Raw genomic sequence first — 72,089 nt, 5'->3', positions numbered from 1 at the left:
TGATAGAACGGCGGGGATTTTTCCTAAAAAAGCACGACTCCAGTTTTCTTCTCATTTACGGTTAATCTCCTTTTCTCACGCCGCTCTTTTGCAAGAGAAAGCAGTTTTTGCTGCATCTTCTGTGAAGTGATGTCGGCGTAACCCTTTCCTCTCCGCACCTCACTCCACGTTCTGAGGGTTTAATTGCAGCAGCAGAACATTAATAGAAACTGCGTGATGGAGCGACTCGCCGCTTAACACCAGAAGGGGCCGGAAGCCAGTTGGTCAGAAACTCATTAACTAATGCCTGCTGATGTTTGTAATTGCTTTTTTATAATCTATGTGGCTGATTTGTGCCATGTATTCCCTTTTCCTGGCTGTTTTTGTTCTCGGCTGTCTCTTGAAAGACGGAGCAGGATCTCGGTGATTAAATAAAGGCTCAAATCAAGAACAACAATCGCCGGCTCGGATATCTGCGTGTGCGGCCGTTTCTGCGGCACAACAATCCGACACAATATTATCTCACATCCCAGCATTTGAATTCCGCTTGTTCACTTCTAGACACAGCAGCGACTCCAGAGACTTAATCTGCAATGCAAACCAGCCGTAAAAAAAAAAATCAAAGCGAGCTGAATAATGTTGAAAATAAGCAGAATACATTTACATTCTTTTATTCAAGCCCTTTTTTTTTCTTTATTTGAGGAGGTGAAGGCCTGACTCCGCTCGGCAGAACCGGCCACATACTGGGCAGCTCAAGGATTTGATAACAATCACTCCGCTACCTGTTACTGCAAAGTGCTGTACCGCCCAAGTTAAAAGAAATGTTATCTTAAAGTTCTCCTCCCCTTACAAATGCATCAGCTGCAACTTCAGGGTTCTGAAATGACTTCTTAGGAAAACATTATTTTAATATTGAACCTGCAGCGTTCTGCAAAAACGTGTCTACAGTGTGTCTCCCTCTTAACCAGAGAAATGTACGAGGATGTGGAGAACAGAGAGAGTTCAGCAAGAGTTTATTTGAGGTTTAGAAGTAAAAGCACAACTGTCATCGAGATTGACAGCTTGAGATCGCCTAATGAGAGAGAGAGAGAGAGAGAGGATAGAGAGAGGAGAGAGAGAGAGGAGAGAGACAGGGAGAGAGAGATAGAGAGGAGAGAGACAGGTAGAGAGAGAGAGAGAGAGAGACAAGTAGAGAGAGGAGAGAGAGAGGATAGAGAGAGCGGAGAGAGAGAGGAGAGCGAGAGAGAGACAGGAGAGAGGATAGAGAGAGGAGAAAGATAGAGGAGAGAGACAGATAGAGAGAGAGAGAGGAGGGGGAGACAGAGAGAGGAGAGATAGAGAGACAGAGAGAGAGGAGAGAGAGACAGAGAGAGGAGACAGAGAGAGAGAGACAGAGAGAGGAGAAATAGAGAGAGAGAGACAGAGAGGAGAGAGAGAGACAGAGAGAGGATAGAGAGAGAGGATAGAGAGGAGAGAGACAGAGAGAGAGAGGAGAGACACAGATAGAGAGGAGAGAGGAGAGAGAGAGACAGTGGCGAGAGAGAGAGAGACAGAGAGAGGATAGAGAGAGAGAAAGAGAGGATAGAGAGGAGAGAGAGAGAGAGGAGAGACACAGATAGAGGAGAGAGAGAGAAGAGACACAGATAGAGGAGAGAGGAGAGAGAGAGACAGAGGAGAGAGAGAGATAGACAGAGAGAGGATAGAGAGAGAGAAAGAGAGGAGAGAGAGAGAGAGGAGAGACACAGATAGAGAGGAGAGAGAGAGGAGAGAGAGTGAGACAGAGAGAGAGAGAGAGACGTATACACATACACACACACACAAAATTGTTATTACAAGGTGTGACCGACTGCTTCACATTATGATAGATATCGGTGATTATGATCATCCCTATATGGTTTGAGTGTTTTAAATGCACAGTTTGTATTTAGTTTAAAAAGACCTGAGAGGGGAACAGCAGCTCTCTGTATGCCAGGCGCTCCACAGCTGCCATCCTCCTGTGTGCGTCAGCAAACCCAGCTTCCCCCCTTCAGCATCCCCCCCTCCTCCTCCTGTGTTCCCCTCAACTCCCAGCATGACAGTGACCCCCCCCCCCCCCCCCCCCGTACGAAACTTTGACGTCGATTCCCCCCCCCCCCCCCCCCCATCACTCAGCGTACAGCATTGTAAGAGTAAATCTGCTGTTATTGCCACAGCACCAGCCTCTTGTATTAGCATAATAAGATAAAAGCCGAGTTGGCCAGACGGCGCAATAAAAGCTGCTTCAGGTAAACGGCAGCGGGGCACTCAGCGGCTTACGGTCACAACAGAGGGGGGGGGGGCTCACCGGGGGGGGGGGGGTTTGTTCACAAGCGTCACAGAAACCAGTAACAACGTCTCTTCATCGTCAGAGTGGGTTAGATCAACAGCCGGGGAGAAGAAAAGGGCAGAAGTCAAAAGAGTAAAATGAGTCACTGTTCCTGGGAAGAGAAGCCCCTCCATCTCTACCCGGCATCACACACTAACACAACAATCAGCTGTTCTGGAGAAAAGGATTTACACTGCTGCCAGGGAGTCACAAATGTGTGTGTGTGTGTGTGTGTGTGTGTGGTTGCTGTGTATGCCGTTCACGTGCTTCATCCTGCCTCTCCCTTCTCTCCATCCCATCCCATCCCATCTCTCTCTCTCTCAGCTTCAGTTCAGTAACTTCACTGGCATCGGAGTGTTTATCGGAGACATTGCTGCCAAAGCGGGATACAAAATGTCAGCTGTGGAAATGCATCAAGCGGCGGTTTATACATTCAAAACCACACCGAGATGATGAACTGTTTGGTTTGAAAATGTCAACTACACAATGACACGCCGTTATTACCGTACAGAACAGAACATGCAGAACACGCCGTTATACGAATCAGTCAAAAGCCGGTAAGAGCACATCACACATGGGAGGAAACATTGTGTGTGTGTGTGTGTGTGCATCTCTCTCTCTCTCTCTCTCTCTCTCTAACACCCACCATCTATTTTTCAGTTGAGGAGGTTTTATTGGGTGCTGAGCGTGATGACAGTAATGCTTTTACTTGTAAGCCTCAAATAAACTCTTGCTGAACTCTTGAGAGAGTCACTGTTCTCCTCAGCCTCCTATACTTTTCTGGTTAAATGGACACATTGTAGAAATTTTTGTGGCGATCGCTGCGGCTTCGACGTCAAATTGAAATGTAGATAAGAGTCATTTAAAGACCCTAAAATTGTACATGATTTATTTGTAAGGGGAGCACATAATAGTATATGGTTATCAATATCTATAATGAGGTAAACATCTCCAAATGTGCGGAGATGTGGTTATGCAGATGGGTCAGGTTTGGACAGATTGCCTCCCAGCCTCCGCTCCACAACATCCTGTCTTTTCCCATGATGCTCGTTGTCATCCGAGACCCTCCATCCCTCCCCTCCATCGTGCTTGGTGTTATTACAACGCACAGTTTCATTCACACATGCCAGATTAATGTAGGATTGATGGAGCATGCATGGACTCGTTTTATTATGGCCGTCGTCCTGGGTTTCAATGGAGAGTTTTAGTGTCCCATGATGGTCTAAATGCTGTTTCAGAGGCTTGGAAACTGAATACTTGTTCGTTTTTGTAATGTTTCAAAATTACACACAGAAAATATCAGCTATCAGCAGCTGTAATCTAAAAACATCAATATAGGCATTCAAAACCCTTCTCAATACAGCCCTAAACACACACACACAAACACACACAAGAGCATGCACACACATACACACACACACACATCAAGGACCAAGGGCATGTGGAGATGTCTTTTGCGGCTAATAATTCTGTTTGTAAGTTCAGGCTGTACACACGCTACCTAAAGCACAGCCGCAGCAAAACAACACAAGTACTCTAAGACCCTTCTAAACAGCAAGGTGACGTTACATCAGCCAGTGAGAAATAAACATGGTGAGAAAATATAGTGGGGAGAAAGTGGCCTTTTCATTTCCTCATAAAGGCCATTACTGAAGCCCCACTCAGCCTGCTGGCAGAAAATGCCTCAAGGTCCTTTTCCAAATGAGGACAAAATGCAACGGGAAAACAGCCACTTTCTAAGGAAAATGTGTGGGCTGACTAAAAGTAGCCATTAAGTGCCATTAACAGTGGTGTCTGAAGTAAGGACGGAATATAAGAACTGCATTCAGATCCAGAAATCCCCAGTGTTAGCATGCAAGGGATATATTGACACACAGGTGTAACAACAAGCAATAGCTTATAGCTCCGAGAGTAAATATGACAAGATGAGCATCGTTACTACTAGAACAACTGATTGAGTTATAAATACAGTGGAAGCCTGTTACCTCCATTAGCCACCATGTATTTGACACTTGTGGACTGTGAGTGGCATGTTGATGATGCCTGAAAGCTTCAAGAGGCTTTTCATATTAAGTAGTTGGCAGTGTGAATGGAGGTTCTAGCCTAACTAGACTGAGTGACTAAACACAGGATCGTATGTAAATATTCACTGTGCCATCTCACTAAGGTGTGTGTAAAACTGGACTTGGATATTTGAAAGGCGTACAGGTGAGAGCAGGTGTGTCATTGGGTTCTTCCCATCATAGATGTTTGGCTGAATTAGACCCATGACACCTTAGGGCTGGGCAATAATTCAATATTATTGTTTATCGTCTTTCAGTGGAATCATATCGTGATGATATGAAGACTTTTTGATACCGTGACACACATTTCTGCTGTCTAAATTGATGATGACAAGCAAACTTTACTTAAAAACTCTCATAAAATGAGGTATGGTAGGAATATTATTTGAATATTTCTGTTTTGTTTGACATCACACCTAACATTACCATTCGGTTCAATGAGATGAACATTCATTTGATTATTCAATGTGATTTTGCATACATGAACCATATTGTGATATATATTGATATCGAGAAAAATCCTTGATTATCATGATATTGATTTCAACCATATCGCCCAGCCCTATGACACCTCCAGAAGGATCAGCAAGTTCAAACCACAATATGTGTCAATGTGAACAGCAGTGGGCTAAAGGGATGGCTGACCCTCAGTTCAGAAACAAAGTTGTACCAAAACTCATGGGGTAAAAGGACGGCTGACCCTTCTGGTTTGAAACAGACAGCTTATCAGTTTAGAAACCACCAACAGTTAGAGACCGATGGGACAACTAACTGCTGACATGTACCGGCCTGTATCAGCGATAGATTTAAAAGATACACTATGTTCATAAACGTTAATTTTCAATTTTGGGCTGAACAAGAGAAAAAACACCCATAGGCGAAGCAAGAGGCCCCTGGTTTGAGGGAAAATGGAAACACCTCAAAGAGCAGCAAGGCATCAAAACCGAACGGGCAGGTAAAAAAAAAAACTAGCCACTACTACCAGAGCTACGCCATTATATAATCATTTCTTCGCTTTGTCCTAAGAGAGATTTCTATATTTTGGACTCCAACTGGGTGTCTTTTACTTTCAACTGCTGCCTCCGTGGCCTTCTGTAATCCCTGACCATGGATCCCTAACTCCCACAGTAAACTGCTGCTGGATGTAGCTCCAAATCCACATCGGCGACTTCCACCGGGCGCAGCCTGGCTCTCCGGTCTCAGCTGCTTACTCGCTTTATCTAAGCTTCTCTCTTTCATACAGGCACAGCGAGCTCTGCAGAGTAAACACACCGCTGAGTTTTGGTCTACAATAACATAACTCTGATGACTACATATTGTTATCCTATCATGCCTGTCTTGTTGGAACAGCATTTCTAGTACAAATCCAAAAAGACTGCCTCGCATTTTTTTTGTTTTTTTTTTCAAAATTAAAAACAAGCCCATAACTAATAGCTTAATAAAGTTCAGAGCCAATTAGTGTAAATTTCTAGATGCCAGTACACAGTGGTTTCGTCAAACTCCTATCTGTGTCACCTGAGATCACCGCGGGGGTCACAAACTATAGAAAGAAACACAGAGTTAACATAAATCCGGAGTAGGCGCCGAGTGCTCTCCGCTGACAGCCTCACAGTTATTGGTTCAGAAACCCATTATCAGAAAGCCACAGCAGAGTAAACCTGATGACGGGGGTCGCTAACACCGGGTATAATTGGAGGCCCGAGGAGCCGTCAATTGAACAAGGGAGTCCCAGAGCTCTAAACCAGGCATCAGAACACAGTCACAGTGAGAGAACAGTGAGGCCAATTTTATGGCTTTTTTTTTTTTTTTCTTTGTCTCAGAAACCATTAGTCCTCTGACAGGAGGCCCGTTAATCATAGCCAATTAGCTCTTAAGGCTCTGGGGATGGAGAGCGAAACAAGCGGCTGCTACCGTTTTTATGACAGCCTCGCGGTCCACAGGCCGGCAGCACATTACCTTCCCTTTGTAATATTATAATTGCTATCAGTTAGATGCCTCTCTCCAACTCTTACCGTCGCCGAGATCAAACTTCAGGGTCAGCGAGCTTTCTGTGACAGAGCTGTGAAAAAAGAAATGGGTATGAGAGCAATAATAGCAGCGGGATTATCTGACTGAGCTGGACTCAAATAACACAACAGCAGCTCGTCAATAACAAAAGTTATAGTGCTTGCTTCTCTTTCTTTGAAAGAAAGAGAGAATGTGTGTGTTAGGGTTAGACAGATCGATCGGTTTGTTGATGTATATGATGAGGTTTTTCTTCATTCCACTCACTAAAACCAGCTTCACCCGGCCTTGAGGAGCCTGGGTTTCAATGGAGAGTTTTAGTGTCCCATGATGGTCTACATGCTGTTTCAGAGGCTTTTCCACCCGATTTTTTTGGGCATGAAAATGGTCAAACTTTAAAATACTGAATATTGACACAAGTTCAATCCAAAATTGTCTGTATCTGCCTTGAATAAAGCCTCCAGTGTGTCTATGTGTGTAAACCCAGTGTTCACCAAGAAACAAAGCCCAAAGCTGAACCACTGTCTCCTCTATAAAGGAGACAGTGAGAGGAGCGGGACAATATGACGTGGTTCTGGATGAAGAGACAGGGTCTATTTGTTCAGGGAGACCTGAAGTCTCACCTGAGCGAATTCACGGTCCTGCCTCCGCTTCATTCCCCCACCTGATCCACGCGAGGCCCCGCGGTCAGAGAGCTCCCACATCCCAGCCCCCATATCAAGGCTGTAAACAAGCAGCGCTGCCTGAACATGACGGGAATATGAAGGGAGGAAAGGACCCAGGTGGAAAATAATAAAGTCGTGTCGAGCTTGTGTGTCTAACTCCAGGTAAACAGGCAGCGGTGTTGATGGGCTCAGCGGGTTGTTTTTTGTTTTTTTTCTCCTTTCTGTGGTTTGAATGCTGTTGTCAGTGTGTTTTGAGGAGATTCACGGCAGCATGATTTAAGATAGACCTGTCAGCATGGAGACACACACAGACCGCAGACAACCATGCAGCCATGCTCTGGCAACCACACTGCACAATGCACACACACACACACACACACACACACACACACACAGCATGGCAGAACATCTCAGTGGCTTATGCAAATTTGACTCTCTATCTCACACACACACACACACACACACACACACACACACACACAGCGTGGTGGAACGTCTCGCTGATGGTTTGAGGGCCCGAGGCGAGGCGCTGTTAAAGACCAGATGCCATTTTAAAACGCCATTTACGACACTCGAGTTGGGACTCTTTCAAATAAACACCATCTTCGGCGTTATCAGCTAATGACAATCAGGCAGGATAGGTCAAGTGGAGCCAGACAACGGCAGCATGTAGATGCGGCACGAAGACGCCCTGAGAATGAAGCGCTCCTCTTATTCCTCTCCATCCCCACCTATCTCGCCTCCCTGCCAGTCCGTCACAGACGCTTCAGAGCTTAGCAAATGTCAGAGGGGAATTTAAGAGGCTAATCAGAGTGCATGTTGTGTCAGGCAGGAATGCAGGAAACTATTTCATTTCAAATTGCCTACCCGTTTATTCAAGACCCGGTGTTAAAAAACAAGGTGTTGAACTGCCAAGCAGGAGTGATGCCAAGGAGCTGCCAGTTGCCAGTTTTATGTTTATGAGAAAAAATACATCTAGGCTTTGGCATTCTGCAGATATTAAGACACGTTTCACGAATGTTTTTCTAACTTGTATGTAGTCAGACTATAGGACTAAGTGGGACAACTGCAGGTACTGGACATTCTTATTAACTGTGTTTTAAAGAACATCTCTGATGCCATTTAGGTGCTGAAAAACCCCTAAACACCAAGTAACAGGTGAGAAATAAGATAATCGGTCAGGTTCTTTTTGTTTGTTTCTTTGTTTTTGTCATTTCAACTGTACTTCACACCAGTGGACCCCAAGCCCAAGACTTATCTTTTTTATAGTACAATGATGTTATTCCTCATTTGACATAGTAAAATCCCTCTTAGATAAATATACAATATTTCTATGTATTTTGCTTATATATGAGTGTATATGACTAGGTACCTAAAATAGTTTGTCCTACTGAGTTTATAGGATTGCCTGACCAACATAAGTTCGATCTATAATGTTTTCTGAGTGCTGATATAATGCATCATTATGTCTTCCTACATTGTCATAAGGCATTAAGGAGTGCTTTGTAATTCCTTGAGTGCTCTTATAATGCTCGATCCATATGGTAGTCTGTAAATATTGCATGCTTCTTTAAACTTCTTTTTACTTGTGTACATTTTACATGAATTCTTATAACGATCCACGGGTGTATTGGCAACACAAACTTGATTCTGGCTCTATTTGACAGGATGCCGTTACATGGATGTTGGTTAAGTACTGTACTCGTCTCTATCTGGGGAATCCCCCCAAAGAAAACATGAGCTTGTCTGTGTGGTGTAGAGCTGTATTGTCACTCCTTATAAATCAGAGCTTTCATTTCGGATGGACAAACCCTTGGACATTTCACCCTGGGAGCTCTGGTTCAGAGCCCAGCCCAGCGCCTCCCTCACGTCCACCCAGCTTCCTACCGGAAAGGAAGGACATGATGATGTTACATTTGGCACTGCAACTGGGTCTGTAGGTCCTAGTCTCTCTCTCTCTCTCTCTCTCTCTCTCTCTCTCACACACACACACACACACACACACAGGATATGGAGTCACCAACAGACAAATCATCCTCTTATCCAGCATCTCCATCTGGGCTGTGAACCAGAATTAGACCGATATATGGGACTGATATTGGCCTTTCATTAAAGCCAGTGTCGTCCACCTCTGGTATGATGCAGTTTGTTTGAATATGTATTTATTGCACTGGTTGTCTATGGAGAGCCCTTAACCTGAAATGATTTCAATGCAGCATTTTAATCAGACACCATGTAAGTATGGATGAATATGTTAAAGCATTATTGTGATTACCGTGTGTTCACACTGCGCCCAACACGATCAACCACGCACCAAGTCCATTCATTTCCTACACAGCTGAGCGACCAGGGAAACTCGGCCGATGTGTGAAGAGTCAACAAGCTTGTCGGCCAAGAACAGTTGGCCACGGCTGAACTTTTCATGGTCGTCAGCCATCAAAAGCAAATCGGATAGCCCGCTTCCTTGTCTCCCTGCTGATGTGTTTCATGAACAATAGATCCACCTGACAAGTGCAAAATGGACAAGAAGCTCATGAACTTTTATTTGAAAGACTACAGAAATAAACATCTCAAAAACAATGCGAGAACGGAGAACGGTTGCATCCATCGTTGGGGTTGATGGTAAACTCTAAAGGTAATTTGACTGAAGTTTTTCTGTTCATATTCAATTAATGCTAGCTATGTTAGCTCATCAAAAAAATGTAACGTTATACCAAACCAGTGAAAAAGTGAGTTTTAGTGTCCCGTGTTCTAAATCGTATTTCAGAGGGTTTTCCACACTGCTAAAAATAAAAAAAAACTAAATATAAATTCTGAGGGAAACACTGGATACTGAATTTTTGAAAAATGAAAATTGTCATATTTAAAGATATTGGCCTTCAAAAACCCATATCAATCGAACCCTACTATGAGCAGCTCTAAATCTCACCGTCAGGCCAATATTTGTGAAAACTGAAGACTAAAACAACTTTTTGAACAGAAGCCACGTAACCAATAAGAATTTATTGTCACAAGCACAATTTGTTACACAAAAATAATGGGTCACATTTACACAATTTATACAGGTCTAGAACTCAATGTACAATTAACAGACTAACTAAATACGATAGTTAAATATGTACTCACATTGCACACAATATCATTAAAACCTACACAAAAAACATGTACTGTGTGAAAGTAACACGAGTCGACATAAAAATCACATTATTTACAAAAAAACATCAACTTGAGATTTTTAGCAAAAGGACTCCAATGTCGGTTCAAGATTCTCCCATCGGTCTTGCCAGAGACATTATACAATCTATCATGTAAAAGCTCCCCCGCTATAAAGTATTATTCAGTCTCTTAATAGTCGAAAAGATTATAAAGTAATAAAGTCAAGTAGCGAGAGCTGAAGAACACCGAATACACTAGTAAATACTGCGCATTGCTTGGACGGTATGGCGGTTTTTCCCTTTTTAAGCAGGCTGGTGAGTTAGCGATTAGCTTTTATGAAGTGCACTTTAAGCCTTAGCTTAGCGACTCGGTCTGCAATGACTTTTTTTTTTTTGTTCGTTTTGTTTCATTTATACATAGAATCCTTTTATACTCGTGTCAGGATTTTCTCTAGGGTTATGGACATCACTACATATAGTTAGAATTTACACAACAAGCTTCATGAAGTGACTGAGGAGAGCAGCAGGTATTGATCAGCATGTACAGCATCTCTTTTCCCTGGTACCGTTTGGCAGAGTAAAGACTTGGTCATGGTGTGCAAGTAGATCCACAAGGCAGGGCGGAGGTGCACATCTTCAACGCTCATATCCCACTCCCTATGCGCGTCTATGTAAACAGATAGTGTTGCATTTTCTTGGCAGACAGATCGATAGTTTTGTCGTTTTAAGCCCTCTCCGGACAGCATTAGTATCACCAGAGGAGGCCTGGTGATTGGTTATTATTACCAATCATTATCTCAGGACTCTAGGAATGTTATCCTGTCCAGAACAAACATGCGCACCTGGCATCTGGATTACAAGGGCCATATAACCCGGTGGTGGAGATTTATAAAGGTATGGAGCCATGTGAAGAGAGTTCTGCTGTGCTGTGAGTGACGCTGTGGGACCTGTCCCTCTATCACCTCAGTCCCACAGTAAATAAATTTACCAGATCACTGACTGAAATTTCCGATGTGCACGGACAAAAGCCCTTTTCGCACTGCACTAATATTACCTGGGGACGTCCAGTGATTTGTAATAACTGCAGAGATCGTTGGTGATTTTAATCCTGTGCGAATTTGCCATGACCTGTAATTTGGAGAGTAAAAATTCCATCGCAAATAATCAAACTCTCTGTAATTTCAGCTATAATCTGTTTTTGGCAAGCAATTTCTTTGTCTTCTTCTTCCTCTGATGCCCGATTTCTATCTTCCTGACATGAAAAATGGAGGCAGCAGTGGAATCTATAGAGGTTTTGAATGCATTTTCAGCTCAAGTTTTGCTTTGCTAAATCAATTCAATTCAGTTCAATTCCATAAACTATTCATCGCCGAGGGGCAGTTAGCTTCTGGGTACTCATCAGACAGACACAAAAATGACTAAGAACGACACACAATACTACCACAGAAAATGATGAACTGAAAAATCTTAAATAATAATACTAGTAATACGAGTCTAACACTAATACCTGCCTCTTACGAATAGGGCTAAATTCAAATGAGTGGCTTCCTCTGGTCATAGCTATGCTGTGCGGAGAGAGCTTAACTTGGGATTCTTCTCTTTAACGGGTGCAGTGACCCACTGAGGGATACGAAAGTCACGGACTGCACCTTTCACTTCACCTGCCGTTGTTTAAAGAGCGAGAGAAAGCGGCCATCACTGCGACGAATGACGGACAGAGATGAATAAGAAAAGGGCCGGTACACGTCGAATCATGTACCTTCCATCTGACAGCGACGAGGTATGTGTGTGTTAAAGATACATACTGCAGGCCTTGGCGCCCAAAGACAAGGTGATTGCGTGTGTGTGTGTGTGTGTGTGTGTGTGGGTGTGTGTGTGTATGTGCGCAAATGACGAGTGCACCCAGACATTCACCGTGCTGCGTTGCACGTGTGCATCAATACATTAACTCTGTGTGTGTTTGTGTTCTAGAGAGCAATACAGAAAGAAAAGAGAGGATGAGAGCCATGAAAGATGAATGCACAGATCTGTCCCTTTTTCTTCCACTGTCTGTGGCATTGGGGCCAAGTGAGAGAGACAGAGAGAGAGAGAGAGAATGAGAGAGAGAGAGAGAGAGGGAGAGGGGGAGGTTTTACTCGGAGAAGGGCGGGAACATGCCGAGGTCAGCGAAGTCCTCGATGTTGTAGTTGGCTGTTCCCTGGGTGGGATCTCCAGCCATGGGCAACATGTCCTGCAGAGAGAGAGGAGAGAGAGGCGGGGGGAGGTCAGAGGTCAGAGGCTGCCAAGGACACACAGTCTTTATCAGCCACATCGCCGTGTACACTGGTCACCAGCCAGGAACTGGACGAGGCTCCTAGACACTACGGCAGCACCTCTGCCTTCACTTTACTGCTGCTCAATCCAACTCACTTGCATTGATCTCACTCCAAAACCAGCACATTCTTTGTCTGAGAAGGTTGGTGTGTGTGTGTGTGTGTGTTACCTGGAAGACCTCTGTCTGGCTGGGGTTGGGATGTGTGTGCTGTTCCCCGGCCTGCTGGGAGTGATGCTGGTTTTGCCACTGGGACCAGACCTCGCTGGGACGGCCCTGGAACTGGGCTCCACTCTGGCTGCTCTCCCCCGACACATCTGAACACACACATTTCAAATAATCAGGCTTGTGACGTCAACGGAGAGTTTTAGTGTCCCGTGATGGTCTGAATGCTGCTCCAGAGCCTTCTCCACCCTGACAAGAAAAAACACAGTCTGGGGAAACAGCCTTTGTTGGATATTTTTGAAGTGAAAATGGTCAACTTTATCAAAAGATATTGAATATTGGCACAAAATTTCGGCTATTGGCGGTTTTAGTCCAAAAAATGTTATGAGCCTTCAAAAACTATCTATTGAACTGCAACTGGCAACATTCACATGGGAAAAACTAGTGAAAGAGCCATTTAGTCAGTTTGTACCAGTGTGCCAGTTTCTATACAATACCAGGAACGGCTTTAACCTTTAAATATTAGTTTGAAGTGTTTTTTTGTGGTACTGTAATACTATTTGGTGTTATACTGTGATACTTGGTTATATCCTTAGGTTCAACTGTGGTACTATGACAACCCTAGTGCAGGCGTGACTAAATGTTCAGAATGCAGATAAGCACATCAAAAGACGAGTGAACTGCACACCAACATACACACACAAACTGAGTAGTTGGCAGAGGCACAAATACTAATTCCCCAATATTCCCCAGAGGGCTATCTGGAGGCTCGAAATCGTGTTTGAGATGTTTATGGAGCTCTATTAAACTGTCACTACTTACATACCATCAAAACTACCAAAATACACGACTACATAAAACTCCTGCATACCACGGGCGGGGGAAAGAGTTAACTGTTAGGGAATGCAGAAGTTAAAGGAGTTGTTTTCCCATGCTGGCAGATGCATAAGCAGTTGTTAGAGGTGTGACACGACCAGTCGATAAATCCCTTTCTGTGGAAGGACGGGGTTTCTCTTTCATGCTCTGCCGGCCGTGGAGGGGCTCAGGGCTGCCCTCGCCGTTTATCAAATATTCATCACTGGTTGCTGCTGCTCTCGCCTGATTCACAATATCCCAGCTCATGAGCTGGATGGATTTGCTGAGTGTTGAAATTTTACACAAAGGCAGCACATAATGATGCTTCCGCGTTAGTGTTGCTGACAAACTTGGCTATACTAGTTTGCCAATATATCAGGCCGATATTAAAAACTCAGATATCCACCTGTCAGTGTCGTCCACCTCTGATATGATGGATATGATGCAGTTATTTGATTACATATTTATTATAGAATTGATCAATACTACATTGTCTATGGGAAGCCATTAACCTGAATTGATTCTAATATAACATTTTGGTCAGATTCCACACAAGTATCCCTAATATTTTATAACATTATTGTTATTAGTAGTAGTAGTATTAGTACTATTAGTAATAGTGCTATTATCCTGGGTTGCAATGGAAAGTTGTAGTATCCCGTGGTCTAAATGCTGTTTCAGAGACTTTTCCACCCTGAACAAGCCTTAAAAAGTCCATATTCTATAAGAAACACAATTTGGATAATTCAATAACAATTTTAAAACTTTATTCTTCCATCTCTCTCTCTCACTCTCTCTCTCTCTCTCATACACGCACACACACCTACCATCTTTCTCTCAAAAACACATGACTGACAATGCACAGCGGCAGCTATATGTAGTTTCCTGACCTCTGCACAAAATATGGACACACACACACACACACACACAGGCATACATGTAGGCACGCATACACAAACACACACTCTCCATGTCTCTCCCTGCAGCGCTGTTTTGAGAGTCTACTGAGTACATTAAACAGAGGCAGATTGATAAGCTGTCTGCCTCTCCCTGCAGAAGGAACATTCCTGCTGTTTCACAATAAACACTTATGCTTCATCTCCGCTCAACTCAGATATACAGGGAAGCGGCTGAACCACTGATGGATGGAGGAAAGGGTGCACATGTAAAAAAATATAGACGGAAAAGTAATTAGCCAAGCACATAGGAGGCTGATTGCGTGTACATGGAGTGGAAAGCAGGCCAGATAAAGAAAACAAGGGCATATCACAAATGAATATGGCAAAACACATGCAGCAACAGAGGAAATTAAGGGCATTGTCTGTAATTGACTTCCATCATTCAAATCAGAGAGAGAGAGCGAGAGAGAGAGAGAGAGAGAGAGGAGAGACAGAGAGAGGAGAGAGAGAGAGAGAGAGAGAGAGAGAGAGAGAGAGAGAGAAAGAGAGAAGCAAAACTGGTTAAAAAAAATGGATAAACTGCAAATGTTAAAAAGGGGCGAAAAGAGGGAGAAATGAGAATGAAAGGAAGAAGAACAAACAAAGAAACAACAAAGAAAGGAAAGAGAGAGCTGAGAAACGGGACAATAGAGAGAAAGAGATAATCCATTTGGCTAATATGTGTGTCCATTAAAAGGCCATCAGATGGCCATTGCATAGGCCAGGCTGCTTTCCTACAGCCAAGTGGACAACAAACAGTAGGAGTCCTGAGGGGGGGGACTCACTACAGCAGCTGGCTAATGTGCCATTGCTGACCATACAATAGAGGAATGCTAAACAGGCACACTGGGAAACACACACACACACACACACACACACACAGACACACACACACACACAACGACAAAAACATAGACATGAGCACACACTTACACACACAAATGATGTAGGACCCAAAAGTGAATATCAAAATTTACTTCAGAAGGTATTCAACCTAATTGACTTTTTCTGCATGTTGTGGTGTTGCAGACTGAATACAACATGGATTAAATAGGGACTGAGAAATACTGATCTAAGGATTATCTGATCAATCGGTACTGACTGATAAGCATTCAAAAGCGAGAACAGAATTTCCCTATGGGGATCAACAGAGTGTCAGAAACTCTATGAAGCAGAGGATGTGAGCCAACTGCATCCTGCCGCAAATACAGTGTGGTGCACTTCATTTAATCTTCCACTAGAGAGAAAAAAACACCAGGTGCTACTATCTATCACTGCAGGATCTTATTCATCCTCTCACATATTGATTCAAAGTAAGCATTTAGTCATTTAACTGTTTAAACTGCACTGCAAACTGCACAAATGTATCTACAAAGGGCAAACAAATGCATGAACTCAAATTCTGAAACAATTACTCTGAATCAAATTAGTATTGAACAGTTTAGATTTTTTTTTCAACAATACAAAAAGTCAGTGAGAAATGTCAAGCAGAGCAACCTGAAAATTATCACACAAATTAGCCAAAGTCATATCCAAAGTGTTATGCTACAAGATGTTTCCTATTTGCACCAATAGACCTCTTAACTATTTCAATTATTTACACTGGATCATCAGTTCCCTTCAGCTTCCTAATTAGGACAAACTAAAAAGTGTTACAAGGCTTCCCATCAGTGTGTGTGTGTGTGTGTGTGTGTTGCCAGGTTGTCACAGTAGTCTTGTCTTACTTAGCGTATTTGGGATCACCTCAGTCCTGTGTAATGCCTGAGGGATGGAAATACTCAGTTCAGTATGTTAAATGCATGGTTGCCCATGTCTGTATGTAATATATCCCTTCCATGTAAGGGAAAAGTTACCAAAAGGTTCTTTTTTTTTTTTTTTCCCTTCAGTCAGGCGTTGAGACAAACTGCATGGAAGATTAATTAAAAACTACTGCTGCCTGACGGAATGTGAAGTAACACACCGATGTGTGTAAGATTAGTGTTTGAGTGTGTGTGGGAGGTTGTGTATGTTTAGATTAATGTTTCCTCTGGGGCAAAAGCAGATTTTGAGCTTCCCAGGTGTCGACCCACGTCATCAAGCACTTCACACAACACTACGGTGTGATATATAACCATAACCATAAACACACACACGCATACACATAGTGGCATAGGTTAGTCCTGGACAAGAACACATCTGTATATAGTTGTGTAAAAAGTTTGAAGTAGATTAAGTGCACATGATTTATCTTAACGGACAAGATAAATTGTCAAAGTAAACAGTGAGAGGAACTAAATCAAGCACTCCTCGTGTTTTATCAAGTAGTGTTTATCAAGTATTATTAATATTATTATTATTTATTCGGATCTCCATTAGCTGATGCGTCAGTGACTGCTAGTCTTCCTGGGGTCCACAAAAAAGACTTTGCCACACAGCTGACATCACAAAATTCATAGTACAACACGACCAGCATTGTTAGACGTACTGTAGATATTACAATGTAAGAGTTTGAGTTTTCCTCCAAACATTATGTATGGAGGATGAAGGATAAGTTAAGAACAGGTTTTGGCCAAGATGTTAGGCATAAGAGGTTTGTTAAATGTTTTCTAGTTAAAATGTTAGACAAGTAAATGTAATTTCAGATGCTACACACGCTGTAAATAACGGTGTATCTAAGGAGACTTGCTCTTGATCTAGAACGAACCAATTGACCTGAGCAAGCTATCCAAGTCTGATAACGATGCATGTTGTTAGTGCAGACTATTTGGTCTAAGAAGCAGTCAGGTTTTCTGGATGTAATTATGCACTCAGCACGCAAACAAATCACTGCAGGCACTCTGACACAACCTCATTTCTGTCAGTCTGATGGTGTCAAATGGAAGAAAATACTTCTTTCTAAGAAGTGTTCAGAAACACTTGTCAGACACAAACTTGCTCTGCTATGCATTGTACTCATACAGCGGTTGTGTGAACGAGCTGTTAACTCTGCATGAGGTGAGAAATAAGCTTTCAAGGCCCTAGCAAATTATACATGTAAGTGGTGGAGGGGCCCCTTAATGGGCAACTTCAACACTGTCTGGTTTGGTTCCCCATCCATGTAATTACCACTGTACCAGTATAACAATAAGCCACTAGGCTTGGAGGTTTGGAAATGGGTATCTCAACCTTAAACTTAACATTAAACTTAAAAAAATAAATATGCCAAGATTTACTTGAAACATGAAAGTACATTAAACCTAGTCATTGAATTCGCTCCATTATATACACAAATGTGAAATTCTCAATTCAACCAAAAATAAATTGACTAAAATGACCTGAAATCGGTCTTGAAGTTGATTTTTCCCTTTTAATGTGCCTTCCCCTGAAGTTCCTTTGTGTATTTTTACAGTGCCAAGATGCACTTGAGCTGCCTAATTTCCCGACATTTTTCCCAATTAATATGCTAATTTAGCTTCTCCAAAATTTACTCTATAGGGGGAACCTGTGGAAGAATCGTGTTCACAAGAATATGCCTACTACAGACAGACAGACAGACAGACAGACAGACAGACAGATGGAGATAAAAGATAGGGAGATGGTCTTACCAAAAGCTGTGCTGCGGTTGGTCAGTCCTGAGTAGGCGTTGCCGCTGGGGGAGGAAGTGGCCGGGGACGACAGGGGGCTGTAGGAAGCCGGGTCGGCCTGATAACTGTGGCCAGAACCAATACCAAACGGACTGGACTGGGTCTTACTGGACTGAAGAGGAGAGATACACTGGTTAGATCTACAATATATGTGCATCTGTTCTGGTAACCCATTTTTGTGAGGGCCAAAATGTCCACATAAGTACACAAAAAATCTTGCCTAGTGCAGCTTTACAGGTTCTGGTTAAGGTAACAGATATGGTGATGCATTTGGTGGTTACAGGTCAAGGTTAGGGGAAGAATCATACTCACTGGAATGAGCTGACAAGTATAGTGACATAAGTGTGTGTGGGAGTGTGAGTGTGTGTGTGTTTATCTCTGTGCATGCTTTGCTGAACCAGGAAAAGGAAGACAGATGAGCTTGTTAAGAACCATATGCTCAACACAGTCCCCTTAGTACGATCACACACACACACACACACAGTCCACCCATTATAAGCCACCAGAGATGGGAGTCTTGGGCACAAGAGCTGGCAGAGAGGATATGTTTGGCAAACACGGCAACGAGGGAAATGGTCAAAGTTATTAGTGATGCAGAAGGCACTGCTTCCACTTCAGCACCAATCAACACTTATCCGTGTGTGTGTGTGTGTGTGTGTGTGTGTGTGTGTGTGTGTGTGTGTGTGTGTGTGTGTGTGTGTGTGTGTGTGTGTGTGTGTGTGTGTGTGTGTGTGTGTGTGTTACCTGTCCAGAGAAGGGGGGTCGGTTGCCTGACCAGGCCACCTGACCTGGGTTGAGCTGTCTGGAGATCTGAGCTAGATTCTGATTGGATGAGCCTGATGGCTGGATGTCATTCACACCTGGGACATGGATCACTGAGGAACTGCTCACACACACACACACACAAAAAAAAAGAAGTGAAATATGAAGCTTAGTCAGGTTTCACCTTTATCCATAGAGACATATTTATATCATATCAGGGGCCCAGCAAAGATAAACAACACGTTTAACTGCTCACATCTGTCAGCTACACACACACACACACACACACACACACACACACACACACGCACACACACACGCAGTGTACCACCTGCAGTGTAGTCATCCCCATAGCTTTACTGCTTAAGACATTTTCATTAACGCTCTGTTGCTTATCACACCCTCTAACTCTGAATGTGATAATGATATGTTGGGTTGCAGAGCCCACACTGGGATATAGCATGCACACGTTTATGCAAATGAATCGCATGCACACACACACATATATACTGTATATATACACACACACACACACACACACACGCACACACAGACATGTACCTGAAGCTTTTGCCAGAGTGTCCCTGCTGGAAGGGAGAGCTCTGGGAGTAGAGTTGCTGTCCTCCAGCTGTGGAGGAGGGAACCATCATCTTCTTATCCCCCGCTATACACACACACACACACGCACGCACACACGCACACACACACGCACACACACACACACACACCAAGGTCATCATCATGGAGGATAGAGAGGGGAGACAGCATGTGATAAACAACAAAGAGACCACCAAAGCAAAACAGCCACTACTTCACGACTGTCAGCACAAATGTTGCATTGGTTAGTGTTTGTGTGCGTGTATGTGAGTGTGTGTGTGAGAGTGTGTGTGTGGGTGTATGTGAGTGTGAGTGTATGTGAGTGTGTGTGAGTGTGTGTGTGTCGTACATCCAGAGATGCCGGTGTACATCTCGGCGAAGCGTGGGTCTCTCTCCTGGGAGAACAGGGCCTCTGTCTTGTCAATGTTCTTCCCCGCCTCGTGGACGCCACTGCCGACGCTGGCCACAGGCACCTAAGGGTGGGGGGGGGGGGTCAGAAGTGTGGGGGTGTTGGGAATGATTAGAGTCCGGTCATACAATAGTAAACACACACACACACACACACACACATATTGAATTCTGATAGAACTTCAACACTCACTTGAGATGGAAAAGTTTTTGGTCATGGAGAAATAATGTGAGAAACAGTAATGGAAACCCATTTGTTCCATTTTTCTCATTGTGTTTTCTGATGCAGCTCTATTCTTCACTCAGGAAGTCTGTTTATTCACTTCAATTCAGCTTACCGTTTGCAACATTTCAAAAGTGTGCTGAAAGACTCTTTCCATTTTGCTCATGAATATGGAGTTTGTTTGACATTCAGGGAGCCTTTGTATTCCCCTCAACTCAGCTGATGGAAACACATCTAATTCACATTTTATTTTTTGCAATGGTCTAAAGGTTTGCTTAAAATTAGCTTGACAAATGGATGGAAATATAGTTACTATAACTGCCTCAGATGAGAGCTATATCTTATGCAGGAACTGTGATAGTTTCCAAGATTTTAACTAATTGATGGGGACTTGATTTATCAGCCAGCTGTCAGCTTTGAACATGAAAGCAGCACTTGCAAGGTAAGTGGACATTTAATCATGTCTAGTCTTTATTGAGCCCTGTCTAATTAATAAAAGGAAGTAAAAGTTGCATTTTTGTGAAAATTTTACTCAATTTAACTATAAAATGTAACTATAAATCTTCACATCTTTGCTGCAATTATACCCATAATCCTCTAAATTTCACATGACTTCACACAATGGGAAAACAAACTTTATTCACCTATTAGTTTGCATGGACTGCTGCTGTATAGTATAGTACAGTTTGATGATGGTAAGATAACATGAACTCATTTCTTAATAAATTACTGTTTTATCAGCTGTGCTTTATGCATGTATGTAATATGCCATAAGATATTATTACTATTAGCTGTTTGCTAAAGTCACTGTATTCTCCATAGAAGAGATGATAGCAGCTGATCAACTAGAGAGTCACAGAACTAAGATCACATTCAAATACATTTCTAATTTAATAATTAGGTTTTTTGAAAATTGAATTCAAAATGTTTCCAACTAGAATTCAGCCCACGTCTGGAGGCAGCTTGGTGAGCAGCTAAGTGGAGTTGAAGCGGAGGGTTACCTGGGAGAGATCGTAGGCGGTCAGTCCATCTCTCTGGTGAACCTCCAGCTCTGCCTGCTGCTGCTGCTGGAGCTGCCTGCAAAATACAACACAACACAAACACCATCAGCACCTCGAACTACAGTTCAGCCAGAACAAGTTTTTGAAAGCTGATTCTGATAATTCTGGAATGAAGTTGCCCATAGATGATACTCAATAAGGGATGGGAATTGCGTTAAATGAAAGTTATATAACTGATTACCCAATTAGGCTAAAACTGATATAATTTGAGATCTGTGTCATTGTGTTAATTCACACACACAAACATCTATATACACTCAAATACTGCTAATCTAAATTTCAATTAAAACATGTTTCCCATTTAGAACACCGACGGGCGAATTCACAAAAGGATTGTGTGGCTTCTGCTGACGCTAAACCCCGTGCAAATAAGACAAAAAGAAACCGTGTGATTCACAAAGCACTCGCAAAGGGTGAAATGCACCGCTAACTGTGCTGCCACGCAAGTAGCGTCTCGGTGCTCTGTGCTATTTGCACGTATTTAAATTGGGTAATGTGCATACATTTGGTGCAAAATTGGCCCCTTTCTATGCAGTCCAATTCACAAAGATCGGCGCTAATTGCCACACGCAGTTACAGTGAAATTATTAGCGTCTTCAGAGAGTTGGTGGTAATTGAGGCGCATTTATAAGGGGTGTCACGCCCAGACTTTCCAGTGATCATGGCAGCAGTGATTGTAAGGAGAATATCACTTGTTGAGAATTGAATTGAACTGACTCTGTAACAATTCCACCTTTGTATGACCTAAAAAATAAAATTGTCTGTAAATACAGTTTGTAAATAATATTTTGACATTATTATTATTATTACTATAGAACTTTAACACAGATTGCTTCACAAACAAAAGCAAATAAACCAGTACAACCAATCAATACAACTCAATTTCTCACTCTGAAAATATTTTTACCTATCTCACTAGTCAGCACAGTGGGCCTTATTTTGGCCTAAAGAATCAACACCATGGACAGCTCCGCTCAAACTCATGTATTTTGGGATGCAGTGAGATGCAATGACAAACTCGCCTGTGTCAATTCCCTCCTCCAGGCCAAGAACTTGTTAGTTCTGGAGAGTTTGTTGCACAATTTCTTCAATGCTGTTTAAAGGCTGTTCTTGAGGTGGACCTCCACCTGTTTGTGAAGCTTGTGAGGCATTGCATGATATTTTCTCCTTTGTTCTCCGCTTCAAATCATGCCATCTTCTTTTGCAGTCTGAAGGTGTGCGTTTGGAAACACCAACAGCACTGACAGACTGGGATATTAAATCCCAAATATGGTTTCTCGCTGTCCCGGTTAAATTTCTTGCTTGAAGTTTTGAGGAATGCCTCTGCACCTCGTCCGTCATGAAGCTCGCGGTCTAAAAATTTCATTTTTCTCTTTCTCTCTGCCATTGTCCTGCCTACTGTGTTCTTAGCGCAAAGGCAACATTTATACTTTGCCACAATGATAATTGCAATCAGACGCAAAACAGGGGCAAATTGCACTTAGTTGCAACACGTTATGGGCGTGTCTGCGCTGGCATCATTAGCGCAATACCTTTTGTGAATCGGTCCTTGAGACGGAGCAAATAGCGGTTGCAAATGATACGCAATTCATGGTGCTATTAGCGGCCGCAATCCATTCTTTGTGAATTCGCCCCTGAATGTACTGTAGGCCTATACGCTCAATTCGCAAAAACACATGGAAACTAACCCGGGACATAGTAATGCTAAAGGCTTATCATTAATACTTTCAATTTACATTTTACCATCTTATGTCGCCTTCACACAGCTGACCCAGCTAAAAACAGCATAGCAGAACCAGGATAGAATTAAGCATGAGCTCAAGGACACTTCAACAGGCTGTTGCTGGAATCAAACCTGCTGCTGCTTTGCCACTCAGTTCTAAACCTGAAGGGGTAAATCTGGACAACATACTTATGAAAGAAAGCAAGAGTAAATTAATGTGAGCAAAGGCAGCGACCAAATTCCTCGAAATGTCTTCACAGCGAATGTGGTGGCAATTAATTTGTTTGTTATCCAAGAGCAGTTGTTATTGACTCAAAATTTCTTCCATTTCGCTCGCTCAGGTTATGGACCATTAGTAGCTTGGCAACAAAATATGCTCCAGAATTGCATCAAATCCATTTGTTACTGGTACATAGAATGGCTGCACAAATTAAGTTAATTCAGCCACTTATTTTCAAAAGCCTTGCAGTGATTGCCTTTTCTGAACAGTCCAGACTGAAATTTCCTATATAAGTTTTATCCTATTCACAAATGAGATACTCTGCTGTGTAGTGTTGTAGTAGACCTTTGGTCTACTACAACACTACAAGAGGAAAATAGTCGAAGTGAGGGCTTGAAGTACTCCTTCCATGGACTTGACATAGATCTCAAAGCACCCTCTTCATTCATGCATTCATCAAAAAGTGGAGGCTAAAGGTGGTCATTTGCTTTCCAGTCTCTTAACCACTTGCCTCCAAAGAGCACTTCATTCTTTTTGCCTGACATATTCTTTTGCTCTCACTGCCTTTGCCCATTAGATACCAGAAACTCATAATTCTCATCGCAAGAAAGAAAAGAGACAGAGGAGGAAGGATGGGGAGGGTGTGTTCGAAAAGAAACAGACAGAAACAGGGATAGAAAGAGACAGAGGAAGCAAGACAGACAGATAGAAGGACTTGGAAGGAAAGTACTTGTTCGCTCATTTCAACAACTTGCAGGGGTGTCCTGCATGAGTGGGTGTGTGCTGTGTAAACCTGTGTGGGTCTTAACTTGGTTTCCCTGCTGCCAGAGTGGATTAGAAGTCAGGCTCTGCTGGCGGCCCTAATGCCTGCAACGCAAGTCTTGTACAGTGCTGTTGTACAGGGGCTGATCCAACAGGACGGTCAGTGGGAATCAAACAGGCCAGTAGAAGGAAACCACTCCAAAACCACCACTATGTCAGCAACACATAGACCACTCCCTTTGTTTTCTCTCTCTCTCCTTACAATGAGAGGTGACTGACAAAGGACTAAAAGCAGAAATAAAGGAATGAGTAGACATGAGGGTCTTTTGTTTAAAATCTGATATCAGCCAGTCAGTATCTTCCACGTCTGATATGATGGATATGATCAGTTTGACTGATTAATATTTATTGTATAACTGATAGGCTAAATACTACACTTGTTGTCTATTATTACCTTGATGAAGAGTTTAATGTTGAAACCCTGGATTAAATAAATTATTGATGTATCAAGGCTATGAGTGTGCAGCAACTTTTTTTCAACGTAGTTTTTTACCCACCGTGATCCGCACCTCCGCAATGCCAGTGTGCATTGTTATGGAAAGACGATTCCACACAAGTATGCATAAATGTATGTATCATCATCATCATCATCATACTGGGTTTCAATGAGGAGTTTTAGTGTCCCAGGGTCTAGATGTTGTTTCTGAGGCATTTCTACCCTGCCAAGAATAAAATATAAAATTCTGGAGGAAACACTGAATATTTTAAGTTTGTGGCATGAAAACTATTAGCAGTTTCAATCCAAAAATATCAGACGCATATTTGTCAAACCCTAGCACTCATACACAAAACACACAGGCTACACCTGGAGCGCTGGTGGAGTGTTGAGCCCCAACCACACAGCCATGCCAGAGGATGTTAATGTGAATTCTGTGGGAATCTGGGTCCACAGCCAGCTCCAAGTTTTCCAAAACAACACAACTTTCCAGCGCAGTGTTCTCATGCACTCAGTATCACATGACCATGAGGAAAAATTATTCTGAAAATGAAACCCCTTTACTTTTTTTATTTCTTCCTCTCCGCCTCTGCTGTGATGGGGCTCAGGCCGATGCAAATGCAATGTTGTATTTGGTAATTTGTTATTTCTGCTCCAGCACCCTCGGCTAAGCGCTATCTGCATTCTACGAGCCATGGAGATGAAGAATGGTTTCATCAGGGCCTCCACAGCCCATATGATGTGCCACTGCTGGAATGGCAATGGTGCTTGTGTGTGTGCATTAATGCCCAGTGTGTCCTCACTTTGCTCCCAACACACACACACAGATGTGATTTGACAGAAAGTAGTGAGTGCAGCGGGGCATGTAGCCACAACAGTGATTTACAGCATGTTTGGCTCCACGGCATCATCTTCTACTCATCCTCCACAGCCTCTTCCTCAACACAGCAGAGCAAAATGGCCTAGAGCTTTGCTTTTGGAAAGGCTTGTTTCATGGTCAGAGATGGCAGAACCAGTTTGCCAGTCGCTGCTGCAGATGGCGGTTTGGCCTGTGGTCAGGCGCCACACAGAGAGATATGGAAACAGCACCGGACAACAGACACACACACACCATGATTCCAACTTATCAAATCAACAGCTAGCCACTTGCTGTTGAACTGATAAGATTGGCTTGGTGTATTCGGGGGGAAATTGTCCCATTTGGCTACCAGCACCAGTTTTACTGACTAAGAGGTAGAACAGAGAAGCACAAATGTGCCTTATTAGAAATTCCCACTGACAATAAATACTTTCATAGGTAGTCACAGTAACAATTGTACCAGCAACAGGGATTAAATCCAAATCAAGACTTGTTGTCACGGCACCAGGGGGAAGAAAACAAGCCTACCTGCAGGTAACCAGGAGACTCTGGACTCTAAGCACACAACCATGCCTCTGCCAGCATCCACCAAAGTAAATAGAATCAGATCTATGTGGAGGGAGCCAATGGAAAAACTGCTGCTATTTCAGGGCAGTCGGGAAGCGCAGGAAGCGATCCGTGGCTCTGCACAGAGCAAACACACTTCTACCACTAAGGAGAACTGCAGAAGAAATGAAATCAGCGTCTCCCATTCTAATAATGTCAGTCTTCTATGATGACAACTCATAGGAGCTACCGTTGACAGGCTGTTGGAATGACATCCACCATAATTGCTGTTTCTCAAACTCTGTTTCTCTGTGCATGTCTTGACTGTGAGAGCCTCATGACAATATGGTAAGTATCAATCAGGCCAATAATTCAAAAGAATCACAAATCCATCTGGCCAATAACCTGTTAATAAGGCTCTGGTGTACCAGCAAACAGTAAACAGTCTACATCCAAAGCTGATTTAATTATTGATCAAAAGAGCAGAAGGACTAAAGCACTGCGGAGGGTGCACATGATAAGCAATCACTGCCTTTGTTTCCATCCAACTGTCAAGCAAATTTTACACAAACTTTTGAAATGTTGCAAAAGATAAAATCCAAATTAAGTGTGTGAAATAAATTGCCTTCCTGAATGTCATAAAACACATCCATGAGAAAAATGTAAAGTCTTTCAAGAACTGATTAGTATTACGCAAGTTATTTTTTATTTTGTTTGGCATTTTTCATGCTTTATTCTGAAGATAAACAAAGAAATATACTTGGTGATATTCTAATGTACCAACTAATGGTCATACAACCACAATGGAGATTTATACATGTTAAAAACAACATGCATAATATTTCTGGAGGTTGTGGTTGACATAGTTTAGTTATTTCAGTTATTTCAGAAAGTCCAAAGCCCTTTTGAACTGTTGAGATTGAACTCAATCACTATTTACTGCAGAATTTCCTTATTGATGTGATAAAGATAGTGATATTGAGGAAATTTAATCAAATTTTGCCATTTCCATTCAGTCTGTCTAATTCAATACATCATAATTCACAAAAAACACTTGGATGGAAACCAAGCTACTGTCCCATAGGTGAACAGGTTGCATGGAGCCTCACGCCACTGACATTAGCATTTCCACATGAACCAATTAACGCACACATTCGCCACACAGTTGGTCAATGTACACACTGACTGGCTCTTGTACACATTCATCATGCAGTTGGTCAATGTACACATTGAACAGCTAATGTATGTGTTCACCGTGTTCCTACTTTGAGCATAACATATACATATTCATTTGCGCACATGAATATGCACACAAACATATACACATGCAATATGCAGGTATTCTGAACTGAACAAAGTCATAAGCTTCATAACTCTGTATTGCTCTGATAAATGGGTTTCCATTTTTTTACTGCGACCTCATAAATCTAACACATATTCTGCTAATACTGCGGCCTCTGGCTCTCACCTCAGCCGGAGAGAACTCTGGCAGTGATTCATGCACGCAAACACACACACACACACACAAACACACACACAAACATCCGCTATAAGCAGGGAACCCCAGGCCTAGGAGTGTTTACATTGCTAATCTGTTCTGCTCGCGGCAACGGTATGCTAGAGTCTCCTTAACTCATGATGATGGCTGGGAGGAAATGGAGGAAAAAAGACATCTGAACGCTGCTTTCCACTCATACAAAAACACACATGGGTGGAGAGAGAGGAACCCTGACAAGAACAATCTGCCCATGTATACCTAATGGAAAACAGTGAGTCAGCAAGCCTCTGAATTGATCAGTGCCGAGATAAGGGGTAGTGCCCATTCACTGACTGTACGCCCAATTCCTTCCCTTAGCTTGGGCACAGTGTCAAAATCAACAGTGACACCACTGCCCCCTACTGCCAAACACCTTTCCCTGCCACTGGGCATGTGGGAATAATGTATTGCCACGTCGTCCGAGCTAAAATTCAATTCAAAGTTGACATCTTCAAGATAAGGACCAACATACAGACACACAAAAACATATTTGGGTTTAAAAGCCCTGACAAGTTAAACAAGATTATTTGACTATGCTCTTCCATTAGTGGGCTGGAGTTCAGGCAGACAGGGCTGAGTTCCTTTTTTCTCAGTGAAGCAGTAGGAGATAAAGCTGCATGTGGAGGATGAGGCACATTATGAATATAAGCTGTAAATTCACATATTTGATTTATTCATATTCTCTCTCATTTGTGTCTCATTTTGATCATTTCTCTCTTATTTCATAGTTTCGTTTTTACTGTATATTTGCCATACATATTCTCATTCATTCAAGTATGTATATTCAACTGCTGTTATTTTATACACCCACATAATGCAGCAACTCACTCTTCTCATTCATACATTTATATTCTGTTCCTGATTGTCTGTTGCGTTAGGTTTAATATCCCTCATTTGCTATATTCATATTTATTTTAATATGCTGCAGCAAACCAATTTACATTTTTAACTTGATCATTAAAGTTTCATTTTATCTTAATCAAGCTGGTTCAGCAGTCTCACAGCAGGGAGATCTAATGCTATACTGTAAACTGTGGCTGAGGTCCCACATCCAACAGGTATGAGGTGCTACAGGGACCAAGAACAAACAAGAAGCAGCTCAGCAGAGCAGAGCAGCTACGTATACCGGGACTAAGACTCCACACCTTTCACTTAACACCTTGTTAACAACACGCAAATCAATAAAAGTAGGTAAATATTATCCCACGTAGACAGATCTCAGACACTGCTCCCATTAAAAGGTTTGGATAGTGTAAATATTATTCCTTGCTAGGTAAGGCAGCAGTGTGCTGATATTCAGAGCACAGCAAGGTGGGGAATGTGTGTCGTTGGCATTTGGGGGTCGAATCAGAGCAGGGGTGAGTCTAATGTGCCACCTAAGGATATGGCTGAATTAGGGTTAGACTAATATATTGGTTTGCTGATATTGGCTTTTTATTAAAAGGTGCTATGTGTAGCATTTTAGACATCAATATCTCATCTAATTGTGATACTTTGGTATAATTACCATAAATAAATGAGACAGGTAGCCTCTGTCTCACACTGTTAGTATCGTTAGCACAGGTAACGATACCGTAATGGGCAAAAGCTCACTTTTTAACAAAAACAAAGCATGTGATCAAGCTTTACATCTAGAGGAAATACTAACTGGGTTGTATTATACATCAGTAAATTCAATTCGCAATTAGAGCTTTCAATCATTCACTAGACACTTCTCCATAGGGCCCCATTCTATCTGAGAACACTACCATAATTGACCACTCGGGGGCAAAGGTGCATTTATCGAGTTGGATGTCTGCGTAACCCATATAAAGTCTGTGTTGTTAGTGCTTTCTCAAAATTGGGAGCACATTTCCCGTAAATCCCATTGCCTCCTGTCCACCCTCCCCGGCACTGTTGACTTTACTGAAGAGGATAAACATGGAAGTGATTTTTCCATCGGCCTTTCACGCTGCCATTGCCAGCATAATCTGCCATTGCCAGAAACACATAAAGTTTTAGCTCAATTTGTGGTGGAAGAACCATGGATGTATTACTGGAGAAGAACAGCACCCTCTTCCTGTTTTGTGTCGTAAAGCAATATCCCTTTGTGCCATAAAGCAACCTGGCGGAGTTTGAATCAATGAATACTTCATATTTTTGGGGAAATGTTGGGGGCATGAAAAATGGTCAAATTTAAAGATACTGAATATTTACAATCGCAGCTTCAATCCAAAAATATTGTTTGGTGTTTAAAATTCTGTGTCGGTCAAACTCTAGATTGAATATTAAGGTGTAGAACCTACTTGACGTTGGTATTGGTGCAGATGATGTACTCGATCTCATCAGAGTAGGGGTTCTGGAAGGTGAAGCTGCTGGTTCGGATCAACATCCACTCCCTGTTCTTCATACGGAAACGATACATCACCGACAAAACCTGGCCCTTCAACTTCACCACCTGCACGGGAGGGAGAGAGGAAAACCAGAGAACGACAGTGGTGGTCAGAGAAAGAGAGATGGGACAGGGAGGCTAAAAGTGATATTTCACCTCAGTAGAACAATTTAGCAGCAGTAAATCTCATTAATGCCAGGTACCTGGAAATCTGCTGCTGCAACCTGCTACAGATTTTGGCCAGAAGCCTTTTCCTTATCATTCGATATTAGTAATTAGGCTACACACAGACATCATGGTTCCTTGAAGTGTAATCCGGAATACAGAACAAAATTATATTAACTAGATTTTACTTTTCTTTATTTGTAAATGTATTGAAAGTACAATTTTTAGTCCAGGTTTTTAAAAAGAATATTTGAAACTGCCGTGGCTGTTGACCAGTCACAAACTCCTATAGAGTATGTGCACTAAAACAAGGGAAATGTTACTTTAAGACTTCTGACAAACAACAAATGAAAAACACAGAGTTTCTATTTATGCAAACAATGTGTATGGCCTCTGCACAGGATCTTATATATTTTTTTAATTTCAGTGGAAATGGTACAGAAACTGAGCTCATGCATAACAAAAGTAATTAAAATAGCTTTCGGAAGACAATAAGTCCTAATTATCCGCCTGTCTCTAGAGATGAAAAGAGTGGCAGGGAATTCAACTACAAAGACAATAGCCTTATAATGCTTACATTCAATTAGCCGTATTATCACATTTACAGTAAAACATTTTGGCAGACCAGTCCTCCCAGCGTCGAGAACAGGGTGATAACTAAACAAACAAAGCTGTTTATTCCAACTCGTCGACAAAACCAGTTGGATTTGGGTAGAGCAATTGTCTTTACAGAGAGATTAGCAGCCGTTTGAAGTGCTGTGTGTGTATATAGTGCTGGAGTTGAACTGTCAGGTACATTGTGCATTCTGGTGTATTAAGTATTCTGTGGCTGCTGCTGGTACCAAACCTGGGCTCCGGATATTCCTGCTCCGAGCCTATCGCTCAGTCGACTGTCAGTCTGAGTAATGAAAGCACCACTTTCCATCCCAATATGAAATGGATCTGAAATGAGTTTGAAATAAGCTGCTGAGGGAAGCCTGGGCAGCCGATCGCACAGATATGGAGAAGCACTTTTCTGTTCACGCAGAGGGCAGAGAACAGAGAGGGAGAGTGAAGAGAGAGAGAAAAATAATAGGCTCCTCCAGTGAAGGAAGCAGAGGAGTGAACAGTAGAGTTGACCGATATATTGTTTTGCGGATATATATTGGGCCGATATTAGACTTTTATTAAAAGTCAGATATCAGCCAGTGAGTGTCGTCTAACTCTGATATTATGCAGTTTGTTTGAATATGCATTTATTGTATAATTGATCAATGCAACACTGGTTTTTGATGGGACGCCATTGATTTGATTCTAATGTGACATTTTGATTAGATTATTATTTATAGTAATAACCCTAACCCTAGTGGTATCCTAGGTTTTGTGCTCCATGATCTAAATGTTGTTTCAGAGGCTTTTCCACCCTGAGAAGAATACAATTCTGGGGAGTTTTTTTTTTACATTTTTTAGCATGAAAATCAAGTTTAAAGATATTGAATACTGGCAGAAAATATTTGCTATTAGCTGCTTCAATCCAAAAATATTGGTATCAGCCTTGAAAATCCAGTAATTGTCATATTCTAATGTAAAGTGGTGGAGAAAAATAAGTCTTCTGATGCAACACGGCCCAGGGAGGAGCAAGAGCTTCCTATTGGGCAGGGCAGCTGTGACCTATAACCAGAGGAACAGGAGGAGATAGGGAGGCAGGTTGTTATTGCTCCCAGCATCCCCCTCAGGCACAGGAGCCAGGGCCGGGATGCTGCAGCCAGACACTATTACTCTCAGATAGACCAACCAATTACTCCAATATTACTACTCCGGCAAAAATGACAGCCTCCAGTCTCAACGCAAGTACTGGAAGAGAGAAAGGGCCAGTGTGAGAGAGGGAAATGAAGACGCAAGAGAGGGAGAGAGAAAGGAGATAGAGGGCTCATTTGTTTATGGGCATCCGGTATCCTCCCAGTGACGCGCTGGCAAGGGTGTGTACTGCCGTAATCGACGGCACCAAGAACAACAAACCCGCCCATAAACATGACGGAGTGAGAAGAGGAGCAGCCGTGTCTTCACTCACTGACAGCGAGTTGTGGCTGAATGTGTACGAAAACATAACTTAAAGATGAACTGAGTAAGGTTTTTCACTGCCCCATAGCACAATATGACCATAATATATCTGTGGGGTTTGACAGGGTAGTTGATCAATAACAACAACTCAACCATTACTTGGCCAGGTGGTGAGATTTCTGCCTTTCAAAACTCCCGTACTCTGTTTTGGAACAAAAACTCCCTGCTCATTAGCATTTCAAAACACTTTCACACTGCTCTTCAGAAGATGTTTTTCTGCTCTAATTAGGTAGCTTGCTCTAGTGTGAAAATGTCACACTATTGTTTGTGTCAATTACACCATAGCTCAAGGGTATGGGAGGGGTGTGTGCATGCGGGTTTAGATGAGACAAGATCTATCAATGTTGTTGCAATTGCTACTGGTCACCGATAGAGGTTCATAAAGGTCAAAGATTACTTAATGCGCCATTATGAGGAAATGTTCTTGGACTGAGTGTTTCTTTCATACATTTGACCAATGAATTGCAGAGTGCTTAGTGCTCAGATTGTGGGTTTCTGTTTTGGTTGTTGGGCGGATTTGGGTGCTAATTTAGAGTGCCCAGCTGCCACCAGGAGGACAAACTCCATCCAGCTGGTACGTCAGTGTCCGACCTTCAACAAACCCCCACCCCCCCCCCCGCTCCCTGAGACATGAAAACAGAGAAACAAAGCAGCGGGAGCAATGTCTTTAAAGGTCTATCTTTCATAACTTGCTGTGGAGGGGGTTTGTGCAAGCTATACGAGTGCTGCTGTGTATTATTAAACGCCTGTGAACATGTTAAATGGATTAGCCATGGAGGACTGGGAGAGACAAAAGGGTTTTTTTTTAATCACTCAATCAAGCTGTGAGTGTTGCACAATGCTATGCAACATTTAAGAGAATTGAAGATGACACACTTGTCAGCAGCCAAATCCACGCCATGTGTCTGCGTGTAGCATACTGGACTCTAGTGTTGACTGAGGAGGCTAGATGTCTGTGCACATCTACAGACAGCCGAATCAGTGAACCCAGTCGGTAAATCAGCCAGTCAGCCAATCAGCCAGACAGTTAGTCAAGACAAATGGGTGTACGTGCTTGACAGAGGGTAGTATGTTTGCTAAAATACAAGCCCCTTGTGGAATATGCTTGAATAAAACAGGCGTTGATGGATTGTGCATGTATGTGTGTTTTCATGTATGTGTGTATGAACTGGATGAGAGCCAGATAGTTAAGTATCATGATATGTCAGGGAGGAAAAACATTCCTGGTGTTGGTGAACTTTCTCCCTCTGCAAGCTTTACCATCAGGCTGCTGAGAGTGACAGCTAAGTCTACTGAACCATAGAGGATACATACCTGGTTTCTCTGTTCCTAGGACAGATTCATCCCCATCTGAAACCATCCTCATTGCAGCCTCGGCTCCAGTCCAGCTACTGAACTTTACAAGACTGAGAGGTTCAATTCTGACCGAGCTGAGATCAATTCTCACTCCTTTTCCATCAACCAAAAGTCTACTGTGTTTACCTCTCCAGCTTGTACAAAAAACATTAGCTAGGATTTTAACTGGTACAAACAGACAGAATCATCATGTTTCTGGCATCTCTTCATTGGTTCCCCGTTTGGATTCTAACCGGTTTTAAAACTTTACTAATCACTTTTAAAGCACAGTTAGCTCTGAAATCATTGACCAGGTAATTAGGCTCAGAATCATTATCATCTTTTAAATTACTTGAAACTTATTTTTATTCTTATTCTTGCATATTATTCTTATCCTTGTATAATGTGATACATGGTGGTGTAATGCGTGGATTTTGATTTTATTTTTTTCATTTCAGTGTTAAAGCACTTTGTAAACTGTTTTTAAATAAGTGCTAGACAAATAAAGTTTATTATTTACTTAACCTGTCCCTTCTATTTGTCTACAACAAATAGAGCGTTCCCTTCTTCTACCTTTCTCTTCTCCAGTTTTAACCACATCATCTCCTCCTCTGCGGCTCCTCACAGTTGAATAAAGAAATAGACCCTTTAAAACCTGTTAAATAAAGCTTGAGTCCAATCATACCTGTTGGAAACTTTCTCTCAGATGACTCTGGTCTTCAGGATGGCAGAACTCCAGGATGTCCTTCCCCAGCAAGTCCTACAGGAAGGACAGTGTTAGTAAAAACATGACTATTCAAATTATCTGACTCATGAATGACACAACTAGTGCCATGAATCAGACGGGAAAACAAGGCAGCACCATCTGTTTGGCACATTGGAGACATCAGATTTGAACTTCAAACTTCTGTGGTGAATTTACAGTTATATTCCACCTCAGTCTTTTTAGCAGTTTTTTTTTTATTTCAAAATAAAATGAATCATTCCTCAAGTGGTCAAATCGTGGGAGGAGAGGTCAACGGGGGTGAGACATTGATTAAAAGACTATTATGCAAAACCCTTTTCTTAAAGGTGACAGGTTATTGCGGGTGTTAACTGCAGGTGTTATCATAAATTAAATGTACGGCATTTAATTTAAGATATACGATAAAAGCAGTGGAGTAAAAGTCAAGAAAAGTTCTCTACGATATTAACAAGTACAAGTACCTGAAAGCTGTGCTCAAGTACACAGAGTTTTTCCTGCCTCAGAAAAGGGCTTCGGTGCTACTTATGCAGGCCAGCAAACGGTGGCTTATTTAGACTACCATAGGAAAATAATTGTAAAAATATTTGTCGATTATGCTAGCAAGTGAATTTTAAGTGGTTCAATGAGGGGTTTCCTGTATTCTGACCGTTTTATAACAATTAATAATATGAAACTTGTGAAAGCAGAATTGAACCAGGCTCTCTCTCTCTCTCCCTCTGGCGTCTGACGTTTTGGTGCCCCAAAAAAATTTAGTACAGCATCTGACTGAAATTGCTAAGTTACCTTCCACCTCTGGGAGACATGAGATCTGAATTACAAACTTCTACAGAAATCCGATCCCCACTTAATATTTCAGGCATGTTTTCTCATAAGCACATAAAGTGAACGGGTAGGAACAGAGGTCAACAAGGTGAGAAGCTGACAGGCCAAACGCATGCCTCTAACATACCATTCCAGGGAACAAATGTTCTTTCAGTCTAGCCTGCTTATCTTTCCTGTCAACGCAATAACTCACATGCACAGTTGATAATGCAAAGCTGTGCAAAGCGATAGGACGTCTGCAGAACACGAGGAGTCAATGTCAGAACATATAGACTAAATACAGAGGAGTTGGGGAAACACACAAGAACACTTAGTTCCAAAATTATCACAACTGGGTTATTGCAAAAGAGTATTTTATCATGACATAAACAGACACACAGCAACTTAACACAAGGTTAGAGGTCACAGAATGCCCTACAGGGATTCACCTTCCCTTGAAAGGAAGTGTTTGGAATTTAAGAGGCACATGAAAACATCGGAGGTGGTCATTTCACTTTCTTTGAATTTTTAAATCTTTGGTCTAAGGAATTAAATCTAAGGGCACTGATGCTACTTTGTCTGATCACTTTTTTCCTCAAAAGGGGAAAGGCTACATTTGATATATATCTGCATTAAAATTAAACTGTGGGCATAAAAATTAATCAAAAGCTCCTGAAAGGTCAATGTTACCAGCTCAGATATAAATATGTTCCAAGGATAAGTCAAATTTTCATTACACATGAAATTGAAAAATACATGATAACACTCCTATCCCCATTATGCATTTTCATGACATTCAAAGTGCAAAGTCCCTATAATCTCCTTTGCTAACCTGAGGCTGATAACCAATTACGTTGATGCAGCGGGGGTCGACGAAGGTGATGACACCGTCAGAGTTGTGACGTGACAGGAACTCTGTGGGCACTGACAGGCCGTTCATATCCATAGAGACCGGAGAACTGGTCACCTGAGGGAAGGCAGACGCATATTAAAGAACAGCAAATTAAATGAGGCGTGATAGATGGATGAGAGAGGCAAACTGCAGAGAAATAGGTGATGAGGCAGGCGTAGTCCGCATGAAGATGGAATATTTTATTTCTTATCTGAGACAAAGGAGGCCACAGAGGCACCATGTCAGTGCAATTCATTTGCATTGTTTTGCATCTCGAGTCTGAACTCCGACAGTGTAAAGTCACGCAGCAAGAAGGGTCTGATCAAAAACAGCTTCTAATGCAAGACATTCCTTGAGGATATACAAAACAGATGTATGCAAAAATAGACACCAACAAGTTTGAATTTGTTGTTAAAATCAACTTCTCAGAAACAGACTAATCCATGTCCAAGTCCACAAGTGCTGTTTTCCACAGCCTTGTAGAGCCTGCTCTGCCTCTAGCAAGCACAGACCAAATGACACTTAGGCAAACATTAGTCACTGCTAAATTATTAGTACACATGAAATCTGAATGATTTGCTTAGTTGCACTTCTAATACATCTTTCCAAAAGCTGTTTTGCGTGTAAATTAAAAGTAGCGCAACAGAGGGCTTACAGCTGATGCTGTAAGTTGTAAAGGAGTCTCAGTGGATTGTGGCAGGTAGTAAGAACAAAACATGTATGATTAATTAATATTTACATTTATGTGGTATGGCTCAGCTTGTGATAACATTTACCCATAAAAAGGGGGAAAACAAAGAATCAAACAAGAAGGAAAACAGCTGTTATGCAGGCAATTGTGGTAATGTTTCCAAAGCCACGCTGGGCTTCAAATACCATTGTATGGCAGTAATTAGTGTTAGATGGATAAATTGGTTTGCCAATGCTGGTCTTCTACTAAAATTAAGATACTGGCCAGTGTCGTAACCAAAACCTGAACTGCTTCCAATGCAACATTTTTTTTGTTTGATTCATTATTATTATTAGTAATAGTTGTAATATCCTGGATTTCAATGGAGAGTTTCAGTGTCCCATGGTCTAAATGTTGTTTCGGAGGCTTTTCCACACTGACAAAAACAATTCTGAACAGTTGGCATGAATCAAAAAACGTTAAGATTCAGTGTGGGCCTTCAAAATCCCATATCGGTCAAATCCTAGGGCTAATGCAGTTATTGTTGCAGCCCTAGTTCCAACTGCCTGTTTGTTCCTGTATGGCGCTGTGTAGCGACCACATTGTCAGCATCACCACCTCAGCCTCGATAAAGCCAGCCAATATGCCTGTGAGGACAGGTTGTAGATCGGAGTTAGATTACTAAGCAGTAACACTCAGAGTGGCCTAACACCGTCTGGGCAGACACATAAGGTCTAGGTTTAGACGAGGGCCAGGGGAGGTCAGGTTAGACTAGTGATGTGAGGAGCGAGGAGCTTGGCAATGAGATGGGAGGAGATATGGGGAAGAGATGAGGGAAGGCATGTTCCCCCTGTCTGCTCCACTGCATTGATCCTATAATCCTGAACGAACCATCTTCCCTGCTCATCTCAGGTCAAGCAGACAAACACACACACACACTCAGAGGCACACACACAGAGTTGCGTTTTTCTCATTTCTCGAGGGGCATCAAGGTGGTTCAATTGATTTTGCCACCTTTTATAACACTGGAACAGGAGTGTGACAACACACACACACACACACACACACACACACACACACACACCTGCAGTCTTCCGATGGCCACTAGGCAGTATTTGCCGGTCTGACCTGCCTCTGTGTCTTCTTCTGGTATAGTCATACCTGAGGGAGAGGGCGGGAGGAAAGGAGGAAGAGAGAGAAAGAGAGAGAGGGTGAGGATAGAAGGTGATGGAGAAACAAAGAGGGAGATGAGTACAGTGCAATATAAGACATGTCCCATAAAGTGTAAACACTTATTTCTCCATTTGCTACTTGAACTTTGCGGTGTTGAAAGGTAATCTACTGCCTGACACAGCCACTACTCTTCTAAAATGATGTATGAGTCATGGTTTTCCCATCAAGCCTCCACGCTGCAAGATAAATTTCAAGCACACTGCCAGTCCCCCCCTCTCACACAATTCACTCAAAACAAATATTCAAATACCACTCTTCTGTCCAATAAATTAATCCAGGGAGGGAGGACAGAGGAAGGTACAGAGAGACGAATCAATTCCATTTTGATAGCACTTCTCCAATAATAATTTTTCCACTGTTTGCTCTGCAGCCCTTGCAAAAGCAAACACACAGTATCTCAATAACTCTTGGTCACAGTGGGAATGTCATAATCCATTGCCAGCTTTCCTGTCACTGCCTGAGACAGCTCTCTTTTTCATCTCAAAGTACATTTTTATTAAGGATTGGTATGACATTTCATATTCAAGTAATAAAGCTGGGCGGTGGGAGAGACTGCTGATAGGATCTGCTGGCCCTGCCTTGGGTACAGAGGTCTGTATGGGTGTCTTAATCACTGTCCAGTTCTGTCCTGTCTCCTGTTATTTTTCATGATAGTAGAGTCCAGACTAGGTCATTTATGAAAAATGTGATATAGTGATATAGTAGGCGTTGGCCTTTAAAAACCCATAGTCTAACCCTAGTCTGGATAGTGATACTAGTGATATGAGGCAAAATCCACAGCCCATCCAAAGGCCACAGGGGTATTGATAGCATACAATCACAACAAGATCTGAATGGTGAACAGCATAACCTGCAGTGATTACAGACCCAATTAAAAGGGAGGGTGGCATTTCATTGTGCTGAATTTTCTTACTAATTAGCCTCTCTTCTTTTCCTCCCCCTAATGATGCTCCTTGCTAGATGCTGAGGCGCTCTATCATAATGGCAATAGGGACCAGATGAGCTGTGCTCCACATGAAAATAAGATGAAACCCAAATCTCATTTGTGGCTACATTCCTCTCTTTTAACACCAATTCAGTGACCAGATGGTCAGAGGAGCGGCTGCATGGGTGTAAAGTATGCAACGTATCTTTGTTTTGAGCTTGTGTGTGTGTGCGTTACAGTTATCCATCTGCCTTTTATGAGTGTGTGTCCGCCTCGTCTTATGACCATTCGCCAGCCGCATTCTGTCCAGAACATTCCAAAGGAGTATTTTTAGGCTCAGGAAGTGAAGCATGTGTCAATGATTTTGACACACATATGGTGTGTGTGTCTGTTTGTGTTATACCTGGAAATGTTCCAGTGTGACCTCAAAGCACTATGATTCGATTTAATGCTGTGATGCTTGATGTTGTTCAATTCCATCACCCCAATTCACCGCATCACCCAACTAGACACCTGGTTTGAAACTGATGGGAATTCCACACCAAGGGGGGTGCATACCGATCCCTGTAAACACTGTGTGTCCGTGTGTGTGTGTGTGTGTGTGTGTTTGTGCACCGAAGTCAGAGAGTGCATCTGAGGCCTTGTCTGCTCTCTGAACTGGCGTGCCTCAGGTCTGCTGTGAACTAGGTTCAGACCGATATATGAGGCTCATATTGTCCTTTTATTTAAGATCAGATTTCAAGTGTCATCATGTCAGTGTCGTCCACCTCTGATATGATCGATATGATGCAGCTTGACTGATTCCATAAATGTATAGTCCTGTTTATTTATATAGCTTAACCTGAATTGATCAGATTCCACACACGTATGCATTAATTGTTCTGTACTTCTTGGGTATCAATGGTCGAATTCAATGAAATTAAATATCAGCTAAAAATATTGGCCTACAAAACCTTTTATCATTCAAACCGTAGGAACAGATTCACTCTGATTCTCAGTGGCGTAGAATAGGAACGTTGGCTGAAGCAGCTCAGAGATAAATACTGGACCGTCTGAGCAAGAAGCCTTGACCTGGGCTGATCTGAGACGTGGATGGGACACCAGACCCACGCAGCCCGTCCTATAGCTGTGATCAAAGCCTGGTCCTGATCCAGAACCTTGTAGGGACCACAGCTGCTTTAGGTTAGACTAGGCTACGCTCAGGATATGGCCTTGTGCGGGGCGGGGCGGGGGGGTTGGGGTTAGAGGCAAGATCATAGTTGTGAGTTTAGGACCTGTGTGTGTGTGTTTTGAGTGTTTACCTGCAGGGGGCCAGGCTTTGATGTAGCCGGTGCAGTGCACCACAGAGTACTGAGCCTCTCCTTCCTTTGAGGGTCCAAGGCCATTCCTGTCAATGAAACACAGAAACACACACACACACACACACATCATCAGTTTGGTGCCGAGACACAGCTGTGGAAGCCACTGGGATGTCAACAATCTTTTTTCCCCACAAAGAAACACAACAGCCATATTTCAACTGACTTGTTTTCAGAGAAGACACACAGGACGATGGGGTGTTACTGCTTAAGATTGAGGGATGCTGGAGAGGGGAAAGGCAGAGGAACGGAGGGGAAAATGTCATGAATAGGAAGACCGAGGGACAGATAGAGAGAGGAGAGAAGGAAAGAGAGACAGAGGGAGATGAGGGAGCCGGAACAAATGATAATGGAAGAGAAACAGGTTTAAAGAAGAAGTTTCTGTAGCTTCACCTGTATCTCTTCCTCATGTTGGACAGACGGTTTAGGGAGATGTGATCCAGAGGAGCACTGCCGCACCTGGACACACACACACAAAGAACACAGCATCCATTATTAATCCAGAATTATCCAGCTTTAGGGCTGCAACTAACAATTATTTTCATTGTTGATTAATCTGTCGATTATTTTCTCGATTAATCGATTAGTTGTTTGGTCTATAAAACATCAGAAAATGGTGAAAAATGTCGATCAGTGTTTCCCAAAGCCCAAGATGACGTCCTCAAATGTCTTGTTTTGTCCACAACCCAAAGATATTCAGTTTACTGTCATAGAGGAGTAAAGAAACCAGAAAATATTCACATTTAAGAAGCTGGAATCAGAATTTTTTTTCTTAAAAAATTACTCAAATCGATTAATCGATTATCAAAATAGTTGGCGATTAATTTAATAGTTGACAACTAAACGATCAATCGATTAATCGTTGCAGCTCTATCCAGCTTTACTTTTTTTTTGTCAAATTACGTTTTTAAGGTGATACACAGTAGGTAGCATTTATAGATGTGAAGCAACTCATGGACAAAGAAAGAAAGAAAGAAAGAAAGAAAGAAAGAAACTCAGACAGACAACACACTGAACCAGGAACAGTGAATCATTCACTGGCCTCCTCTCTGCAATACTGTTGAACTGTGGAGGCTGCTTCACATCTACACGGTGTCCTTGTTAAACTTCAATCCAGAATTGATGTTAAGCTTGTGCCAGTGTTTCTCAAAATTAAGAACACATTTTCATTGAACCCTGTCGCTTCCTGTCACAAAAAGAATGTTTCTTCTTCAAAGGTTTGCTCTTTGGCTTTCCTGAAGAGGATAAGCCTGGAAGTGACTTTTCCATCAGCCTTTCAGTTCTTCCAACATGCCATTGTGAACTCTTTAGCTCAGACTGCACTGGAAGAAAAGCACCCTCTCTTCCTGCTTTGTGCTATAAAGCAGGGTCCCTTTGTGCTGTAGAGCAATCCAGCAGATTTCCCGCCAAATCCGACAATCCAACAATGTATAATGAAGTGTAGAGGCCTGCAGCGGCTGCCAATGTTCTTGGCGCCGCTCTTGTTTGTTTACCGTAATTATGCTAATGTCTCAAAATTAATGTGGTAATGCTTCATTGATTTTACTAAACGTAGCACCTTTATAGGTCCTTTACTTCATGGGCTAGTTTCAAGATACTACAAATAAGGAAACCCATTTAAACCCCATTATAAAGCATAAAAAAACAGGGTATGAATGAGAAAACAAGACAGCTTTTTTTTTCATTTCTTGAAAAGATGACTTATGACACTCGAGGCTTGCTGCTGTGCTGCTGTGTTGGGAGTTGCGCTGGCCTGGCATTTGCCATCACACTGTTTGGAGTAGTGTTTGGCTGGGTTACCATGAGCTGTAGAGACGCATTTCCTCAACCCTGTGTGATCAATCTGAAAAATGAGGCCTGATTACAGGTCCTCCCTGCTAAATGAAACCCAAGTCAAATAGGTTACAGATTGGACTTTGTTCACTGGAGGCAATGACCAACAGAATACAGTTGGTGTTTTTCTATGGAAAGCCCCGTCTTGTGGTGCGATGGACAGAGGTTGAGCATTACATAAGAGGGCCTGGAGCGAATAATGGCTTCCCTGAAATGTTGTTGGACTGCAGATCATGCTGTGCTCTCCTCAACCATGTTTATGTATGTGTCACAGCGCTGGTTGTGTTTCACTGCTTGCTAGCAGTCTCTTTCAGACAGTCCCACCAGCATGCTGTTTTAATTTTACAGAGAGCCTCAAATAGAAAAAGAACATAAGAACATACCGATCCTACAAATTCCTAAGAGCATAACACACTTTGGTTATCATGCAACTAGTTGGCCAGCGTGTGAGGGATCCAGACAAAACAAGCCCCAAACAGCCCCTGATGATGCTTACACAGCATTAAGAATGCCAGAGCGTGTCTGGAAAAAACTGGGAAATGCATGTTATTTTGTTAAGCTAAACACAAGCTCTTCCGACCGTTCAAAACAGTCTCACTATCAAAGCGGTTTCTATGTAATTTTGTGGCCAATGAGGGATGTGGGGCAGATGTAACATCCTGAAACATAAAAAAGACAAAGACAACAAAGATAACAAAGATCAAGTCTAATTTTGCGAGAGACAGGGTTTGCAAGGGTCATGGGCCAAGGAGTGGATATGGAATGATGCGCAGGGGGCCGAACTCCCACAGACGGCAACAATTATCGTAACATAAATGGCAGGCATGAGGCATACCAACTATAATTATCTATGAAGTATGGAAACATCAGTCATTCAACCAATAAATGCTGGAGAGCAGAAATATTCAAGTCATCACGTCAGGGTGAAAAAGCATATGGCTTCAAGTTCATGTGGTGTGAAATAGGTCATGGGTGCACGAACATCTCAATTTGAAAAGCAGGTATGAGTCATATACTGCATTATTGCCTGGTGGTATTAGGGTGTCTGGTGTGCGCACGTTGTCACGGCTGTCTGGGCTCAAAGCTAGTGTTCCAGAAGAGGGATTCTGCTGTGGTGCAGGTTTGCATAAGACTGATGCTCGTACACCATGTTGACAAAATACATCAGGTTCCCTTAAAGCTGCAACTAGACAAAATCGTTATAATACAGCCATCTTATCAGCCTAAATCACACAGCTGGGCTGCAACAGAGAAGAGCATCCAATCTCCCCAAATTGAGACGCCACAGATTTGGCCTACTTGCCCAAATTAAATTCTGGTGCCAGTATGGACATTGGCGGGAAATCTTCTCCACACAGGAAGTGATAAATCAAAACTCAAAAATCTCCTAAACAGCAGTGAGTGAGCGCTCTGTCCAAAGAAAGCTGGACTCACTAACAATGGCTGAACCTCTTCACCACCTGCACCCCCATCAGGCACTCAGAAGAAGACATTTAGTTTACTGGCGTCCAAAAATTCAAATAGTTACCTCTCAGTGCCAGTTTGGGCTGCCAACGTGTGAAGTTACACAATACAGCTTTAATACTGTGTGCAACTTTAAAGTAACACTTTTTTTTAATTTTTTGTCATAGATTATATCATCCTTTCACACACCTGCATCATTGCCTTTACTTTGGCAGTTTGCTTACAAGCATCAGTCCGTTTCTGTTTTAGAGGGGAAGGAAGGAAGAAGCACTGGAGTTTCTGGTGACTTGTGTTTCCACTGTAAGTTGGAAAACAGGCTTCAGTGACTGTACAGATAGTGAGCTCACAGCATAAAATTGTGGAGACTGACTTCATGGGGTTAGCTGCTTCAGTGTTACAGAGAGCGAACTCAGGTATATCTAGCTTTCTACCTCACAGCGAGCACTGTCTGTAAAATATACTCCGCACTGAGTCAACAGACACCACTTACTGCTGGGTGTAGGCTTTCATTTTTGGAGACATGTCATGATTCCCTTACAACCTAGCTAATTAGCAGGGCTCTGCAAATGAACAGTATTTACACTCAAGTCAAGTGTTGTTTCTGCTCTGGCATTTATTTAATGCTGCCTTCAAGTGCTGTCAGAAATATTATAATTATGAGCCGAGTTGCACATGAATGACTCAACAAAGTGGCAAATACGACTGGGAAAGTCAGGATGTTTTATACCCGAGTTGCTGAGATGTAACGTTTAGAGCAGAGAGAGACCGGAAGCTACGTCAACAACCGATGGTAAAAGTGATGTATTTTATCATAATGTGGTGTTGTTGGGCATTATATGTGCATAATTAGTATTATTGGATGTTTCTATTTTTACTGTGTTTAAGTTTTCCATTGTCAGTTCTTTTTGTTTTTAATTGAAACATCAATTGGAAACATCACTTCCATGACTGAAGCACATGTTCACCTCTTCATTCTGCCACTGCACCATAAAGTAGACCTGAGGTGCTTGAATAATTAAATAAAACAGCAGCCTACAAATAAATTACTTTTTTTTCACGGGCCATTTTGTTCTTACTTCCAACCAAGAGCACTTGAATACGCATCAAATCATAACTTTGACTTGCAAACTCTAGCAGCTAACAAGAAGCACTTGAAGGCAACATAAGGGCATCTGCCACTTTTCTTAAAGCTGCAGTATGAGATTTTCCGACCACTAGAGGGTGACAGAAACCGCAACACATTTGTAAATAAAGCACAGCAAAGCTGCTAGACTATAGAGGCCCTAAAGGACAACCCTAGCTGACTAGTGCATAAAGGCTAATAGCTAAGCTAAACATAGTTTCAGGATTGGTTATAAGGTCTGATATCACTTATTGCAGGTTTAACTCAACTTTCATGTCAGTGGGTATTCAGTTAACGTGACTAAGGATCACTTGCAAAATTTTCAGGCTCTACTTAAAAGACTGGAGACTGTTAGGATACTGTATCTGTTTCACACAAAGACAAATGATGAGCACACAGACAAACAAACACACAAACACAAACACAAACACGCACAGCTCAACTCTCAAGTCACCTGCGGCGCGCGTTTTATTTTATCAATTGCAACCACTTCCTAACATTGAAGCTCTGCCCTACAGTAAGTAGGGAAGTAAGTGGAAAGCATAGTGGGAGTCTCATACTGGCTGTAAGGCGTCTTTGCGTCTTTTTTACCTGCCCTACAATCTCCCAAGTAAATTGCTCTTCTGTCCTGCCTCTCAATCTTCCATCTATTTTCCCTGCATGACAGTGATATCTTACACTGCGCTTGATTTTGCTGCACCGGCCTGAATATTATGATTAATGGTGGAATAATAACCTAAACATTGCAATCAATCACATATGAAGCACTATTGTGGGAGCATCTGTGTGTGGTTAATTAGAGAGACAGCTCAGCACTTGAATGCACTCTGCAGACAGGAGCTGATAACAACAGTGTAAACAGCATCAGAAACAAAACTGCCATTTATGTCTTTGTAAATCTTCAATGGTTGACACTTTATGGAGGTGGCTGTCTCATTACATAAACCCCTACTGTTTACCATTTCAGCTAGTTTGCATGTTTGCACTTCAGAATCAAGTTGGACTTACAAGTGTCTTTATTTTATGTTTATTTTTCCAGCTGCTAAGGAAGGCTGGATCAGCTTCTGCTCACATGCATCACCAAGAATAGCAAAGGTGACCTCATATCAGTGATTCAGTACATTTTTAGCCAAGTCTAAATTTAACTTCCTCAATTATTATTTGTGTATTTGAACAGCATCATTGTCCCACTACAAAATAGATAATGCTGTTAAAAAAATAGGTTTCTGCAGAGTGTATTAATGGTGTCTGCAAGTTCCATCAAGATAAATTTAAGACTTTTTAAGACATTTTTAATGGCAGAAATATCAGACCACACACAAAAACACACACACTAAAAAACACACCTCATGCGGCAGATGAAAGAGCGTCGGGAGCCCATGCACATCCTCATGGAGGACTGCTGTCCCTCCTTCTTCACTGTTCCCGTCTTCAGGTCTAGAATTCGTCCTGTTAACACACAAGCAACAACTCAAATTAAAGCACTGCATCAGAAATGGACACACAACAACAAACAAATAGACCCGACAGAGACAGGCAAGTGCTTCACCATCCACCAAATGTCAACAAATAGCCTGTTATTTCTTAGGGCCCTATTTTTATTACCAGACATTCAGGGATAACAAATGGCCGTAAAAATGTGTTAAATGGGCTGAGGAGGAAGAGAGAGTCTCAAGCAGAAACACTAATTCAATTGAACCTAAACAATTAGATTGTTTTTTTCCCTCTAGACACTTAATCAGGATCATGGGAATTAAATGATGAGGAAAGTGCTCTCCGGCCCGGCAGGAGAGAAAACAGCAGCCGTGGTTTCGTTTTTTTAAGGCCGATGCTGACATGTTTGGATTGAAGCTGCTGATAACTGATATTTGATGATTCTAATATCTTTAAATGTGACCCCCAAAACAAATAAAAAAAAAAAAATACAAGGATTCAGTGTGAGCACTTCACTGAACATCAATGTAGGCATCAGTCAATACCACTCTTTGATTTAATTTGATTGAGTGCATTTATCATTCTCAATAAAATATAAACCTGGTTTTTCCATGGTGGAAAATATGAAGACCTATAATAACTGCATTTAAGATATTTAAATACTTATTTTGAGACTTCAATCAAAATGTCACACAAGTCAAGAACAAAGAGAAAGAAGTGTAGTGTTGATCAATTCTACAATAAATATGTAATCAATCAAACTGCATCATATCCATCATATCAGAGGTGGATGACACTGACTGGCTGATATTCAATTTATAATAAAAGGCCAATATCGGCCCCATATATCGGTCTAAGACCCTATCACCGTTAGCATGATCTAAGCGCTCAGTCATTTCCACAAACAAATTATGGTCATTGCTGTCCAGACGGGACGAAAAGAAAAGAGAGGAATTCCTGTGAAGGCCCGAGGAGACAGCTGATCGCTGTAGCTGCCAGAGAAAAGAAAAGTTCAATACAACAGAGCCTCCTGGGAGCTGGAGAACACTGCTCTGGCCCACATTTGAGACAGACACAACGCGATAGGCCTCGTCAAGACCAAAGGGATGAAATGTAGACCTATGCACACATATACACACACATGCAGGCACACAAAACCTCAGACCACACTAGCAGTCACAAGGCATTTCAGACAGATGTAGTAACGTGCGTGAACTCCCTCAGCGAGAGCAGTCTGGTCATCTAACTTTATCCTGGCTGGCTGGAGGATAAAGCTGAGCAGTTCTGGCAGTTAGTTTTCATATTTCGGATCCTTAAAAAAGTTCAGAAAACCATGAAGTAAATGGGAAGGCTGTATATACACTACCAGTCAAAAGTTTGGACACGTGTGTACCTTAATGTGGACAACTGAGTTGCAAGCGACGGTCAACTGCATCTCCGCATCAACCTCTAAATCTGTAAGTTGAAGACACATCTTTATCCATTTATCTGCTGTATTATTTAATATTTTCAGTTACAAAATAGCTTCCCATTGTGTGCAACCACCCCATATTTTCAATTAATATTTTCAGTTACTGTAATTTTTTTTTTATTCTTATCTATATCCTATTCTCTGCTGCTGTGATTTCCTCATCTAATCTAAAGTCCAATTCTGACCTTTATTCATCTAAATCAGGACTTCTCAAACATTAACCCTACACCCCCCCCCTCCCCGCAACCCCCTCAAAAGCCCCTGTCTCTATGATAGTATGTACTCAACTAAAATTTTATGAGAAGTCTAAAAAAAATACTGTTGGCCAAGTGGTTTGTTTTAGTATTTCCTGGTAGAATGCAGAGTTAGGGGTAATATTAAGCTTGCGTGAGAGCAGCAGAGTGGAGGAGAATGGGAAGGTGAGACCTCATAGCTTTACTTCATCACTACAACCTGGACAATTAGGTCCAGGTTGACAATTAGTCCCCATTATCATTAGAACAGAGCTGACGCATTCCAGATGGGAAAGGAATTCTCAGCATCTTGCAAATATAAAGGTGAGTGGAGCTTGACACACACATACACACACACACACTCACGCGACAGTGATGTGTACTTTGAAGCAGATGCATAGAGGAGGGATGATGACCGTGGACTAGAGGTATGTATGATAAACACAAAACAGACCAAGTTACATCACTGTCAATTTGCCCAAAGAGCACAGAACACATACACACACACACACACACACACAATCACCGTCACACAAACTCTCACACACAGTCACACAGACACACATACAGCCACTGCCCATGAAACCCAAGCAAACCAGGTCCTTTGTCACTGTCCAAGTTTAGAATGTCAAGTTCCAGTCGACAAAGAGACATCAGATTACATATGCGTGCGTGTACAAACACACACACAGACACACACACACACAAACACACACACAGGGTTCAGGTTGCAGTGACTGAACTGATGAAGGTTGTTTATCATGGAATGATTCAGATGTTCCCGGTCTCTGAGGATGGCTGTTGAACTGGCATGGTGTTGTAAAATCTGGATCAGAGGACCTTTTGTCCCAAAAATAAGGTGCATGTTTACACAAGTGTCTAACAACAGTGAGTGTGCGCAAGTGCTCAAGTGATGAGTGTGCGTGAGTGAGTGAGTGAGTGAGTGAGTCTGTGTGTGTGTGATTTTCCATTCTCTATAGCACTGAATTAACCTTTGCACTATTAGTTTCCATCTGTATAAAGGGTTGTTAACTAGGAGGCAACCAGAATGTACACTACTGCTGTTAGGAGTAGGAGAGGTTAGCCTATATCACCCAAACCACCTATGGAGGCGGTCAGAGACGCTTTGGCCTCATTAATAACAAAGTGTAAATGTAATGTGTCTCAAATTAACATGTAGCAACTACTTAAATGGAAAGAAAATTCAGCACATGATCCAACAAGGAAGCAAATGCCAACCAAGCAGATGTCAGGCAGCTTAGAAAGTGATATACTTGTCAAAAATGGATTGTCACGATTCTGGTGGATGAGGAACGAGCAAGATGATGTGTTTACTGTCAATTGTAAAAGCTGCTTTTTGGCAAGAGAAAGATAAATTCAGTCGCATTGTGTATACCAGAGATGCATTTTAATGTTGGGTAAGTCTAATCCAGTTAAATTGTAGACACAATCCGGATGCAAGAAGCATGTTAATGCAGGTGGAAATAGGGCCCAGGTAACACTATAGCATAGGAATTCAAATAGCATAGGAATTCAACTGTGGCGGTTGAAATTTGATTTTCCACCTACAGATCTGCAATGAACCAGTTTTGTTTTTTTTTTTTACTTTTTGCTCTGAACAAATGCAGTGGTCATGTGTTAATGCAAATATCAAAACAACATAAACATGTCATGCATAGTGTTTACCTAACAGCTCGTACATTTCAGCATCTTCTGCTTTCAGCTAACTGACAATAAGAGAGTTTGCCTCAACCTGTTCTGAAAGAATATTAATGCAAACAACAAAGAATACCAGAAAAATCAGACAATATTTTTCATCCGATATGGAGATGACTGCAGGCTGGCCCTTACTGTGTCAAATCTTTTTGAGTAAACTATCCCAACTAAAATACATCCATGTGAACCCGAGTTATTAGGGGAAATCACATTACTTATAACCATGTAAATGCTTCAATGGAACAATCACCTTAATCTGATGATTCACAAGAACCAGAGTACCCTGTGTGTGTGTGTGTGTGTGTGTGTGTGTAAGTTTCTCTTTGTCCCAGGGACGAGCTCTACAGGTCCAGTGTACTCTGGCACCAAATTACTTGGGAAACACCGCAGGGTGGAGGAAGACAAACATTAATAACACTGATATTCCACTTCCATCCAGCAAAGGCCTGCGCAGTTTGTGAATGCGTCCACATAACACACAGCGAGTTGGCTAGTGCAGCTCCATATCAGTGCTCTCCAAAACAACTTAAGTGAATTGGGATTGGTTCTTTAGATTGTCAAAAATGGCAAATGACCAGAAAATGACTCCAAACAGCTGTCCAAGTGTTCTGAAGCCAAACGCACTGAGAGTCCACAAGGCCGCTATTTAAACCAGCATTTAGCACAAGTCTTCACTAAAACTGTTGTTTTCGAAGCGCTAACGCTTGCATGCACCCACACGTCATGTTTTAGCATCGAGCAGAGCAACACTTTCCCATTTCGGGAAAGTGTTGGGTCCCTCTGTACAGAGATCTATGTCACACAAACAGAAAGATCTCTGAATTCTAACATGTCGTGTGGGTGTGCACAAGTGTAAACGCTTTCGAAAACAACCGTTTTAGTAAAGACTCAAAAGATTCAGTCTTTTCACAGTGCAATCGTTTGGCTTCAGAACACTTGGAATATGCTGTACAAGCTGTTTGGAGCAGTTTTATGATGAGGATTTTTTACGCTTTTTGGAACTCTAAAGAACCAATCCCTGTTTGTATGTCATGAGGTATGTAAATGAGGACAAAATTTTCATTTTTGGATGAACTAGTGACTTCTACTCTGTTGCCATGTCAGAGAGATACAAAGAAAACCAGAGAACATGAGAGAGAAGCTGAAGAGAAGGCCAGTGATAGACAGACAGAGGAATATGAGGATATGAGTACAGCTTTGGGATAAACAGACTATTCAGCAATGGTGCAGCAGGACCGAAGCCGTTTTGCTGCGTTTGGAGTTTCAGCTAGACATGAAAATTCGTCCCCTGCTATCGTTTCACAATAACCAGACACAAGCCTGAGCCAGGAGCCAAAATATCACTCGATCTCACCAACGCCATCCATTCATCCTTCCATTCATTCCTCCCTGTCTACACACTGCTATCCATCTGTTCATCCCTTTGCAGTAACAAAATATGGATCTCTTTCCATCTGTTCATCTACCCGCATATTTCCTGATTCTTCCATGTCCTTCTGATGCAGGAGGCAAAACACTGGAGAGATGAGACTTTGTTATGGTTGCACCTCGCTCCTTTCCAGTTCATCCATCTTTCCCTGCATCCGAGGCCCGAGACAAAGGGAGAGTCCACTACCATGATGTGTTATTCAGAGAGTATTCTTCATTTCCTGCAGCCTTGAACCAACAACTCTTTATCCATTATGGATACTATTACTCAGCCATTCTTTAACCTGCTCGTATCACAGCTCATTAGGAACATAACAACCTGACAGGTTCATTCTACTGGTAAGGAATAGGGTTACACCAATATCGTATTTTGCAAATATATCGGGCCAAGATTTACCTTTTATCAGACTGCCAATGTTGTCCACTGCCAATATGATGGAGGTTCCTCTCTGACCACAGCTAGTGAATTGTTTTCATTATCATTTTATTTACTCATCAGCTCAGGGGTGGCAGTAGTAAAACCTGCTTTGAAACCTTCCCAATCTTGCTTTCAATGGAGAGTTTTAGTGTCCCATGATGGTCTAAATGCTGTTTCAGAGGCTTCTCCACCCTGCCGAGGATAAAGTTCTGGCTGAATGGGTGAATACATGGAATTTCTCTCTTTTGGCATATCAATGGTAAAATTCAAAGATGTTATGTTGGCACGAAACATTGGCTATTGTCAGCTTCAATCAAAAAGATTGGTATTGGTCTCAAGCTTCAAAAACCCCATATCAGTTAAATACTAGTAAGAAATGTGGCACATGCGATCTCATCAAAAGGCGAGATCCTTATTTTAAACTATCGGGACACACTGAGGATAGCACCTCAAAATGAGGTTAAAACAATGAATTCCTTCCAAGACTCCGGACTAAATGTAAAATTTTAGTGGCCCTTTAGTTTGTAGCCGTTCATCTCCTGCGCCTCGCCCCCCCCCCCTCCTCTGACCTCTCTTTAGTGACATCACCGTTTTGCAGCGGAGGTGACATGGGGTCAGGGGCATTTCACTTCTTGAAAAAAATCACCTGTCTATGATACAGTTTTGTTTCTCACAACATGTGTGTGATGATTGTGACTGCATTACCTTTTTTCCGTTTTGGTGATTGGCCTTTCTGTGTAGCAAAACCCTCAAATTTATTGCACATGCTGGCCACTCTTGAATAGTTTATTTCCCCCCCCCCAAAAAAAATATTAATGTGTATTAATTACACCCTGCATTCAATGTTAGTGAATTTCTGTCAATAAATAATTACCCATATCAAATGCTGGTTTTGACTGGAATTATTGAATTCTTTAATGGCTTTTCAAATTATCCAACAGTGATGTAGATCTATATACAATGTACTTAGTGTGTCAAAACAAATATTCCATTAACTATATTAGTATTAAAAATGAGTATCTATCAATCTCATTATAAATCTTAACCCTTACTTCATCAGTTATTATAAACATTCAGTGAGGCTAAACCATGCAAGGAAATCACAACTCAGCCGAGACATGATTTCAATATATTTTGTATCACCCTCTGTTTTTTTCCATCTCACCGTTTTTTAGTCATTTTGACGATGCCAAGCTCTTGAAATGCATGTGACATGACGTAGTCACTTTTTGATCTGTGGTGGCAGCATTTGAATGGATACAGTTCGGAGATTTTAAGCCTTCATTTACATATTAGGAGATGAGCAGGTGAATCATGCGCAGTATTGACAAGTGAGAAGAACTCCTCTATAATCGTTCTGCATACTTTAGGTCAGTGTAGATATGTCAGTTTTTCCACAATGCGTACAGCTGCAAGTGTGTGTTTCTCAGATAGAAAACAGGCACTCTGTACGGACCCTCAGGCTAACACACTTGCACCACGAGTTCTTCTTGCGCACACACAGGGATTATTGTCAGTGTGAGATGCTGTGGAATTACAGGGTAAAGGAAGGCAATATAAACAACAATTAAAAATGATAAAAAAAATTGTGACCTATCATTTTTTTTACTCGCAGTCTAAATGCAGCAATTTGGGAGAGGAAGGTGAATGAAGGGAAGGTGAAGGAAGAGAAAGGGAGGGGATGTGTTGGACTTGAGGTATGGAGGCTGGGGGGGAATCTGTCAGTATCTGTTTGGTAAAGTGATTTGTTCCAGTAAGGATGATGAGAAGAGATGGGAACATCCCTCTGAGTCAGAGTAAAGCAATGCGAGTTTTCATGGCTGTTGGATGAACGAGTCAGCCTTCGCTGCCTTCTTCAATTACACACCACATCAACAGGTGGAGGAAGAAGTGGGGGTTGCAGCAGGTAGCCATAACCTGTAGCAGTGGCGGTGTGGGGAGATGTCAGGGATGGATCGAAAAGTATTTACAATTAAGTATTTAGAAAAGCACCATTTCTGAACATTGGCCATAAACTTGCTGTAAATTGTAATTATACTTTCCTGTGGCAGTGTTATTGCAGTAGCAGCCCTCATTACAGAGCTAAAGATGACCAAGAGAGTTTTTGGCCACTATTGGCACTAGTGAGCAAAGTAGGTCCCCATACAACAAAAAGACTTATTATGTGATTTTCCAGCGCATGCACGAGGATGTACGAGCCCGCCACGAGCACAGAGGTTTGGAAGAGCAAAGAAACAAAAACCTGATCTCAATGTTGAGTAGAGAAAACTCGGGGATAAAAGGAGACATCCTATTAATACTGGAGAAGCTTTTGATCGGTAGAGAAAAGTGAAGTTAGAAAATTTAATTTTGTACCGACGCAGATTTAGCATTCTTCTTACTCAACTCTTAAGTTAGCTTGCTAGTCTAGCAGTGTTATTAGTGTTACAATCTTATAGTGAGCTGGAAATTCTAGTCAATGATGTGCCGATGGGTGAAGTAGCTGGTGTGGTTACCTGAAATGCCTTCAATATCAAATGAAGGGGTGGGAGCTTCCTCTCCAAGCTGCTGCACTGAGATCCAGATTTAAACATTGTAGCCTTGTAACCATTAAAAATTAAGACTTTCCGACTTTGATGGTAATAAATGTATTTAACATAGTCATTGTGGTCAAACGACATACTCTCTGTCTCTGCAAGTGAAATTATGAATATAAACAAATCCACGTTGTTTACATAAAAAACTCTTGATCATTTTATGGCTACAGTACAGTGTTTCTTCTATTTTAAAGATGAACAAGACATCAAGGGAAGGCCTTGCATCTGCAAAGTACTAGGAGGCACACATTGAAAAAATATCTGCATGGTGAAGACTTACAGCAGAAAGTTCATTGAAAAAATGCATTTTTCTACACGTAGAATGGAAAAATGTTTTCAGATGCCAAGTTCAAAGTTCAGGTGCACTCACAGATTGATTTGGCTTAGAGAATGTGCAACTCAACACACTAGTAATGTCTTCAATGTTAGGCTGACCCATATTTTCATCCAAAGCACTAAACGGATCACTTCTCATTTGTTACTCCCACCACAATGAACTACAGACAGCAACAACTGGCCTGCAAAAAACAACCACTTTTTCCACTTGTGGTTGGTTAATGCTGTTCGGCCCGTCCGTGTCAGCTAACGGGCAAAACATGCAGTACTGCTACATGCACACAACAGACTTCAAACGCCAAGCAGCAAAATAAGGGGAAGGAGCCTCCAAAACATACTGCTTTAGTTCCACTGACTTTCACAGAATGAAATTTTACACCGAGAAATGGCTTGAATGCTATGACTTCAAAGGGCACGTATGCGCATGTGTTTGTGTGTCCGATGTGTGCGTGTGTGTGTGTGTGTGTGTTTTCATCTGCCACAGTTCTTCATGGAGATTACTGTGTTATGTGGATTACATGCCCCTGCTGGGTAATCTGTGTGGTTCAGAGGGCTGGCTGTTGTGGAAGGGCCTCCGGGGTCAGATGGACAGACCAAATGTACAGAAATAAAGAAAAGCAGCAGATTTCTCAGTGAGGAGATGCTGTGGGGCCTCTGGGTACCATGGGGAACAGGAGATTTAACAAGACAATGATGCCCTCTAGTGAGCACTGCGAGGGATGTCTGACATTTTTACATTTTAGGCACTAAGCTGTCAGTCTTACCCAGTGTCTTACAGCAGAATATTCCTGTGAGCACGGAATGATCATGTAAGAGCAAAGTGCTAGGAAAAGAAATAGGATAAGAGCTAGGGAGAGAGATTGAACTGTTTTTTTAGAGAGCAAGTAGAGTGAGTACAGAGGGGAAATCATTTGGTAGGAAGAGAGCGATCATCTGGAAACATCTGACTCGACTCTGTTTCCACTACTGATTTCAAACAGCTTTCACACTACAGTACAACTGACTTTCAGATGTGTAACTAGGAAAGGAATGAGAAACAGTGTGTAGCTCAAACACAGTCAGATTACAATTCATGATATGAATTAGAATAACAAATGTGACTTAGACTGTCAACGATACAATATGAGGGAGATATCTGACATCAATATGTGGGAGGGAAGCAGACAAAAGCAGTCTACTCTACTTTTTTCAAACTGTCAGCCCGGTTTTGTCATTCAAGAAAAAGGAGAGTAGCCGCAAGGTGACGAGAAAACGGCAGTTTGGATAAGGATGCTGTAACTGGCTTATTTTAGGCAGAGCGGAGGAGATCACATGACCTGGACCAATGAATCACAACGAAGAGGAAATGGGATTTGGTGCAACAACAACCAGAATAAAAATGGAGCAAGTACTGCTTGCTGATAGTGGCCGCTACTCCAGTGAGTCCTCATAGAAACAAACCCATTTATCATTATCATAACAAAATGTGGTTGAGGCAGCGATTTTTCTACAATAAAAGCAGAACAACGTGAACATGGAAAAAGTGAATGAATATTTCCCATTCCTGGGACGGAATTGCCGGCATTCCTGTACCTGTCATGGAGTTTTCTGAGGTGCTGAGCTGTTCCCTCAGCTTGTCCACGTCATCAGGGTGGACCTGCTCGTATAGGGTGCTGCCGAACCACTCCGCCTGGGGATGGTTCAGCACCGGTGTCACCGAGTCCGACACGTAGATCACCCGGCCCGTCTCCGCCGCCACCACAAACAGGAAGCCGTCCGCCGCCTCCAGGATCAAATGCTTCAGCTCCTACAGCAGGTAGAGAATGCATAAAAGAATATCTTAATAATTTGACTGTATCATGCTATTGATTTGACAGTTTTTGTTAACTGCATGATTATGCTAGCAAGTGAAATTTAAGTGGCTATTAATGGGGTTTTCCTCTATTGTTTTCTTCTAATTGTTTTACATTCACAAAATTATGAAACGAAAAAATACTAAGTTTGAAGTTTGGCAATAAGACCTGAGCCTACCCACTGTTGGAGGCTGGCTGGCTCTCTCACACACACACAGGCTCTGTGCAGTATTTATAAAACAGACCTGTCTGACTGGCTTGCCTACCAGTTAGCTGATAACTATCGTTTGCTCTTGCAGTCAGAACATGATTTGGCAGATGAGTCTGCTGTTTAACTTTAGTCCAAATGTGGGTAACATTTTTGTCTTCCCAGCATCTTGTTTTGAACAGTAGTTTCACGCATCTCACTGAACACTGCTTGGTGCTTTCACTCTGCTTAGACTGCATAGCGAGAGTGGGTGCAACAGCGCTCGTGACTGTAGGAGTAGAGGAGAGGAGTACCATATAGCAACCAAAAATAGAACATGGGAAAATCTCACTCTATTTGAAGGCCAATACAGATACTAATATTTTTGGAATTAAGTTGCCGAAAGACAATATTTTGTGCCAATATTCAATCTTTAAATTTGATCATTTTCATGCCAAAAAGAAAGGTATTCATGTATACCGCTATAGTTTTGGCCATGGGACATGAGTGCAGTGTTTACCACACAATGTTAAAATTTGGGAAGCCTGCCCAGGTAAATGAGCAACCACCAATGTAAATTTTTGTTTCAGATTCATATAAGATACTTTGATTTTTAAATGTATGTGACAATAAACTTGAACTGAACTGAACTGATGCACAAGGCTGCCCTTCAAACCTGGCATTTCTCACTGCCGTAGTTTTCAAAAGACATGTTTTAATGCTGTCAAGCACTAAAAATGTGTTAGTGACCTATACGAAAGATAATTCATTGCACCTATGTCAGTGCTACTTCAAGAGCCAAAACAAACTAAATATGGAGGCAGGTTAGAAATGTAGCCTACACCATTTGCTAAGGAGGTAATCTATTTGTAATCAGCTGTATGTGGTATTTGCTTCACCAAGTAGCGATAATCAGGAGTATAGCCTAATACTCAGCTAATGCTGCAGTAGCAAGGTAGCCAATGCTAGCCTCATTAGTTTCAATTATTTTAATTTACAATGGCTTTGGACTCGACTCAACCAATCAGAATTAAGAACTGGGATTATCAGTTTATAAGAAACATTGTTTTATGTACACTGGCCACGCCCTCACAGGAGCATGAGTAAGACATTGTAACAAATCTGGTCATCATGCACCAGTTGTTATATATTACGTCCACCATGCCAGAGCTACGGGAGACAATCTAACTGGGTCTCTGACAGTACAGTACCTGTTCGGTGAGGAAAGAAGGCTTGTAGGCCCCATCAGTGGACGTGTTGCCAGTACCCCTCATGGACTTCATATGGGAGACAGCCATACGCAAGATGGTCAGCTTGTCCGGCTTTCGGGCCAGGGCGCTGCAGGTAGGAACCATGTCGGACAGCTCGGTGATGTACTGGGTCATCTTGTTGCGCCGGCGTCGCTCAATCTCACTGTGGTTCTCTCTAAAACAGAGAGAAGAGGAATTAGACCATTGGAGAGGCTCGAGACTTGGGGAACCACAAGGCAGCCATGCTAGAACAAATGGAAGCTGATAAATGGATTTGCTGTGTCTGATCATCGATCATTACACGCTTCTCCAATCATCTGAATTTGCTTTACAATGGGCTTTGACAATTTCATTCAAGCATGGCCATCAAACAGACTACAATCTGTTTTTGTTGTTTCCCATATTATAATTCAGACGCAACAAGACTGCTTCTGTCTATACAACTCACTTATCACGAGTGGCAATATATAGTTTCCTCTGGAATCTGTAATAAATTGTGGGGTAGAACATTTTAGAGGAAACACTGATGCAAAATAGCTGAAGAGGATACATACTGCTTGTCATCTGCTCATGGCAAAACACGTATTATGCATAAATATACAGTACTAGAGGGGTGTTTTACATTGAGCTTCTTTTCTCTGAGTTTGAGTTTTCCTCTGAGGTTGTAAAAATATATTGCTTATACGACAAAGCTGATCAGTCAGCAAGTTCTCTGTTGTGAAACTTAGTTTGGTATGAAGAGATTTTCCTTTGGATGGCAAAGGCAACATGGGAGGTTAGGCTAAGCAAAAGGCCATTAGAAGCTATTAGACTATAAGATGTACTCTGGATTTGCCTCTGTGCAAAGCTCTCACCTGTTATTTCTTGGTCTGGGACCAAGTCAGAAAGCTTCTGTTACCCTACACTTTATTAATATACAAAATGACACTTTGACTGGGGACTGAAATGCTATGCTTTCAGATCCCAACTAGGGTTCAATCAGTATGGGTTTTTGAAGGCTGATGCCGATATTTTTGGAGTGAACAATGGATGATATTTTGTTTGACAATTTGGTGTGTTTCTCCCATAATTTTATTCTTGTCAGAAAGCCTCTGAAACAGCATTTATGCCATCATGGGTCATTGAAATTGTCCCTTAAGGCAGGGTGGGACAGTTTTCATTGCAGGTTTTACAGACTGTTGAGTAATCCTCCCAAGTCACACTTGAAAGATTTCTCTGGTCAGACATCTGATGTAAAAATAATGATAATAAAACATATTTAGTTGTGGTCAGGGAGGAACCTCCATTATATTGGAGGTGTACGACACTAACTAGCTGATATCATGTTTAAGAAAAGACCACTATCAGCCCAATATATCGGTCTAACCCTAATCCTGTCCTCATTTTTGTAGCACCACTTGTTAGTATTTCATTTTGGCAAGATTAGAACAGGTGTAAACTGTGTACAGACACACAGTCTGTTGATGCTTAGCACAAAGGTCCCTGAGCCAATGGAAATCCTCTATGGCCCCTGCTGGCTAAGCCTACCTGGCATATCTCTCCTTATCCCCACCAGGAACCTGATCATCATCATACCTGCAGACCAGAGAGGAAAGAGTATGTAACACAGAGTATATACGTATAGATGAAATGCATTATGCATTATGTTGCAGCATCACTACCCATATCCCTCACATACAATGGTCCACACTAATGCATGATAGTAGATGGTTGAAAGTCTGATGGTAACAACATGGAGGGAACTCAAAGTTGGGAAAACCAGGCTGCATATGGCTAGCGCAATGGGTGTAATGACAAAAAGGCCACGTATTCTGTCCTCCTCTGAATAAGGATAGGTTAAAATACAGGCACACTAGTTAAAAAGAATCAAAATGTATTTAACTTTATGTGTGCAGAGTAAGTAAAAGGGGAATACCACTAAATTTAAGAACGTATGAACATGAACAACTCTGAACCAAAGTTAGAAAACAGAGAAGTCTGTATTCTGCGACGTCCTACCAATGTGCATCCTGGGGCTTCTACACTGACAATGAATGGAAAACTAATGCTGTGTTTGTCTGAATTTTTACATCCAAGCTGGCCCTATATCATGCTGATGATAGATAGTATCAAGTTACGTATAGTATCTGGCTACAGGAGAGAGTAGTGCATGTTCTCTGATATAGGAACAACATGTTTCCAGGGTATATATTCAGTGCTACTCTATTTCAAAGCAGGGATGTGGAGCTCCCCTGTGACCAAGGAAATCTTACATTTGCCTGGTATGCCAAGACCTGTATCAATTATTAAACATATTAAACTTTTGTCTTGACATTATGCTGCAGGTCCAAACATTTCCAAATATTGTGGTTTGTAAATTAGGAGTTTGTGAATGAGCACTGTTCTATTCCATTAATAGGAATGCTGTTTATGGTGCTGCAGTTCCTCCTCTCTTCAGCAGAGAGCAGCGCCTCCTTTCCACTGCCACTGCTCAATTTTATAGAAATAAATCCAGTGTGTGCTGTCAGCTCAGGACATAATGGATTTACATCCGCTACTATAGAATGTGAGAAGAAGAAAAGAAAAACAAGTTGAGGTAAACAAAATGTGAGAGAATGCCTGAGATGCAAGAGAGAGAGAGAGACTTGCTGTCAAAAAAAAGTCTGAAAGGAATGCAAAACAGCGAGGAAAAATTATCCAACACTCAAAATATAATAATGGGTCGTAACTGCACTGTATTTGTGATGGGGTGAATAAAAAGTGAATACACCAGTGACTGAAAATGACTGAATCATGAAGTAGTCATGCAACAGTCAATGTTACAAATACAGGGTATCTGCAGGTTTCCAAAAGACAAATTTAAGACTTCTCAAGACCTATTTGATGCAACCTGGAATTTAATTTAACACCAATTTTAAAAGCCAAAAACCAGAAGCAACGCTGACAAAACCAGCCTGTTTCAGACTGAACATAACTAATGAAAGTTCTGAGAATATACATGGGCAGGAAGAGAAAAGGGACAACAGGAAATTAATAGTTTAGGGACATGAAGTCCAGTTGTGCTTAGTAACACAGATAGGATGCGCATCAGTGCAAACCTTGTTTTACATGAATCTAGATTTTCGAGTACAATTCAAGGCCTTAAATTAAGATGATTTATTTTCAGAGATTTTAAGGACCTGCAGATACCCTGAAATAGGAACTGTGTGGTCTTTGTGTCTTTAGTTCTAAAACAGATAATTATTTTACACATAGCTGTTGCCGTCTCCTTTCAGTTTTCTCACCTTGAAAATTTGCTAGGTCCCTCTCCATCCTCGTCGTCAAAGTCCATTCTGAGAAAGAAAACACAGGAAATATTTTATATATATATTTTGGGTTTGTAAACAATCCGAATGTTGTTGTGTATTTATTTGCTTTGGTGATTGTTGTGTGTTCTTATGTTGTTTATTGCCTTGTCAAATAACAAAAATCAATAAATATAATTTCCAAAAAAAACCACAGGAAATCACTGTTACTACTGTCAGATTATGGGCTGACAGCACCTTGGATTTCCTCGTGGCTATGTTGTCTGTGTTTGGTGAAAAACACACTGATATCTCTGTGTAGACATCAATTTGGGGCGAGAACGTAAATCCTGTGGTGCACTGCAGTTTTCAGAGCTCTTCCCCATTTGTTTCTGCTGCTGAAAGTGACAAACTTGTGTTTACTGACAAATAAACCAATAGGTCAATCTGTTTCTCCGGCCAGCAGTGGATGGTTCCTCACTACAGTGCTGATGCTTTCATCTCAACACATCACCACAGGCACAAGTGATGAGCCATTTCTTTGCTCTGGCTGGCTTCCAGGTGCACTGGAATCAAATTGGTGTGTCACAACATTGCGTAGGTTTGAAACCAACCATCTGTAATACGATTCTTAGCTATCGTGTCATGATGATGGGTGAAATAGCTAGCTTCACTACGTCTGACACAATCACTTTAGGAGCAGGCATGTACCAGATGGAGAAGAAAAATGTAAATTTGCTCCGATGACGAAAAATTGTGCCATTATTTGGTTTTGCAGTATTTTGAGATAATCCAAGGTTGCCTGGTAGAACATTATTAACGAATGTGTCAACATGATGTAATGAGAAAAAATTACAGTGCATGCAAATGTGTCATCAAATCATCCAGGCTTTTTTCCCCTTTTACACGACTAGCTGTACTCTTGCCTCTCCATACAATATCCACATGTAGACAGAGAGAATGCTATTAAAACATGGAAAGAGTATCTCATTTTATTTTATCTGTTTTGTCTGTTTGTTTCCTTGAAAAAAAAAAAAAATGTTTTTCCTGTACTTTTGTATACATAATGCTTCTTTTTTAATTGTGAAAACTAATAAACAAAGTGGTGAAAAAAAAAACATGGAAAGAGCGATGTTCAGACAAACCATCCTGTACAATTGCTATTATGAAGCCACTTCTCATAGGAAGTTGAGAGGTTCAGTTGTAGAGAAGGTCACCAACTGCTACCATGACTCATCCTCACCTTGTTCACCTTTTTTAACCCTAAAACATACTGATAACTGTGCTGTCCTGTATATGTGTTCAACAAAAGGAATCAAATGAAACACACACCAGTGACGAAACCACCGCTCCAGCCAAATCAACAAATTACACGATTGCATAAACTGCTTGGACGCTGTCGTGACAAATAATTGACCGATCATTTCCACGCATCGCAGACCACTGTGTGTTGATCTAACTAAATCCTGACTCAGGGGCTTGGCAGCCTGCATAGTGTGTCTCCATATCCTCCCGTCTGCCAGGACAGAGTACTAATTACTATGATATTCATACTATGACATATGGAGATGGATAGAGGGAGATGGAGCCATAGAGTCTCATTGTGTATTGAGTGGTGGCTCTAAGTAATCATAGATAGCATAACACAATAGCATGCTCATTAATAAAGCAAAATGGTCCCTCTTGCCCTCCCTCCCCTGTAGCAACACTGAGGCCAAATGAAAGCCTTGCCTCTTGTCTTCTGTCGTCTCTGTACTGTACCCCCCCACCCACTCAATCCCCCACCCCAAGGCTGTCTTGTCAGAATTGAGTTTGTATGCATGATTTACCTGACGGCTTAACGCACCATGGGAGCAAGGCTGTCTGTATGAGTGAGCGCTGGTGAGGATTACTGTGTGTGTCTGTTGTTGTCTTGGGATCCTCTTACTGAACTAGACCCTAGCTCATCTCTACACACACACACACGGTTAAATAAATAAAGTAACAATGGATAGACAAGACATGTCCCTCTTGCCTCCCTGTGCCATGTTTATTTGCCATATTGCCTAGATCCAGGTCTGTATTATTTATTCATGTTTGTGTAGGCCTAATGCCTGTGCATGGAGTAAATACGTTGCTTTGCCCCCTGAGGATTAGGTTTACATGGTATTGAACTCATGCAGAGCAACCCCCCCCCCCCAGCCTTTCCAAACCACACCCTGTTTTTCCATTTTCCAATTTATTCTTTCATCGGTGCTCTTGCCAGTGTGTATAAAATACCTGGCATTGGATCTGGAGTCTCCTTTCAGCAACATTCAGCTTTCAAGTTCAATATCTGTTGTGACTCTATAGGCCATTGTGTTTGCAATTGCGGATTGTTTTGTTGATCCCCCCCTGACCTTACAGGACAAATTAAATGATTCAATTCAATCATAGCTGAAAAGTCCCTTGGGGTGTTAAGGCCAAGTTATACTTCTGCGTCAAAGTGCCGCTGTAGCTACGCCGTAGGTGTCTACGGCAGTGCCAGCATTTATAGTTAGACTGCAGTGGCATGCGTTTTCAGCACTTAAGTAATAACAGAAGAAATAATAGTGTACATTCTCTGAAACCCATTTTCTTGGATATTTCTCACCACGAACTCAGTGACATCTGGTAATCTTTATCATTTGAAGATGAGGTGTCCTACAAATGAATATATATGGGAACCTCCTCAGCTAATCTCTACAAAGCGAGCCAATCACAGTTGTTGCGGTTTTGTGTCGCCCTACGCACAGTTTTGGAGAGGTGCACATGAGCTGCTGTGGCAGCCTCTGCAGGCTATGCTGGAACTGCAAAGACCTACAACACAGCTACGTCGACACTTTGACATAGAAGTATAAATTGGCCTTTTCATGCCAGTCTCCTGAAAACCAGGAGAGGTCGGCCACGAAGGGCCTGCTGCCGTCCTGCTGCAGCTTCTTTGATAGATATCTCAATTCTTATTGCTTCGCTTATTGCTTGCATTCCCACAGACCAGTGGTTTTCAAACTGGGGTCCAGGGACACGCAGGGTGCTTGAGGTAGTCCCAGGTGGTCCCCAGCAAATTGAGGAATAGTCTGATTTTACTATAATTCAATTCAGAAATTATACCATTTAGAGATTGTGCAAGAATGACTATTGTATTCATAGGTTTCATGTCACCGCTGTGATCTCCTCACGTATAGTGTAGACAGTTTAACAATTCAATACTGAATCAACAACAAAAATCTTCCCATATGAGTCCCTGGGACTAAATGTTATCAAATGGGGGTCCGTAACAGTATCTGCAATCAATTCACATTTTACCGGCATCTGGTGATTGTCTGTCATTTTCAGACCCTGACATGACATGAAAATATTTTGAACCCCTGCCATAAGAGAAAGATTATTAGTGGTGGTGAACTTCCACGGCAGGCCAGCCACGGGGATACTCACCCTCCTGACCTCCTCTTGCCCCCTCGGCCTGGCATGGCTCCACCCATCCTCACCTGGCCTGCCCCAACTGCCCCAGGCATTGCTACCGTCCCCGGCAACTCGCTGCCCATCTCTGGAAGACACAACAGTAACAGCAGGTCAGTGCAGAGTTAGTACAGGCAGCAGCCTACACAGGACTAATATTAGGCTACACTTCAGCAGTGCAACAGCCAGTTACTATGTTACCATGTGATCGAAACATTTTAACAAAACACCCAAATCATAGACATATGGATGCAGATATTAGGGTTAGACCAATATTGGCCTTTAATTAAAAACCGGTTATCAGCCACTCCGTCTCATCCACCTCTGATATGATGCAGTTTGTTTGATTAGGCTAGAATTGATCAATATTACACTGGTTGTCTATGGGAAGACCTTAACCTGAATTGATTCTTCTAACATTTTGATCATATTCCACCCTGACAAGAATAAAATTCTGAGGGAAACACTTGCACTTGTTTGTTTTTGGCATTAAATGGTCAAATTTAAAGATATTGAACATTAGCACAAAATATTGGCTATTGGCAGCTTCAGTCCAAAAATAGCCTATCTTTATCAACAGTCAAAAATCCATATTCATCCACTTTTTGAGTACTAATCCAACACATATTTTTACCAAACGGCATACACCTAGCCCATTAGTTTGGGGTCGCTGGATAAAAACATTTATACCACAGATATAAAGTATGTTTCCATTGGAGAAAGCTGAATAACAAGTTTATCTAACTCTCAGACTTGTTACTTGTGACACGTGGTATTTGATTTTAGTATTGGGGGCTCTCTTTGACTCTGAAAGCCGATTTTAGTCTGATGTCAGCACTATATTCCATGAGTATTGGCATCAGTGCATCCCAAGAACAATCAATCAACACAGGCCTACATACTGTAGCCTGAGGCTCTAGTTAGCAGCAGCCTAGATACCAAATCCTATCAGATGATATTTTAGACCTACATACAAGTTTTTTTTTTTCCACAGGTCCTTCAGTAAGCTTTTGTTCAGTAATGAACTCAATAAAGTATAAAGAGATTATGTGCTGGCAGTTTCATTCAATATCAACCCAGTCTGCTGTGGGACATAGTCATTATGGTTGAGAGGAATTATATTGCGTGCCAAATCAGCCTCCATCTTCCTCTCTCTCTCTATTATTCTCTTCCTCGCCTGTCCACAAATTCATTCTATTTGCCTTGCTGTTTTACCCTCCATCTCTCCGCTCTATTCACTCACTCACTCATTCAGCCAGATGCAATGGATAGGCCAAACAAACCCTCCGGTATGCCCCAGTGCACCCAGTAACACAGTTAATATTTGATACAGTGTGCATTCCCCCCCATGTCTTCTCTTCCAGCTCCTCCAGAGAAACACTGTAATGCAGGGCCTTGCAAAGAGCAAGCCTTCAATCATGCATTCATGAAGTGGGTACAAGTAAACACACACTGCTCTAAACTAATCTGAGGAAGACGCTACTTCATCTGAGAAACAACAAGATACTGTCCGGTCGTTCAGTTTGGCTGATAACACCACAGACAAAGTGCTCTTTTTCTCCTACGAGTCAAAATTGTTCCTCTAATAAAGGACTGATGTCTAAGCTGTGCAGCCTATTACAACTCCCAGTGTTACAACTGAGCCTTAAAAGAATACTGTGATTATTTGGGAGATTGTCTCGTTGGTCACCTGTTAAGAGATGAGAACATAGACACCAAAATCATCTACGTGTCCCTGGTGGATCATTGGCTCCAGTGCTTCATGCTAACACTTCAGCATACAGTATGTTGAGTGATAGATGGCTCCATGCTAACACTTCAGCATACACTATGTTGAGTGATAGATGGCTCCATGCTAACACTTCAGCATACAGTATGTTGAGTGATAGAAGGCAACTAGCATTATCTCAGAAGTGAGAAAATAAGAACATGCAGCAGTTTTTAAGTTAAATGGTAATGATATGTGTCCGTCAGTTTTGTGTAGGAAATTGGCCAAATTTTCACAAAATATGATACAAAAATAACTTACTCTTTTGAACTAGGAGAAACTACTTTCTCTGTGGAAAGATCTGAAATTAACTTGTTGCTCAGCCAAGGGCTGCTAAAGACATATAGAAATATGTCACCCTACCCATTTTCAGTGCTATTTTGTGTATAGTCAGGTGCTTTGTAATTCATCATGGCTGTATGAAAGACTGTATAAAACTGAGACATTCAAATTTTAACATCTCAATAAGTTCCCAGCCAGTGTGACAGGTGACTCTATTTTATCCGCCAAAAAAAAATCACCAGTATTTGGTGCTTGGCAGGTGGTAATTTCAGACCCTGTTTAATGATATTTCATTTTTAAATATTAATGTACAGGCAATATAGGCTAATAAAACCCAACAACTTTTTATTACTTAAAGGTCAGTCTCCATACTTTGGATAGTACTAATGGCCTACTATCACTCATCACAGTGCACACTAAAGAGTTAGCATGGAGCACCAGAGACTATGATCTATCAAGAACATATGGATGATTTTGGTGTCTATGTTCTCATCACTTAACAGGTAGGCTGACCAATGGGATAATCCCAATCTACCAAAAACTTGGTGCATTCTTTTAAGTGCATGTAAGTGTACTGGTTTTCTTGGGTTGAGTGTGAGGGAAACACTGGCACAGTTAATCGTATGCCTGGTTTTCTCCACCAACTCAATCACATCCACATCTTTAGTCAGTCGCTAAAAAGCCCTGAGGTCAAACGCATTAATCAGAGGGTGTTGTGAGACCAGGGGGAATGCAGCGTACTTTCTCCTTTTCAATCACTTCACTCCCTCAGACAAGGTTGTTTCTCGCTCTTTCTTTCTCTTGCCTTCCCTCCTTTCTTTCCTCCAGACGTCTTTTCCCCAGCCGCCGAGTCCGTCAAACAGCCTCAGGACATTTACCATTCTGTTTAAAGACCCCAAAAGACATCACACACGCATGCACACACACACACACACAGATTTATAGCCCGACACATTTATAATCCCCAAAAGCAAAGGACCTTTTTATATTACCACTTTTCCAAATACCTCACTACCAATCAATGTCATTCAGTTTGTTGTAAAGAAGTGAAATCCTTAAGGCACAGCAGCATCCTACATATATACTGCAGAGGCAAATCTAACACAGTCACAAAGAATTATGGTTGATGTCAGGGAGAATAATTCCAGTGCTAATTTCACTACACACACACACACTTTGCTCTACTTAACTTCAGGAGAGGTCTATCTCTGAAACAGAATAGAGCATTTTGTCACAATAATGTGACAAAATGAAGGAAGTAGATTGGCCAACACCACTGCAACAAACTATTTTACATACATAAGACTGTGGCTGAAGAATACAAGTATCAGCATTGCTATTCATACTACTGTAATCTAGTATTATCAGACCTACACTACTACAGCCTAATCACTTGCAAACACTATGAAGATTTTATACTACACCACTAGAGAGCTGTGCTAACTGGAACTTGTATAGTTGACAAGATGACATTACTATGTTTTATAGCTAAAACCATCTTTGTGCTCTGTAATCACGCAACCCTCATTAGATCATTCCCCTTGCCATGTTTCACATGCTCTTACACCAATTGGATCTCGGCCAGCTTGAGATAATCCTGCAGTGACACAGTGTTCCCCACTTCCCCGGGTCCCTGGTCTGGAGTCATTGCACCTGACCTTACTACCATGTGAGGGGAAAGGGCAACACTGATCACAGATCAGCAGGCTAACTTTGTCCTCCTCTGGCCACAGCAGCAGCAGCATTAGGCTTGACTTAATGCTAACTGGGTGTCATCACCGGATAGAGAAGCTGCACATAGCCCTTACTGCACGCTTCCTCAAACCTTCTCTCTAGATCATTACATTACAACAACATACAGGGGATTAACGCGTATCCTAGAATCAGACAAATAGCCTAGGTTTGGTGCAAGCCTGAAGGGTTTCGTCCTGTTTGCATACAAGACACAGGGCTCTCATCTACAAATGGCTGGCAGATTGCTTGTTTGCTCAGAAAGGGAATGAGACATGGTTTTGTTTTGTTTTCTCATAGTGCCCTTCTATTATCTGGCAGGGATGTTTTCTCATTTGTTGATTGTTCATTCTAACCAACGCCTCGTTTCAAGACTCTGTATGCAGCCAAGGTGCTAATAACCTGCAAATTCTTTATTTATTTCCTCTTCATTTACATTGTCAATGAGGTGACACAGAGAGTGGGAGAGAGAAAGGTTGACCTGTTTTCATATGGAGGTCTCCAAGCTCAAAGAAAGTGTCTTCTAAACCAGAATAATTAGGTTACCACATTACACAATTTGGACATCCTCTTTTTTACAAATTCCTTTTCCCTCCAAAAAGCAATTAAGTTACATTTGGGGAGTGTGTAAATACAGGCTGCCATGTTTCAAGCCAGCAGCTATTTACTTTACCCAGTGGAATCAGCCTCGCCTACTGTCTTCCTAATATTTGCTGAGGGAGAGTAATTTTAGGCTGCCTACAATAAGGCATGATTAGGAAGTATATAACAATATGTTAGGAGTTAAATGGAATGATTAATTTATTTCAAACAGTTACAGATTCAAACCAAGATCTATGTAACACTAGTAGTGCAGTCGCAATGTAACAAGGAAAACCTGTGGCGACGTTAGCTAGTTACTTACAATCTAACTCTGACGGTAACAACGAGCATTAATGTTTATTATACGGTATTTCCCGAAAATGGAAATAAATAATTGCTGTTTTACAACCCTCCACTACAATAGCCAATGCACATGAACAAACCACCTTGAGCTATCTAGCACTCACGACAACGTTGGGTCGAGTCCTGATACGTTCTCTTCTATGGAGCGAAAATTACTCCAAATGGCATTTAAAAATCTGTCAACTTAATGTCATCTTGCATATCAGCAAACGTATGTACCTGATAGAAAATTGCTTAGGACCGTTAACGAATTACTATAGTGTTCAGATGAAGTCGGCATACAGGTGATCCACCATGCAGCACTTTATTTCAATAAAATCTAAACTTTTAGAATTGGTTCACGCTGCTCGCTATCGCCCTCCGCTGTTTATGTTGGTAGAAGAAGATTGAGGGAAGAACAGTAGAAGCAATAGTGAAAGTTTAATTTTATTGAAATAAGTGTTGCTTGGTGTATTGGATGTATGCCGAATTGAAGAATGGTTCATACGGATTAGTAAGATATTTGAAGTGATGTTCTGTCCAATATGTACTTTTGCCGATAAGCAATACAATATTAAATTGCCAGATTTTTCATGAAGTTTGGCAATTCGTTCTCTCCATATAACGGAGAGCGGCACGACTCTCTCAAGCCGACGCAATACGGAATCAACAGGCGAGGAGGGACTGCGACCTACAAATAACATAAGTGACACTGCCAGCTGGCCTCCCTGTTATGAATCCTACCGTTAAAATGACCCGACTCAGAGATAACACATAACATCTGATGCGCTGAAGGGCAACGATATGCAAAGTAGCCTTTTGTATCACGGAGAATTGGGAACGGAGAGGGTCGGGGACATCAACGCACGTAGCTAGCTTAAATGAACTGGAACCGGAACCAAAAAACACGACAACAACCGAGCCAAAATAAAAATATTTAAACAACCGAGTCGTTTCGACATGCAGCTAGCTAGCCTCAGCGCTGTGAAGAATAGCAGTGTTGTGAACGGCGGTTCAGTGGGGGAAGGGGGATGGATGCTGGAGCCAGGCTTCGGCGGCCTGGCGGCGGCTTCAGCCTCGTTACTGACCGTCTAAACAAAACGTAGTTTATTTTTATGTATTTTAACACTGTTAAACCCTCCGTTACTTCCCCACTAACAGACCGAGTACTGACTTACCGGACGGGTTGACCGCGGCGGGAGTTGCCATGTTTCCTCAACGAAAAAAAAAACAACAAAACGGCAGCGATGGAGATGACGCACAATACGGCTCGAGAGCCCCGCGAGAGACCGTGTAACTCCGGGGGTTTGGCACGCGAGGCTCGGTCCAACCACCTCACATCCGCTAAACTGGAGTGGAAATAATCCGAATTAAAACGGACAATAAAAGTGTATTTTCTGCACTGAAAGCAACATAAGTGTGCTTATTTAATAAGAAAATCCCTCCTAGACCAGACTTATCAAAATGCAAGATGTCTGAATGGTAGCACCGCGAGATTTAGGGCTACTTGAATTAATTAATGTTGTACTGTCTGACTGGTGCAGTGATGAATGTAATGTAAAGACGAATGGTTAAGTGTTTTAAATTTCATTGGTGTCAGCTGGGTATATTAGCACTTTGCCATACCTAAGTGAGTCCAAAATTGATCTAGTAGTTTTTGTCTGTTATCATCTATTGATTGCTGTCCAGTACAACCACAGTCTTCCACTGTTGGCCACTGTGCACTTTACTGGAGCAGATGGGGATTCAGTGCCTTGCTCAAGGGCACATCATCAGTAGTTACTGAGGGACTGGACATATGAAGCAGCAAAAGCATTCATTCTTTGATCCCCTAAAAGACACTATCTTCACATAACTTACATCAGTTATACTTACCATGAATACAATACATTTATGTGTTAAAGATTGATGTCAGCCTAATTCTGCAAATAAAAAGGTGGGCACACTGAGTTTAGGTGGGTTTACTCTCCACTTACTGTTGTGATTCCAGGGGCTGCTTATTAAAACTGTGAAAACAGCCCCCCTCTTCAGCACTATATCTTCTTCAGTGGTTCCTAAAGTGGGGTGCAGGGGCAGCTAAGGGTCACAAGCAAATAGGATTAGTTTAATTTCACTATAAATCAAGATAAGAGAATGTATACGCATGCTTCATACCTTACAATACAGACAGTTATATTATTCTATACTATATGTAACAATAGAAATCCTCTCAGATGGGGTTCCTTGAGACAAAATCTTATCAAATGGTCTGTTTGAGGGGGAAACACAATATGAAAAAGTTTGGGAACCCCTGCTGTAGTTATATTGATGTGAAAGATCTACAGCATGTTGTTGGTTAAATAACTCATTAACAATTCATAGAGAAAGAGTTTGCACGGGTTAAGTCCAAAAAAACTAATACTATGTAATTCATAATAACATGGAATTCATATTAGGAGAAGGTTGAATCCATCTCAAAACCACAAATCATGTGCCCACCCAGGCAGCATGATAGACAATAGCAATATTTATGTTCTTAAAAAAAAAAATCTCCAAAATACAAGTATTCAGTGTTTCCCTCACAATTTTATTCTTGTAATAGCATTTACAACATGAGACACTAAATCCAGGATATTGATAATAATAATCATAATAATCTTAATCATAATAATGAATTAATTGATACTTCGAATTCTAATGTCACATTAGAATCAGTTCAGGTTAAGGTCTTCCCATAGACAGCCAGTGTAGTATTGATCAATTCTACAATAAATATGTAATCAAACAAACTGCATCATATCCATCATATCAGCGGTGGACGACACTGACTGGCTGATATCAGATTTTTAATAAAAAGTCAATATTGACTCCAATATATTGGTCTGACCCTTGTGGCCATATCCTGACAGATCTACAGCTGAGATAAAAGCTGTTTGAAAGAGGCACTTCACCAGGATAGAAAACAGAAATATCAACCTTGATCATTACATACATCATCTCACACTTGTTGTAAACCTCTATACAGAATTGTACTATTTTCTTTGGTTTGAGAAGGATTGCATGCATAATTGGTCCATAGAGGCCTGGAGCCCCCGGCTGTTGGCCCTACTACTCACTAAGTGCCTTTTTAGGATACATTTATTCATATACTTATTATATAAGGATTTAATTTGCCATTATCTGATGGGGGAAATGGCCCAAAGCCTCAATGAGAGGTACTGATGTGAAGTCAATACATTCTTTTGAACTCTTAGAGGAGCAAATGGGGTTTTATAGGAATTCAAATTAAAAATGAATCGAAAGAAACTATGGAACTACAGGTTTGAGCATTTTTGAGCCCACCCAGGGAAGAGGCAAAATAGAGGCTGTAATAGGGCGGCTGAAATGCCCCTCAAAAACAATAATTGGATGGGTGTATATATAGTGTATATTAACAAAGCACTGGTGCATCCACTCTGATTTTTATTACTTGATTGCTTCATGTTTTATTTTTTCTTGGAGCTGCCTCTTAGACC

At 41.7% G+C, this 72,089-nt stretch overlaps 1 protein-coding gene across 3 annotated transcripts; it reads right to left on the bottom strand.

Annotated features, from left to right (window-relative positions):
• Window positions 1-12,217: 12,217 nt before the first annotated feature.
• On the bottom strand, window positions 12,218-69,960 carry arnt2 (aryl-hydrocarbon receptor nuclear translocator 2). Of its 3 annotated transcripts, XM_071515076.1 has the most exons (20): window positions 69,774-69,960; window positions 63,867-63,978; window positions 60,435-60,482; window positions 58,699-58,746; window positions 57,133-57,346; window positions 55,475-55,688; window positions 45,637-45,739; window positions 40,264-40,329; window positions 39,814-39,899; window positions 37,439-37,515; window positions 35,625-35,759; window positions 33,932-34,006; window positions 29,561-29,712; window positions 21,073-21,148; window positions 19,790-19,913; window positions 19,405-19,507; window positions 18,826-18,964; window positions 18,043-18,193; window positions 12,693-12,838; window positions 12,218-12,440 (listed from the first exon to the last, which is right to left on the bottom strand). In XM_071515076.1, the coding sequence occupies exons 1-20, from the start codon at window positions 69,802-69,804 to the stop codon at window positions 12,342-12,344; spliced, it is 2,199 nt and encodes a 732-aa protein (XP_071371177.1). In that variant the 5' UTR covers window positions 69,805-69,960; the 3' UTR covers window positions 12,218-12,341. The 3 variants fall into 3 exon arrangements, with proteins under 3 accessions (XP_071371177.1, XP_071371169.1, XP_071371162.1); XM_071515068.1 differs by lacking the exon at window positions 58,699-58,746 and having other exon boundaries at window positions 18,043-18,211; XM_071515061.1 differs by lacking the exon at window positions 58,699-58,746.
• Window positions 69,961-72,089: the final 2,129 nt, after the last annotated feature.

Source organism: Centroberyx affinis, unplaced genomic scaffold (assembly GCF_046629955.1).
Source record: "Centroberyx affinis isolate AG114_WGS23_722 - 3 ecotype Tasmania unplaced genomic scaffold, CSIRO-AGI_Caff_v1 ptg000025l_1, whole genome shotgun sequence".
Taxonomy (NCBI): domain Eukaryota; kingdom Metazoa; phylum Chordata; class Actinopteri; order Beryciformes; family Berycidae; genus Centroberyx; species Centroberyx affinis.
Note: the sequence above shows the minus strand (reverse complement) of the source record. Positions and strands in the feature narration are given on the sequence as shown.

Excerpts from the sequence above, each read along its gene's own strand:
- arnt2 (XM_071515076.1), bottom strand. The coding sequence starts at position 69,804 with ATGGCAACTCCCGCCGCGGTCAACCCGTCCG. Across the intron at positions 60,483-63,866 it reads GGCAAGAGGAGGTCAGGAGG|AATGGACTTTGACGACGAGG; the intron begins GTGAGTATCCCC and ends TTTCTTTCTCAG. Across the intron at positions 37,516-39,813 it reads CAAAGCCTGGCCCCCTGCAG|GTATGACTATACCAGAAGAA; the intron begins GTAAACACTCAA and ends CCTCTCCCTCAG.